The following is a 58,934-nucleotide window of genomic DNA, read 5'->3' on the forward strand; positions in this document are numbered from 1 at the left end:
AATATTTATTTTGGTGTTCAATTCCCTTTTCTCTCTGTGACCACTTATCCTGATACTGGAATTCTTTCAATTGGTGTATGAATGAGCCATGTTATGTGCCATGTCTAAATCGTCTCACGAGAATTTTTTCAGGGCCTACCTTTTCAGAGTGCCAACCAAGCTACCACCATCATGAGTACAATCAACCAGAGAACTGTGACTTGCCTCTTTAAAAGTGTATGCAAACCATGATGTAACCTTAGGGAGAAAAAAGAAACAAACTTCCAACACTCCAAGCTGTCAGATCTCAAGCTTGTACTGCAGTTAATCACAAAAGCAAAAAACCCAGTCTAGTGCAAGATGGTGTTAATTCAGAACTTCCCTCTTCCTGTATTTTCTTCCCTTCCTGTCATTTCCACTTTCCTTGCTTATCCATGGCTCTGTTGTCCCCTGTATTAGGATTTTAAAACAGTGATGGCTTTACCTCTGTGTAAATAGAACTTCGGTAAAACATGGCATTAAAACCTACCTTTCAAGTCTGAAAAATCAGCCCATATTTTTTTATGGTCAGTACACCCTCCTTTGGATTTGGTTCCCATCTCCCACAGATCATTTTGTTTGCCCTCACTCTCCCCAGTCTTTAACACACCGTGCAGAACTGGCCATGCTGATGCAGCATCCAGCATGACAAACACAAACTCTCCTCTAGCACAGCTCACATATGTGAGCAAGCCAGAAATTTTGTCATGCCTAGGACTGGTATTTGCAAAATATGTCTACATGGGCAAAATTAATATACGCATTGTGATGCCACCCGGCCAACTGAAACGCTGTCCCTGCTACACATTAAACCTGTTCCTAAGACTGTGCTTCTCAAGTGCTTAGCCAGCATTGCTTCATTAGAAGGGCTGTGTCAATGACTTTGCTTGTGTCCACTTCAGTAGGCTGTGCTGTAGTAAGGCATTATTATACAGGGAAATAATTTTTCAAGCACTTAGGTGACTAAGGGCCATTAGCTTTGAAAAGGCCAATTTTAAAAAATGGTGTGCAGTTGGTGTAGCCAGGATGCAGGTGAAGCATTTCTTCCTGTTGCTTCCCTGTTTCTCTTTCCTATGAAGCTACTGCATTTTCTGGGTTGAACTCTTTATACTAATCTAAAGGATAAGAACTTTTCATGACCTTATTTGAGTTGCTTTAAATGTAGTCTGGTATAATTCAGATCAGAATCCGAATTCATTGTGGCAGGGTTTGTGAGTACTGTGCAGAGAACCTTGACACAGCACAATACCAAAGGATACACGACCATATGTCTTTTCCTTTGCAGCACAGCTCCAGCAATGTAATTCCACAGTCCTCAGGAATAAATAAGACAGGACTGACTGCAAGACATTACTTCTCTGAAACCTATCTTAACTGTGGTATGATTTTGTTTCATTGATTTCATACCGTTGCAAAGAAAAAATAACTGGCCCACTTTCAATCACATAAAAGTGATGCAAATATGCTGGACCTTTGTATTTTATCATCATAAATTGAAGTGACCTACACTAGGTATTTTTGCTTAGATTTGTCCGCAGACGGCAAACAGGTTCATGTAACTGCTTCTCCTTAAATCAGCTGGACCCAATACCTTCACAACCACCTATCTTCCAACCGGCTCCCAGCGGAACAACACAACTCCCTTTCCAATCCCTACCCTGATCTCTCTGCAGCGTCGCTTTTCACATTTTCTTATGAATCCGAAATTCACCATCACAGAGAGATTTCCAGCAGCGCTCTTGGGACAGCTGCACTTTCATCACCGCCAAGTTTCCAGCGCGACGTTCACCGGACAGTCCCTACGGCCCTGCAGCCGGTTTGCCGCTCGCTCGGCGGGGACAAGCCGCCGGCGCCGTGCCGCGCCGCCTGCCAGGGCTGCGGGGCAGGCCGCAGAGCCCCGCTTCCCACGGAACACCCAAGACGCAGGGCAGTCTTATCGTGTCTCATGGTGTTGACCTGACCCACCCCACAGCAGTTCTGGCACTGGGCTAACGCCGGAGGGTCACAGCCACGACCCCTGGGGCAGGGCAGGGGCCTGGCGGCCGAGGGGAGATGGCGGCCGCCCCCTTGCCGGCCGGGCCCCGACCTGCCCCGCTCCTCTCCTGAAGGACGACGGAGGCGGCTGGGCTCGGGTCCCCCCCAGCACGCGCCGCAGCGCCCCTCGCCCGTCCGCAAGGGAAGGGAGGGCAGCGGGCGGGCGGACCCCCCCGGCGCGGGCAGCCGCAGCCCCGGACCCCCCGCGCCTCTCCGCGGGGCCTGGCCGCGCCAGGGGCCGGGAGCCGAGAGCCGGGGGCCGGGGCGGAGCGGGCGGCGAGGGGCGGTGCCTCCGCGCTTGCCGGGCCGCGCTGGGGGGAGGCGGCGGCGGCGGCAGATCCGGGCCTGGCGGAGGCGGAAGGGGCGGGCGGACGCGGCCTGACTCTGCGGGACGCGCGATGCTGGTGAGTGCGGGGAGGCCGCGGCGTTGTGTCGCAGCGAGGCCGGCCCGGGCCCAGCCCGGGAGGAAGCGGCCCCGCTGGACTGAGGCCGCGCGGGCCTCGGCGGAGCGGGACCCGGCACCGAGTCCTGGCACGGGGCGCGGGAGAAGGGGAGGCCGGGCCCGGCCCGGCCGCCCGCCCGCCTTTCTTCTCCCGGGCGCGCACCTGGCCGCGGAGCGCGGCGGGCGGCGGGATCTGTTGGCCGCCCGCTCCCCGGTGCGGCGCCAGGAGCCGCGGGCCGGGCCGGGGAGGCCGCTAACTGCGCACTCGGCACGCATCGCCCCCGTGGGGGCGGGAGCCCGCCCCGCCGGCCGCCCCGCTGCCCCGCCGGCCGCCCCGCTGCCCCGCCGGCTCTGCCCGCCGGCCGGCCTGCGCGCCCCTGCCGCCTTCCCCCCGCCGTGCCCGCCCGGCCCTCCCTTCCGCCTGCCCGCCTTCCCCCGGGACCCTGGGCCCCGTACGGCCGGGGCCGCCTCGGTGCCTGCGCTTGCCTTCGCTCCCGCGGGCTCGGAGCCCCCGGGCCCGTCCCGCCGCGGCCCCGCGCCCTGCCCCCGTCCCCGGCCTGCCCGCCCTCGCCGCCCCGGGCCTGCTCGTCCCAAGCCTCTGCTCGCTCTCTGTGAGCTTTCCTCCGTCACCTCTTCAGCTCTGTTTTCGGCTCCGCGCTTGCCTCCTGTCCTCCACGGCCTTCTCTGTGCCGCCTCCGTTCCCCTTTTTGTATCCCAGCCATCCCCAGAGCCCGAGTGGCACTCGGGTCTGTCCAGGAGCTGCTGGGTTGTGCACAGAGGGATCTCTCTGTGTCCCCAGTACCGTCGTGTCAGCTGGGGGATGCTCCTCGCAGCTCCTCCTCGTCACCTTCTCCAGGTTTCTGTCATTGCCAAGGACTGTGCACCAGGCTCTTGCCCTTGTTGCCACCCACTGCTGTGGCCTCACCAGAGAAGGTGCCCCCTGTAACCTTTTCTGTGTCTGTTTTCCGTATTTCTTGCCTCCATCCACTAGTCCTGCTGGTTTCTGTCATTGCAAATAATCACCTTGTTTCCCGATAGCTTTGCCACTGAAAGCTAATTCTGTCCTTACTGGGATCCTTTTCCCTCTTGTTCCCTCTTTGAGTCACGTTGTATCACCATCATTATCCCCCTACTACCTTTCCCCATTCAGGTTTTCGCTCCCAGTGACTGTTTTCTTCCCCATGTTTTTTGCCTTCTGATCTTATTCTGTCATTAAGACCTTCATTGTCATCTTGCCTCATACTTTCCACATACTCCTTTTCCTTTGTAGGCTCACGTGCTGTCTCCCCCACTTTGTATTTAAACCCTCCAGCTGTGCCTTTGAGGAGAAAGGAATTTAATGCTGTGTTATCTGTATACTTGTCAGCACTAAGAGGATATAGTTTATTTACTTGTTTTACCCTATTTTGTTTCCTTTTGTTTTGTTACTGAGTTCCTCAACCACCTTTCCCCCAGCATATGTGTTCATATGTAATCATACACCTCCCCCCTAATACATACACATACCCTGATGCTAGTCTGCGGAAAAAATGAGTCTGTCTTGGAAATCCTTTTGGCAGGACTAGGAGGAGGGATGGTCCATGAGTATCAGAAATACCTAGTGACTGTGTAACTTAAATTAGGCCAAGTATTGTTTGTAATAATATCTTGTGGATTGGTACTTAGCTGATACGGAGTGTGTTCGGGATGCATCCTCTTTGGGGAATTCATAAGATACTTCATAGGTACCATGGTGCATAGTTTTTACTCCAGAGGTGCTTGTGGTGAACTGCTGTAATGTTGTGTATGGATAGTTAGGTGTCTTGTGTTGCACTGACACTTTGTGTCTCTGCTGCCCACTCTGCTAGAAAGAAGTCTTTTTCCCTCTACTTTGTGGCTTTTCTTGTGTCTCAGTATTTGTTGCCCAACTTCTTATTTTATGTCTTTCTTAGTTGTTTTGGTTCTTAAGATTGGTTACATTTCACAGTCGCATCATCACCAGGTATTTGAGGTGCAGTTGAAACACTGGATGTAGCTGTCCCATGGAGGAGTAATTTATACACCTAACTAGAATCCAGGTTCGGTGCCTAGTGTTAACGGCTTATTTCTTGAGCTGGGTACACACAGATCCTAGTAACTCAACAGCAGCTCAGAGCAACTAAACTAGGCTTCTGATCTGAATTACCCCTCTGGAGGAAACTTTCCATTGCCTATACAGGGATTGTGTGGAGAACAGTTCCTTAGTTCAGGTGCCTAAATTAGGCATATGCACCCTGTTCCTTGGCTGAAATTTAACTAAACAATTCTTCTTCCACCTTAGTCCTTTTTACACTGGTTTGAACTTGTCTTATAACTTGGGCCTGTTAGACTGCTGGCATGAGAAAAGTGTATTGCTGTAATTCAAATAATTTAATTTAAGCTAAATTGTTTCTCACTTTTATTTGGATACTGATTTGGGGGTGGCTTTTTTTTTTTTAATTTAGCTTATTCTTAGTCTTGGTGCAAGCTCTTACATTCTAGCTGTATTGTTAAAGCAATACTGAGTCCTTTGAGAAAGTTACCTCAGATGTTCAGCTTAAAAAGTGTTTTCTGACAACTTGTGTGTTAAGATCTCAGAATACCGCTTTTCACCTGTTGCATTTCTCAGGTAGTGCCTAGTTTTGTGTAGTCACAATTATTTCAGTAGGGCCCAGCTTAATGATGAGTCACATCTTGGGCGTCAGTGGTTGTGTGAATTGGATATGCCTGGAGTCTTCTCTCTTGGCATTGCAGTTTGGGTTTTTTTGTGATTTTTTATTATTATTTTTTATTTTATAGTGGATGAAACAGCTTTAAAGATGTCCCACTGGCTTTAATACCACTATCAACATCAAAAATTTGTATCCTGAATGTGAAGTGAGTGGGTTTGTCCCTGTAAGAGGTTGTCAGTGTGTTACACGTGGATACCAATATCGCTGCACTTTTCAACCAGGATTTTCCAACTCACCAAGGACAGAATCAAATTAAAGTGTAAGGTGGCTGGATCAGTGCTGTGCTTTTGTACTTCCCATGCTGTCCAACAGGGTCTGTCTGTGTGCATGAGGAAGAAAATGGGGTAGGTGTCCCAGTTGGATGGACATGCCAGGAGGATGTGCACAGGCAGTGCCAGCAGCCTGCAGCTTGACAGTCTTCTTGCTGGACAGAGCTGGATGAAAGAAGAATGTGGAAAAATTTGGTCTTGGAAGTTCTGCATGTGCTTTAGGAATGCATGAACTTGCGTTAGATGGACTACTTTAGGTGCTAGCATTTTATTATTTTTTTTGCAAGGGTAAACTGATAAATATTGTATAAACTAATAAATACTGTATTTTTCAAGATAAATCTCCATGTAAAGAAGTTGTTGGAACCAACGTTTGGAGGCCTAGGTAAAAGTTGTAACCTATACAGCATGCAAACTTAAACTATTTTTTTTTTTTAAATAGTCACTGAGACACTTGTGTTTCCCTTACTGGTTAAAGGGAGAGTTTTCAGTAAGGAAAAGGCAAGAAAATGTAATGGTTGGAAAATTAGAGAGCTGTTGAGCTTGTCTATATAATAAACTTCCTATTTTATTTTAAGAGTTGTAGCTTTTTTGATGGAAGAACTACTACAGATTGAATATTGATGTTTCTACAACACTGCTGTTCAGACATGTTACAGACATGATTTGGTAATAAAATTGTCTTGAGCTGATGTGCCGTGCTGTAGTGCTGTAACTTGTAGCCCTTAACTACAGAGGTGGAACGTTGTCAAATTTAAACACTTGTTGTGTTATCCAGCAGGAGTAGTTACATGAGGCCAAATCATGGAATAATTGCACTAAACTGCTGGGAAAAGCACTGGCTTAGGAAATATTATGTACCCCAATGGGTAATTTTCTGACAGTTTTCTTTTTACCCAGCCTCTGATGCTACAACAGTGAACTGCTTCATGTTGCTACCTCACCTCTTCTTATAAATGATGCAGGTCAAAATCAAATACATATTTTTTAAATAAGCCAAACATTTATTACATTCCACTTTAATGTAACATTTTTCAAATCCCTTTTCATCTATGAACCTCAGGAAAAAATGAAGGAAGGCTACTGTGAAAATAGGAGAATACTAATTCCATTTTGCACTTCAGGAAACTGGTATACAGTCATATGTAGGTTTTTGCCAGAGTTGCAGTCTCTTGCACTTTATCCTCAAGGTTGCCCTACCTTCTTTGCCAGTTGTATCCTGGACTTGTAAAAAGAAGCATAACCGGCAGGTCGAGGGAAGTGATTCTCACACTCTGTTCTGCTGTCGTGAGACCCCACCTGGAGCACTGCATCCAGCTCTGGGGCCCCCAGCAGAAGACAGACATGGACCTGTCAGAGTGGGTCCAGAGGAGGCCATGGAAGTGGTCAGAGGGATGGGACACCTCTCCTGTGAAGACAGACAGAGAGAGCTGGGGTTGTGGGGTTCAGCCTGCAGAAGAGAAGGCTTCAGGAAGACCTTATTGTGGCCTTTCAGTATCTGAAGGGGGCTTACAGGAAAAATGGTGAGAGACTTTCTACCAGGGCATGTGGTGAGAGTACAAGGGGCAACAGTTTTAAAGTGGAGAAGAATAGATTTAAGTTAGATATAAGGAATAAATTCTTTCCTGTGAGGGTGGTGAGGCGCTGGCACAGGCTGCCCAGAGCAGCTGTGGATGCCCCATCCCTGGCAGTGCCCAAGGCCAGGCTGGACGGGGCTGGGAGCTGCCTGGGCTGGTGGGAGGTGTCCCTGCCCAGGGCAGGGGGGTGGAACTAGATGATCTTGAAAGGTCTCTTCCAACCCAAACCATTCTATGATTATTGAATAAACAAGATAACTATGATGTGATGTTCTTCCAAAATCTCAGGAAAAAAATAATGTTATCTACTTTTCTTCCCCCTTTGATTGTTCTGGTTTTGGAGTCATATGGAACACTGTCGTAGCTTGGTCTAGCAGGTACGAGGCACTGTTTGACATCAGTACGAAGAATAAAGGGTCAAATAACTTTTCTCAGAGGTCTTAGATGTACTAGATTTATCAGTTCAAATGCTATTGGGTTCTGCTTTTTTTTAAATTAGAAGTACATAAAGGTGATACAAAATGTTCCTTGTCTTTGGATTTCATTAGATTTGCTCTAGTTTATGTTGCTGTATGTATCAAACTTGGTGTTACTATGAAGAAGAAATGGAAATATTGTATTCACACGTAGAATGGTGAGGATCATGATCAAAAGTTTTTACAGTGTAGGAGCTTCTCACTCTGCTTTGGTAATGTACTGATCTTTTGAAGATATGCATATGCTTCTCTTTTCCTGCTTTCATGGAGATACTGGTGGTCTTGCTACTGGGACCCATGTATTAGATTCATTAATATACCAGGTAGACAAAAGTTGGGTGTTTTTTTTTTAATTTAAAGCGGGGAGCAACAAGAATTTGGCTTGTTAGGAATGCGATTTCAGCCGTAGCTAACTCTGAAACTTCTTGTTTGTAATTTTAATTTGCATCTGATGTGACTTGGCTTTTTGTCGCTCTGTGTATTGTTGTGTTGGTTGGACAATATCTTAACGTGGATTAGAGTTCAGAAGTAAGGCTGCTGGTGTGACCTTAGTTCACCCTGTTTTGCTCTGTAATTTTAAACTTAATTCCTTATGTAAATTTAACAGCTCCTCTAGTCTCACAGCAGTGGAGACTGTCATCTGGAAGCTTTATGTAAAGCTTGGAGGACTGAATTGAGGGGGGAAAAGAGGGTTATAGGAAATAGTTCTTATTTTCATAGCTGCTAGCCTTTCCGTCTTGCTTTTCATCATAATAATGTCATGGGCAAACATTTTGCTTGCTTATGGATAGCCAAAGGAGAAGCTTTTCACTGTACAATTGAAAATGCTTTTTAAAAATTTCTGCCTTTTCTTAAGAAAACATATGTTCTCTTACTGTGCTTTTTTCAGAGATAACTTTGGAAAAGTTTTGTTGTCTCTGAAAGTGTGCATTTGCTAGAGTGCCATAAGGGATAGGAGTAGTATCATATAAAAAGATATATGCTTAAGTAATGGCTTTTGTTAGGTTTTAATGCAGGTTTAGCTTTAAAACTTAATGGTGCAAGCTAAATCGACAAGAAGCGGGATTTAAGTGTGGCTGTGAAGGATGTGCATCGATTTTAACTTTTACAAAATTAAGTTAAACTGGTTCATTTCTGTAGCAGGCACACCTTTTGCAGTCATTAGAGGTCAAAACTGATTAAAAATTTGTTGAAAATTATACTGAATTTATTTTTTTGTGAGATACAATTTCTTCGCTGGGAGTTAATTCAGTTCCAGTTCAGTTTTTGTGGTTGAATCAGAAAAAATCATGTATGAATCCCTTTCTAGGCTTTAACAAGAAAGTTCTCATTCTTTTTCTTGCTGGTTGTGGAAGTAAGTGTGCCTTGTCAGTATTTAGGCATCTGCAATGAGATACGTAAAAGTTGTACTGTTCATGGCTAACAGTGTTTGCAGCATTATACCACAGTAGGAATCTAGATCGGGAGTAGATGTATCTGTGCACTTAATGTAGACCTGATTTAAAAAAAAAAAAGATAGAGGGGGCAGCTTTCACAGGGTAGCAACTTTGTCAGATGCACAAAATGTGAGTACCTGCAGTAGTCCTTGATTTGTAGATTGTTTCTACTATATGATAATTGCAATCCTTGTCACTTCTGAGGGAGACGTTAGCATGATGGTGAATATAGGAGGAAGCTCTTCAGTATTTAAGCCATACTCTTGTGGTATGTTTGAACATCTGAAAATGTCAGACTGTTTGCAAGACGAATCGGTGTGATCGTGATCTTTATTTATAAACTGAGGTGGCAAACCGCATTGCCTTAATCAGCTGAGCTCTTACAAAAGTAACAAGATGGAAGATGCTATAAAATTAGCAAGTTGTTGGGAAGAGACTCCAGCCAGAATTGCTTTATGCCCATTAACATTAGTACTTTTTAAAATTACTGATAAGAACCACCACCTTCCAAGAGCATGGGAGAACTTTGTATGTAGACATTGTTACAGGTGAAAATCCCTGTTTGTGTCTAACAGGTCAGTATGAAAGTACCTGTTGTGGTGCACTAAGTGCTGTTATAATGGAGGGGGATTTGTCCCGGGGTTCAGAGGTTTGCCCTGTGGGTTCTGGCAGAGATCATACTGTGTCTGAAGTACACTGTAAGACCATACCAGGATTTTCTTTGTGGAAATCAGTAGGATCAGTGTTTAGCTTATTGAGTTGGATTTAGTTAAAGTCTTGATGGCTGGTAAGAGCTTTCAGGAAAGCAGTTATGTGTAAGAATTGTCCTTGCAGGATCATTAAGGTCTCTAAACTGGCCCAAGGTATTTGTGAGTTTCCAGAGTTTCTCCTTCCTTTTCTCCTTCCTTTTCTCCTTCCTTTTCTCCTTCCTTTTCTCCTTCCTTTTCTCCTTCCTTTTCTCCTTCCTTTTCTCCTTCCTTTTCTCCTTCCTTTTCTCCTTCCTTTTCTCCTTCCTTTTCTCCTTCCTTTTCTCCTTCCTTTTCTCCTTCCTTTTCTCCTTCCTTTTCTCCTTCCTTTTCTCCTTCCTTTTCTCCTTCCTTTTCTCCTTCCTTTTCTCCTTCCTTTTCTCCTTCCTTTTCTCCTTCCTTTTTCTCCTTCCTTTTCTCCTTCCTTTTCTCCTTCCTTTTCTCCTTCCTTTTCTCCTTCCTTTTCTCCTTCCTTTTCTCCTTCCTTTTCTCCTTCCTTTTCTCCTTCCTTTTCTCCTTCCTTTTCTCCTTCCTTTTCTCCTTCCTTTTCTCCTTCCTTTTCTCCTTCCTTTTCTCCTTCCTTTTCTCCTTCCTTTTCTCCTTCCTTTTCTCCTTCCTTTTCTCCTTCCTTTTCTCCTTCCTTTTCTCCTTCCTTTTCTCCTTCCTTTTCTCCTTCCTTTTCTCCTTCCTTTTCTCCTCTCCTTCACCTAACATCATGTTTTCATGGCTTGTCTTCCCTCATTTTCATTTTCTGCGTCTTCCTGGATGATTCAAGAAATGGGTCTCCATGTGAGTTGTCCTTCAAGGTTTATGTGTATTTGGGTTTTGTTGGTTTTTAGTTTTGGTTTTTTTGTTGGTTTTTTTTTTGGTTGGGGTTGGGTTTGTTGTTGTTTAGCACAGATTGTATCTATATATGATTTAAGCCAGAGTGAGTGGGAACATTCAAGGCCCTTTGTCTTGTGTAAACCCTTCTTCCTCCTCTTCAGCGCGCTGATATTTTGACTTTGCACACTGTTGCTCCTTTCCTAGTCTGCAGCCTTCCTTTTTCCAAGGTGCAAGAGCTGAGCGTAATCAGTGTTTTAAGAAGCTATGGAGCTTATTGCTGCAGGCTCAGTTAAAAACACAGTAAGGTCTGCATCCTATTTGTGGCACAGGAAAACCCAAGACCTCAGGTTGGAAAGAGCATTTCAGTTTAGGAGTAGTCTACAAACTTTGTGCATAAGGATTACTTGAACAGCAAAAAAGCGAACTCCCTTAAAGATGGCTAAATAAAACCTGAAAAAATGTACCTGTATAGTAGTGTTAAGGACGTAATCGCTGCCATAATTCGCAAAGTTGATGGCAATGCAGTAAGGCTACCGTGAAACTTTCCTTGTTGGCACAGTTGTTAATATGGACCAAAGGTTACTTCAGTTGCAAGTGCGGAAGGGACAGTCTGCTCGGTGCATCAGCAAACCTGGTCTAGTCCAGATCTAGGCTCTGTCTGTTAGGTGGCACATATGTGGTGTGGTGTTTTGTTTTAGCTATTGCATTGCTGTAGTGAGGTCTCTGTCAAAGTTTGCAGGACTGTTTGCTCAAGGAAGACATGGTTAAAGCTGAAATAAGAGAAGAATGTTAAAGAACTAGTGAAAGAATAGGCAAGAATAAATGAAAAAGTGGCAAACCTGCCTGGTGTTCTGTTTAAATGTGGAAAGAAAGGTGAACTTAAGTGTCTTTCTAGTTGTGAAGAAGACATCCAGGCTTTTGATTTATATTTTCAGCTGGCAGCTGTATCATTGGCATATGAAGTAACGTAGGGGTGTATCCTTTCCTTATAGCGCTTTAGGTATCATTGATCAGAGCTGTGACACACAAAGCAGGGGGTGTGGGAAGAACACTGAAGCCCTGAATGAAGGCATTGTCAGTGAGGTAAAGTAGCAACTGCTCAAACTTTACACCAAATTTAAACAACCTGTTATTAAACTACTGGCAAATTAAGCATACTTGCTTCTACTCTAAATTACTTAAAAAAGAAAAAAATGCTGTGCAGAATGCTTTTACCACCCAAAGACAACTTTTGGAAGGGGGAGGTGTATGCATGTATAGATCTGTCTTTTTGTCATAATGAGGGTGAACTGAATTTAACTCTCTTGAAAATAAAGATGAGCTAAAGCTTTTCACACTGCATATAACTCAGTATTTCATAATAATACAGAGGAACTGAGCATTGTAATTTGCACAATTTGTGTCTTAAATATCTTTGATATTGAAAAAGGAGAAAAGATTCTAATATTTCTCTTCTGGTACTAATATGATCTCTAGCATAACCATTTCTTACAGTAGTTGTGATTTCATTTTTGGGGGGCACAGTGGAAATGTCTTCTGTAGACAGATTCTCCACATGTTGGTTAATTACACATTTGTAGCATGTAAAGTGCTAAAGTCATTATGCATGCTCCTAGTCATGCTTTAAGGATTGGGTCACTTTACGTGCATAAACTGTCTCCCTAGTTTACAGTCTGTATATTTAGTGACCTAAAATACTTCTGGACAGAAATGTTAGTGCTGTAAAATGTGGCATGCAGGACCATGTTACGCTATAGTTTTGAGCTCATAATGCTCACCTCAACTGAAGTCAAGTAAACACAAAATAATTACATTTGCAGGTACATGGATATAAAAAGTGACTGTGAAATCATAAATTGTGAGTACAGGTGATTATAGGGACAAAACAGAATTATTTGTCTTGTCTCTTTCCACTCCATCAGACATAAATGTGTGCTAGAATGGAGGCTGCATTCTCTAGGATTCAAGAGATTATTTTTAACCTGGGAAAAAAATTCCAAGAAATAGCTCATAGATTGTAAACGTAAAGAAGTAAAAGGTGAAAGCAAAGAGAAATTTTAAATGTCACCCCACCCTGGCCAGTGCTTTTATCTGATTAATCATGTAGATTGTATCTTACAAGCTAACTAGAAGTGGAGGGAGCTATATTATTCTCAGCTCTGTACTTTGCATATACACACCTTTTCAAAGTGTGTGTTTGCATGACTTCAAGAAGAATCTTATGACTGGTTTGTAGGATGAATCATTTGCAGTGTCCTATCTGTGAAAGTGTCCGTGTTTGGTAAGAGAGGATATATAAATAATAAATTGACCACTTTGGTTATGAGAGGGGTTTGGTTTATTTTTTGGTATGTTTTGTATCAAGCCTAACACTGAAAACAATCAGAGGTGCCTTTGGATGCTTACTGTAAGGCAAAAACTCGTCAAAAATTTTAATACCGTAATACTTTAGGGTCACTTCAACTATAGCAATTTTGAAATTTATGTGAGCTAGGGTATACACCAGCATCCAATATCTTAAGTTGGTTTTAGAATAGTTTAAGAATACACAAACAGCTTGTGTTAGAACAAAGGCAGTGTTCAGTGTGCTTCTCTTACAGTTTTTCAAAAATACTTTAGTGTGCTTGTGTTGTGGGGTGTTGGTTCAGTCGGTACTGTGTATCTTTGGTGAAAAACCTTAATAGTTGCCTTGGCACAGTGTGGCAGTAGCAGAGACTTTGAGGGAATAAAACTGGTTGGGAACCTTATTGAGTGTTGCTGTTTTGCTGAATACAAGAGCATCTGTTGAATTTCTGGATCGGACTTGCTGAAATACAGCAACAGGAGAGCAGGATAAAGTTAGAGGAATCAAGCTGGAAAAATGAGGAGGAAAGAGTTTGGCAAGAGGAGCTTCATGTTGCATTAAGTGTGTGGCTATATTAAACTTACTCCTTTTTCTTGTGTTTTGAAGCCAAAGATTAAACATTTATCAGAGGGGTATTGTAGCCATTCAGGTGAACATGGTCACTGCACCACTTTTTACAAAAGTCGTTAAACGACAGCCAGTGTCCAAATGAACTTGTACTGTATTTTTGTTGCTGGGAAAATTGCGTTCTGTTTTAGAAAATGGATCTGAGGCAAAGGTGAGATTCTGACTTTTAATACACACTTGTAAACTTTGGAAACCTCGTAACACTGAAGGTCTTTAAGCTTACTTTTAATGGCATTCATTCCACCATAGCTTATTAGTGAAACTTACTTCTCTTCCCTAATGTGTTTGGTTTTAGTATGATTAAATCTGGTCACCCAGCTCATGCTATTAGGCGTGACAAGAATGTTCTCCTCATGTTTGAAATTAGACAAGGGATTAAATACTTGGAAATGACTAAGTCTAGGTCCTGTGCCTCTACTATGTCATTAAAAAAATGCTATCCGGGCTCTCGTGTTAGCTGGAAAACATTGCTCTGGACCTCTAAGTTTTTACTAGGCTTAGAAGCTGACAGCTTCAAATTCTATCTGTAATTACTGAAGCTAGCTATCTAAAATAAATGGTTGTGGGAGGACAACAGGTGATGCATAAGTCTTGGAGCCATGAAGCTGAAAGTTATGTTGTATTAGGAAGTAAAAATGAGGTAGTCATTCCAGAAGATGGCTTGAGATGATGTACATCTAGTTCTTTTTATTAGGATTTTTGGATAAAAGTAGGGTTAGCTTTCAGATTTCCCTGTAGGCCTCATTTGGCATACACATAATTTTACTCAGGTGGGATATCTACAAAAAAATACTGTTTGTTACTCGACGATCGGTCAAACAAAATGTGATGTGTTTCCTTGCATATGAGGTGTGCCATGCTTTGTGTCCCCCAGTAATGAAAAGGAGGGTTTAATGTTTCCTGCTGTCGTTCAAGGCTGTTCTGAAGTTTTGGCAGAAATATTACCTCCTTTTGACGATTAGCATGGGCAGAAATTACAGTTTTGTTTGACAGTGTTTTAATTACAGTTGAATGCAGGGTTGAAAGACGGGGTGGCGCTGAGCACTGTCATACTTCAGCTTCAAATTGTGTATCTATCAGCTGGAAACTACAGGGATGGGGGTTTTTTCCATGTAATAATAGCTGGTCCTGAAGATATGATGAAGTCTGTGTTCTCTGGTCTGGAGCTACAGAGTGGATGTTGCAAGTCAGGCAAGTGATCCTGTCCACAAAGCAGGTCACCAGCAAGTTTGAGCTGTTTGGGCAAGAAAGTATGGTGACAAGTACGGTTCAAGCCTGATGTGCGTGTAGTCCTGCCAACAGTACAGCCCACAGGAAAGTGAGAGATCTCACTGATACAAAGTTATGACAATGTGAATGTTTTAATTCACCTGTAGCAATGCATGGTTCTTGGGTGGGGAGGCGCCTTGCTCTTGGCAGTTGCTGACAGCCTGGGCACTGGGAAGTCATAGACTTCTAACCTCTCTTTTCTCCCTCTTTGTAGGTTTAGCAAATGGGATGTTGGGTAAAGAGATAACTGTCCGTACTGTGGGCCAGATTTGACCTTCCAGAACTTTTTGCTTAGGAGAGTTTTTCTGTGTGTGAATCCCATAAATACCTTTGAAAACTACACTTAGATTTTTCACATGAAATAGACTTCATATTTTAGATCACATTTTTACTGTGTTTGTGTATAGTAACAACTGTACTGAGTAACAAAGCCTTGTTTTACCCCTCCTTTTTCTGTACATGTAAGACCATAGCTTAGTTTAGCCACCAAGTTTAAATGGTTGCTTCATAAATATGCTATAGTAGTTAAAGTATTCTTATGTAGTGAAACTTTACTCCTATTAAGATATTATATTAATAATTACCTTTCTGTTTTTCTGCACATGACTAAATCTGCAAAAAACCTAGTAGTTTGTAGCATTGTTCCTCTACTGCTTTATTTCCCAACTGTGTTAACTAGTTAGTGACTGGAAGCAGTAAATTATTTGAGTCTAGGAAGTTAGTGATGTGATGCTGTCATTGTGTATTTGTGTCTTTAATTGCAGAATTCAAATTGGAAGCCAGCCGAGGGATAGCAAGGTGATGTCAAATGCAGTGAATTTATTGCTTATAAAGAGTATGTCTATGTAGTGGACTACATGAGAAAATAATAATCAAAGTTAACTTCTTTCTTATGACATTGTTTTTAATGTTTTGGTTTGTTTTTTTAATGGCTACATCTTGATTTAAATACCAAGGGTTACTTTCAGGGGAGGGGAGGGAAAATTAGTACAGTGTGAATACCTTGAGTTTAAAAGATTCTGGGAAAAGATAGGATTTGTAGATGCACCAGGGTACATAAAAACTAGGAGATGCTTAGTTGGGGAAGAAAGTTTATTTCCATTGTTATAGAGGGGGAAGATCCACATCTGCTGAGTGACAGGCAGGCTTGCAATGGAAGGGTGGCTGCCTCTGACAGGCACTCTGAGAGATGTCTGAGTAAGAGCCCTGGCTGTAGCTTCTCTCTGCAGGCTGCCTGGGGAGGGACCTGGGCTCAGTTATGAGCTGTTTTACCTGTTACAATTTCTGCTAGCTAGCAAGGGGTTAGCTTTTTGTTGTGAACTTTTAGACAGCAGTGAAGGATTTTTGCCTTGGTATGCCGAAGTATTTTTACTATAATGCACTCTCATTCTAGGCTGCTTGCTTTTTGCAGATTAGTAAGACAATAACGGTCAGTTACTTTTTACACATACTGTAGTCATAAGTAGATTTGTAACCGTGTCTTCTCTTGCTTCTGTGGAGAGTTCAAATAGTACCCAATTTCAGGAACTGAAAAGTTTCTTCTCTCCTGGATGGTAGACATTGAATTTTCTTGCTTTGTATTGCGATGCTGACTTAGGGTCATAGTCCAAGACTGTGGGTGTGTAACATGCACAGAGCATTTCCTGCAGTAGAGGCAAGTGGCCACTTGTGGACCTTTGTTCTTTCTGGCTTTCATTGCTTGGTTGTGAAAGTCTGTCGTTATTAGTACTGCAGCAGGTTCGATTTCCAGAAATTAAAGAAGTTCAATACAAACAAGGTATGATCTGTATTACACTAAAGCATGATGCAGCATTATTCCGACGTGTCTTTAACAACCAGTTTGCTGTAATTTTAGAAACAGAATGGCAAGGTTGGATTTTAAGTGTATGTTTTATAAGATATATATTAATTGAATTCTTGGTTTTCCACCTAATCTTTTATGTAATCATTGCTCATGTAAAAAGAAAAATTATCTACAGAAGCAGTTTATGTTTGATTGAAACGAGACAGTACTTGTTGCTCAGATTGACATAATGAAAATAGTTCTCAGTGATTTTACTTAAGAGCGTGAGATTTAAGTCCTTATGGGTGATGTATAGTAAAGGACTATGAAGAGTGGTAACTTAGGTGTTACTGCAGTAAGGCAGTCATTGACTAAGAATCCTGAAGAGCTGTCTCAATCTTATCTGGTCTTTTTAGGGTCAGGGAGAAAACGCAGAAAAGAAGTCCTACAAATAATTGGGCAGATATCAGGGAGGGGGTATAACAGAATACTTAATCTGTGAAACTGGAGTAGAATATACAATAGACTAGAAGTGGCTGTGACAAAGCACCTATCACATACTGTAGATCCTGAAGGAATATCTTTATTTTCAGCTCCTGAAAGGTCAAAACCAAATAATAGGATTTATCAGGTCTCAGCCTATACTACCCTTGAAATTATGGAAGGGTTCATACATGTCTTGGCCAGCAGGCTCCATTACAGGTTTAGCATAAAGCTGTATTCTTGTCTACAGAAGCATAGCAAAACCATCATCATGTTTCACTGTGTTTTGAGTATTTCAGTGAATGGGCTGTAGGGTACAGAATCACAGGATGGTTTGGGTTGGAAAGGACCTTTCAAGATCAGCTAGTTCCACCCCCCTGCCACGGGCACAGACACCTTCCACCAACCCAGGCTGCTCCAAGCCCCATCAACCTGACCTTGAGCCCTCCCAGGGATGGGGCATCCACAGCTTTTCTGGGCAACCTGTGCCAGTGCCTCACCACCCTCATTGTATAAAACACTTTCTTATATCTAATCTAAATCTACCCTCTTTCAATTTAAAACCATTGACCCTTGTCCTGTCACTACAGTTGCTGGTAAAGTGTTTCTCCATCTTTCTTGTAAGCCCCCTTTATATATAGAAAGGCTGCAGTAAGAGTAAGTTGATCCTGACTCGCTACAACTGTTACTTGTGGGTTAGTTTTTTAAATCCTGTTACCTTTGTTGTTTTTGGGTGTTGTCTAATTTTGTTGTTATGGTGGATGAGACACATTAAAATTGAAAAATATTTTTAAGGACTTGTTTAAAAAAGGCTCTTGGCTGCTTGATATTCTCAGTAATCCTTTCCAGGTGACTGTTTTCCTACCCTGTCATTTCACGTGGCTGATGAATTGATAACTATCCTTTCATTACCTCCCAAACCTTGTGTTTGTCACACAAAGACACACTTAAGCACTCATGGGAGTTCTGCATTTTCTTAGTATCTTATTCTTTTATTCACAATTCATGCAGTCTTTATTTTGTGCACTCTATTAGCTGTTCGTTCTTCCCACCATTATTGGCTGCATATTTTCTTGCTGGTAGGATGACATTGAAGGAAGTAGTGTTCATTTACTTAGCAAAAAAAATGTATGTAAGCATGCATTTACCAGACAGAAGAATTCCCTGCTTCCAAAATATCTTGGATTTTCAGGTTACCTGTAATAGAATCTCAAGTCTGGAAGAATTATTGATAATTGAAGAAAAATGGTTGGGTTTAGTATCTTGTTAATCTTGGATATCTATCAGGATGCATGTTAAACAACGAGTTACCACAGAACCCCGAGTTGTTTGGAAATACTGGAGTTTTACTGTTGTGTAGGGAGGCTTTTTGCACAAGGTGTCTGCTGCTTGGAAAGATTTTTACTGTTAGGTTTTCTTATTGGCGTTAGGGTTTTGTTGTCAGCAGCACAGGCCTAAGTGCCTACAGGCTTTGGACTGATCTGGGCACTGACAGTCACATTTTGTAGTTGATTGCTGAATTGCAAAATTATTTTCCTTGGTTCTGGTATTTCAGATCTCATCATGGATTTCTTATCTGTGTAAATGAAGATGTTTCAGTGAAATAATTAATTTTGTATCTTTTTCTCCAATGTAAATGAGTTTGGACTGTCATGTAACGTGCATGTTTTCTTTTCCTTTTGCAGATTGTCCTCCTGGGAAACATCACTCTTTGTATGTAAAGAATATCTCACCGAGTTGCTGCAACTGAGTTTAGAATGTTACTTGACTTGTGATTCTGATGGAGGAATAAGCAGATCTCAGGCTGCTGCACTGGAAGACTTTACAGGAAATACAAAATGTCATCAAATAGGAGTCAGAACCCACATGGACTTAAACAGATTGGTCTTGACCAGATATGGGATGACCTAAGAGCTGGAATTCAACAGGTTTATACCAGACAAAGTATGGCAAAATCCAGATACATGGAACTCTACACGTATCCTAATGCCTAAGCCAGTTAATACTTCCACTGTTAGTAGATTAGAGATAGCTTTTTACTTTTCTAAATTCAAAATGGCTTCATAAGTGCAAATTTGACTTAGTGGCTTTTAAGAATATATTTTGATTTTGAAGATTAGCCTTTTCTATTTAATCTTCCTGGCGAATAAGCAGGAACATTCTGTTGTCTGGAAAATTGTCTTCATAATTATGGCTACTTCTGAATTTCAGGTTTGATTACTGTTATCTTTGACAGAGCAGATGTTTAAAGTGATTTCATTAATAGGTCTAATTTTGAGTCCACAGTACACCAAAAGAAAACAGAAGTTCTTTTTCCTTCATATGTTAGTCTGGCATTATGCTGCAGGTCTTACTTGGTCATAATGGCCAGTTATCTGGAAAAATTTTCTCTTGTCAATCTCAGAGTAGGACTTTACTCTTGAGTTGTTTTTATAATTTTCCAGCTGGAGTGAGAATGCACCCAGTGGATTTCTCTTGAATTCCTAGCTTGCATCAGAGAGCTATTGAAATTTCCCAGCATCCAGCATCTCCCCATTCTGGGAGTTGTTATAAGATGCTGAAAGGGAGTTGTGTTCATCCTTGTATGTGTGTACTGAAGTACTGTTTGCAAGATTGTAGGAAGCTTGTTTTTATCAGGTAGTGCGTAAGGATCTTCTATAACTAATTTGAAGGAGGAATGTGCCTCTTGCTGTATTATAGCTTCAGTGTTTGACTTCAAGAGTTTGTTTGGAAAGTGAGAAATCCTTCTGTTATGTTCCACCTGTAAAGTTGCACATAAATGGATTTGGTGAGGAGCCACCTCTGTTTTGCATCTGTTGTTCTGTGTTCACTCTCGTAACCTTGTATTGCTCAGTAGAGTAAGCACTGCTTAAGAAGATGGTGGTACAGCAAAGTTTGTAGACATATGGTAGAAGAGATGATGACTGAATACATTTCCTATCTGACTAAGTAGTTCTGCTGTTTTCTTTATCAAATTTTAGAGGTTTTTTTGTTCTGATACATAAGTTAACGTCTAAAGCTGTTGTTGGCACTGATTTGGAATTGCGTATTGAATTTTAGTCTGTGTTAATGTTTTTGAAAGGGCAGAGCTTTTATAACAGAAAGAGGAGCTTGAAGGCTATAAAGCAGTTAATTCTGTAGCTCTCTGTACTTTCTAAGGAGATGGAAAAGATTGTTTTCTGTACATGTAATCTCAGTCAATGTGTAACCTTATCTGTGCCTGCAGAATCCATGCTTCTGGTGGGGCTGGGAAAAACCCTGGGCAGTCTGCTGAGTGTTTCTGGGTTACTTCTTTAATAGTGATGGGAAAATGAAATAACATTTGGTTGAGGGTCCTAACTTTTCTTAAAATGACTGATTTCTTGCAGCACTAGGTTCAGCATTGTTCTTGACTAAATGAAACAGTCTGCAAATGTTGAATGTCTGCTAGAAATCTAACATGTAGTAGAACCTTTGGGAGACTTTTTCCTTGAGTGCCTTTAAAATATTCAGGTTTGTGAGATCTGTCAAGCAGGGCAGCTGAGGACTAAGTACCACTTGTAATGGTAATGTTAAAACACTTTTTTTCTTTTCCTGATGTTCTCAAATATTCTTGGAATGAAGCTGTAAAAGGGATATATTGTCTATTAACTGCTCATTTGCTTCTTGTTGCTGCTTCACAGAGTTGTTTGATCTGAAACTAAGGGTGGTTTTTGTTACTTTTACAAGTGAATTGATTTAGTGGATAGTTTTAGTGGGTGACTTTTATTTGTGGATTAATTTAATAGTCTGATAACTCAGAATATTTGGCACTGGTTAGGCTAAGAGTTTTTAATCTACTATGAAGAAAACAGCGCACTTTGCATCCTATACTAAGTGCACACGTTCAGCAGTTAGGCTTAAAAGATTACTCCCCTTTCAGTATCTGTAACACCTTTGCTCAGTCTTTGCATACAATAACTAGTAAATGGATGGACTTTTATTTCTGGAAGCTCTGCCTATCAAACAGCTTGGCTTGGAAAGCCAAACATGCAAATGAGTTTCAGCTGCAGCTGTAAGTGGCCTGAAGATCAGCCCTACTTACAAGGATGCTGGATGTGATAGCCGTTTGGGAATCTTGCACAGTGGACAGTTTAGGCATTTCCTCATCCTCTTTTGTCCCATGTCCTGTCACACACACCCCCACACCTGCCCCATCCTTTTTTGTTTTTGTCAGGGTGTTGCTCCTAAAATGGATTCCATTTCATCCCTGTAATTTGTAAGAGGAGGAGAACCATGCATAGAAGCAAACCTACTTTTAGTTCTGTATCTCAGTCAAAGTCGATTGGAGATGTGGAGGTTTTTGTTGTGCATTTTTCAAGGGAATCTGGAAAAGAATTGGAGGAGTTATGCAATTCAGACAGTTTGGATCTCCATCCTGCCTCCACTCATTTTCTTTGTTTAGTGTCTGTCTTTGTGAGACACTAGATGCAGTCTCTGAGTACAGGCCAGAGCTTGTACTTAAGTGATTTATTTATTTATTTATTTTCCTTCATTCCAGCAGGAGAAGAAGGAGGTTGATTATACCAGGGGCTTTGTAGATCTTAGAATACTGAAGATATGAACCAAGAAATCTTGTTTCTTAAAGGTGGTTATCAAGATTCTTATCCCTGCTTTTTCTATTTTAGATTCAATTGTGCTTCTGATTGCAGGGTATATTTTTCTGTCAGATCAGATGATCACCAGGTGTTTTTCAGTACTGCATATACTTTTGTGATTCCTTTTGCCTGCCAGATATGCCAAAGCACCTAACCAAAAAAAGCAGTCTTTATGGAAGTTGTTATTTTTATTTACCACTCCTTGCATGATTATGAAGATCACTGTACTAATGTAATTTAATTGCTTTCTGAGGTATGTTCTTTGTGCTTCCTGTTGAGAATTTACAACTTCCATGTAGAAACAGAATTGCTTTAGTTGTTTGTTGTGGATGGTGACACTGTTTTGTTGTTGTGTAGTTTGGTGGTTTTTTGTTTGGTTTTGTTTTTCCCATGTGTGAGATTATTGAAAATGAAATCTGGATGCTTTTCTGTCCCTTACCCAGATATTAAGTAATTTATAGTACTGGAGAGAGCTTAGTAGCTCCTGCAATAGTAACTAACATCTTGTGACAGGCTGTATTGCAAGTTAGCATAGAATTACATGCCAAGAATTGACCTCATGCAGAAAAGAGAAATGGTAAGATTAACTAGATTTTTAGGAACAGCAGACCTAACAGCATTACTAATATCGTGAGGCAAAGGCCTTTTTACTCTGTTTTTCCTTTGATAGCAATTAGTTTGGAGACTGTTAGCCACAGGACTAGGTTGTAAAAGTCAGCGTTACAGCAGTGATAAAGTCACCCAAGAGTCACTCCTGGAACTCGGGAGGACCACAGCAAGTTTGGGTACATTGCATCTGAGGGGGGGGTCACTCAGAAGTAATTCTTTCTGCTTTATGCAAAGGGAAAAAAGTTCAAGCCACTGTTCTGCAGCAACAAAAAAGGAACCCTGTTGGTTGCAATTAGTCAAGGACTAATGAAATTGTAGTATCAATGTATGCAAAATATCTCTATGTGGCATTTAGTCTGCTTGAAGGAAACTGCTAGTTAATCCGTCTGAGAGAACTGTGCTTCCATTAAACTGAAGTTGTGGGCTTCTGTTTTGAATTGTTGGTGGAAGATCTATAACTTCCTTTACTAGAATTATTTTTACTCAACATATTCATATTGCTGTAAGTCACTTGTCTTTACGGCCACCTCTACTTACACTCCATTTGGCAATGATAAAATATTTGTGCATCTTGTGCTGGTTTTCTGGTTTTGGCAGAAGGTGATGCCTGGTTTTCAGAGTAATTGTATGGTGAGTCTGCAGTTTATTTTCCTCAGGCCTCGTGGTGTGAGAGGATGAATTGGGATTTACATACATTTGGATTTAAACTCTGCAGTGGAAAGAATTAAAGGATTTTGTTACTCTTGTTTTATGTATCTTAAGCAGGTTCTCAGATCAGCTACTAGACTACAGTTAAACTTCCCTGCGCTATATTAAACTAGCATAATAGTGGCTTACACAAAAAGCTGAATTAATTTCTGAAATTGTTACTCTTCCTCCAAGCACACATCAACTTCTCAGTTTCCAGATATGATGGGTCAGTGGAAGGCTTAGTGGTGGACTTTTATTTCATACGTGTGTACTTTTTTATTTGAAATGTCAAAATGACTTTTTTACAGCATAATCTCAGGCTTTCACTGTCTTGATTTACAAAACATAATATGAGAAGCATTCTTAAGGAATTTTTTTAGACAGCGTAGTTCTCTTGTGCTCATACTGAACAGAGGAACCTTTTTGTACAGTTCTGATATTTAATGAAAATTAAATTGGGAAAAATAAGACTGTTTAAAGGTTCCAAGTACCGTTAATTTATAACAAATAAGGTTTTTATCTACATGAAGATCTTTTAATTGATAAAAAGATTATACAGTACTATGGAAGTTGTGGTGGTTTTACTAAAATGTGCATCTGCAACGTCCAGATTGGCTTTCGAAATCTTTCTAATGTTGTGTACATAAATGTCAACAGTTCCTAGAGTACATTTCAGTAGTTGTGTTTGGCATTAGCTATTCTATAGCTATTATGTGAAACTTTGAAGTCAAATGACCGAATTTGCTATGACTTAAAATTTGTTCATCTTACACCTGTAAATTGGATTCTGCAAATGTTTCTTATATTATTGTTCCCTTATTAGCCACAGTAATTATTTTCAATTGTTTAAAGTATTTTAAAGTAAGGTTAGGTTGTTCTGTCACATTTCATTGTTTTATGAAAAATCTTTCCTTTGTTTTTGAATTTTCTTATTGTGATTAAATTTTGTTAACTGATTTTAATGAAGTGATAATTACTGATTATCCATTGATAAATATAAGTAAGTATAAATCACAAAAGGTTACTGTAATCAGTTTTATAATCTGGGATTTTTTTCCCTCAGATATTAGCAAGTGGTAAAGGAAAGACTGTGTTAAACATTAAATAATTAAGAGTAGTATGCTTACATTTAAAAATACCAGATGACTGGGGATAATTTTTCTGTTCATAAAATAGAATGTATAAATACATTGAACATTTTTCTGCCCGTGGGTAGATTCAGCACCAGTAGTATATGTTACTCAAGGGAAACCATGAAGCCTTTCTCTTGGCATCCATTTGCCACGGTCTTCTGTAGTTGTAAAAGTTGCTTCTACTGCAGTCCTTGTCCTAGTGGCTTTCACTGGAATTCCTGTTTTTTAGTAGGATTTTAGCTTAGCAGATGTATATTAAAACTCTGAGAATCTTCTATTTTCCAATCCCATGAATCTGTTGTTACTAGGCAGCATGGTATGGTTTTTTTGGCTTTTTGGTCTTTTTACACACACGGCCCCCGAACAGATTATTATGCTTTTCCTGTACAGAAAAGATAATGGGGTGTTAGGGCATGCATTTTTTAAACCTCAGAAACTGTTCCACTTTCTCTTGAGGTTCTGTCACTCTAAGCCATCTTTCACTTTCAAGTCCAGTTGCTTAAGGTTGCTCTGAACACATGAAAGTAGCCTCCGCTGTCTGCTAGTATTAATCCTGCTTATATTCAATGTATTTCATAGTGTTTCCCATGTGCCATGTAGTGTTTGTGTGGAGTGCAAAGGTAGAAGTAAATGTATTTGTTTACGTCTTCGAAGGGTACGTAATACACTTTTCCTTGTGTGGAAAGGTAGATATAATTGTATGGTTTGGTGTATATTTATAAAAATCATTGCTTCCATTTGAAAGAAGTGCAGAATGTTTATATTAGTATGATTGGTTCCTTTTTTAATGTTCTTTGCCACCGTGATTGCTTGCTGTTCTACTTGCTTTTTATAGTAACCAAGAGTATTCTATACAAAACCAACCTCTGTCAATGCAAAGAAATTTAAACTTTAAAGCAACCTTAGTTATAGTAGTTCTTATACTTCCCAGCATAAAGACTGTATGCTGTGTATATGTGTTTGGCTCTGAAAATTTGTTTTTTTCCTTGTAACTCAGTGCTTCTCTGTGGTTCTTTGGAGTTTATGCTAGGAAGAGGAAAACAAGAAGTTACCTGTTGGTCTTCAGATAGCTTTTGCTGGAAGTTTCTCCCATCTCAGACTTGTAGAAACGTGTCTGAGCTCAGTTATGGCTGGATTTTCATAGCAGCTGTGTGGCTGCTGCTGCAATAGCTCCTTCAGTCTCTGCCTCAGTCCTTCCCCCACTAAAATGGTGATGGGTTAACCGTGCAATTTTATCTAATCTAAAGACTTACATGTGTAATTGATCTTAGGATAAAGTGTATTGAAAGACAAATGGAGAGTGTGTGGGGCTGGGGACAAGGTCTTAATTTTGGGGTTTTCATTTTCTCTGAATTGCTTTGTCGAGGTAACCCTTCCTTACTGGATGACAAACTGAATATACTTAAAATAGGCTCTTGCTGATACCTCCCTGAAAGGAGTGAAGGGTTCGGGGGTTTTTGTTTTACTGCTGCTCCTAGCAAAGCTGAAGTGGGTGTTTAAACCACTTGTTACTTCTTTTTGGCAACCTTATAATTTCAAAAACTTGTGCAAAATTCCTTCATCTGTTTAGCTTATGAAATGTTAAAGTCACATAGGCATGTCCACTTCTATAGCGGCGTGCCTGAGGTTTTGTGAGGTTTGCACAGCCTAATCTTCTGAATTTCAACAGGAGTTGAAGTGTTTTTAATAATTTTGAAGAAAATATGTAAAGCTGTTCTTTAGTAAATATGGTAAGGCTGTATTGTTTGTATTAGAAGTGGTTTTACAAGAGTACAAAACTTCCATGATCCTTCCTAGCAGTTTTCCTGTCAGTATTTTCAGTAAATTTCTATATGTTGTTCTTGCATGCTTTGGTGTAATCTAGGAAATACAGATTTTTGACAAAAGTGGAACTAATCTCACTTTGTTCCTGTAGGCCAGCTGTTGAAGTGACAGAGCACTTAAGAGAGAGTTAATTACTGAGTAAGATCTGCAATAGCAAATTTATGCCTAAGACGGATCTTTTATTATAAAGAGACTAGAAGTAATGAGAGAAAAGATCTGGTTAGGGAGTTGTTCAGCTGTTTTGATGTGCTTCCTGCTTCTCAAAAGCTTTGTTGTCATTTCTCTCTGCCCTATGGTTTTGTGCTACATTGTATTAAATTCTGCTTCTCTTTCAGTTCCTTTTAATTTTACATACCTGTTCCTCATACAGACTTGGTGTAGTATGTTAATTTTTTGTAGCAAAATGGAAAAACTGTGGGCACCTAGCTGTGCTGCTGAAAGGGGAATCAGTTAATACCTCAGCAGAACTGTTTTCTTTATTAAAAAATTTAAGATCAGGAGACTCATGTGAAACTGAGTAATTTGTACCCGTCAGTGTAAAATCTGAGTGTTTTCCTGTTGTGTGTTGAATTGCAGAACTGATACTTGTCTCGCTTAATTTCTGTTTGCAGTTGCTTTTGGAGGGGAAAAAAAATGCTGTATGGAGTATTTTGGTACTTTCTGGGGTGGAGAGTAGATTAGAGGTGACTGGTGTGCTCAAGCTTGTATTTTGAGGGCGTACTTGCTGAAAAAGTATATGCAGCACTCTGAAAGCCTGTTTCACTTCTGCCTTGTGGACAGAGAAATTCAGATATCCTTAGCAAAGGACCTGGGAACAGTGACAACACTTAGTTGTGGTGGCCGTCACTTCCCTAGTCACATCACCAGTTGCCTGCATGAACTCCCATTATACTGGAAAACCAGTTGTGTGTCAGGATCTCCTCCAAGGCCATGGATTCATTACGGTGTGGCAAAATGGGAATTACTGGTTTTTTCCCTTTGCACTGTAGAAACTGAGTCAAGGTTGTCACATAGTGTAAATTATGTTGAAGACAAAGGTGGTCAAAGTAATTAGTCTTCGGCTGCTTCTTGTATCCCTTTTTGAAGAGTTTCAGAGAATAAAGTTTCAAGAAAGATTTTTTTTTTTTAATTCATCTTAAACAGCACAATGCTGAATCAATATATAAGCTTTATACCTCAAATTTTAATTTGAATACGTAAATGTAATTTCTCCTTTACGGTAAGGAAGGTGTAGAAGTTAGAGGAGATTGATGTTGATATGTGCCTCCTGTAGATGGTTTGTCTGTTCGCTGGGCTAAATCTGAAGTTCAGCAGCCAGAAGCTTGGGGAGCAGCACAGCTTCACTGCAGTGCAAACTATTCTATTGAGGAATTAACTTCACTGCTTGTTATAGTATGCGAATTGCTATGCACAATTGTGCAAACACCCACAGAAACGTTCCCTAATAGCTGTTTGGATATGTATATGACTTCCAGCATACAAAGCAGTGGAGGGGATTTGTTTGCTTTCTGCAACCAAGAATTCTTTTCATAGCGTTCCCCTTGTGATTCTGAGATGGACTGTCATGTAGTTCGTTGCAAGCAGCATGAGACTGATTTTGTTTTGAATATGTCAGTCTTTCTGTCAGTGGTTGGCTTTAGCAGATGGGGACACAGATTGTAAACAAAGTGTGAGAGAGCATTCTTTCATGTATAATATGTCAAAGAGTTATTTGCACTTGCAAGCTGCCTTCTGCATAGGCAAACTTGTTTTGCATAGAACAACTAAACTAGAGCCTTTAAAAAATGCTGTCTTACACACTTTGGCTAGCAAGACTCCAGCCAAAGTAACAGTTATATGGGTATTACTGGTATATTTTTCTTCCAGCTCTGAGCTGACTGCTGTCAGGCAGGGGCAAAAGGCCTCTGTTTCTTTCAGTGTTTACTTTACAAGGAATTCTGGGTTTAATAGTAAAATGTATGGGGTTAGAAAAAGGCTTGTGTCTTCTAACCTTGGTCTTCTATTTCTCTGAAGGCTGTTGTGATTATTCTTGGAGAAGAACAGAAAGAATATTTTCATCAAGCAGTATTCACAAAAACTGCAAGAGTTACCCATCATCTGGGCAGTCCTTGTATTTTTAGGCTTGCTTAAAGCCACTTGGGATAGGAGTTAGGGGAAGGAGGCAAGACTGTCAACTGGGTATTTCTGAATCAGCCCTAAAGTCCTTGAATCGTGATGGAGAGACTTCCCATACACAATTCAGAGGACCTTATATTAACTATTGTAAAGTTAAACAGTGACATAAACCCTGCTTTTCTTGTATGTGAAAGGGAAGTAAGTTGCATATCTAGAGAAAAAGTGTTAATGTTGTGTGGCATTCCTCACTTGAACAGGGAATTCTGAAATCAAAGCATAGATGGTAGAAGTAGCAACAGTGCCAGGAAAGTTGAACAAACAATTGACTAGGAGCTGGAAGAAATCATTAATGTCCAGGAAATAAGTGGCTGATAGAGATAAGAGGCTGATAGAAGGTCAGTTGCTAAGCTCAAATGAAGGTTTTATGTTATTGGTTGATACCATGGGAAATCCAGTTATTTGGCACCTGGATGAGGTAACAAGTAAGAAATAAACATGTGCTCTATGTTTTCAAAAAGGGTTAATCTCAGGCAACGAGTATGACTCTCTTGGACTGAACACAGTGACTTTCTGAAGAAGTACAAGAGTATAGACCGTAAGCAGGCTTTCCTTTCAGTTTGATGCAAAGATCTGAGTTTTGTTCCTGGTGGCTTGCAAGATGCTCTGGCCCTTAAACTGGGTTTAAGGATATGATTTGTCTGTGAAGATCTTTTTAAAGTAATTGCAAGGGAGTTAACTGGATATTTTAAGAGATTTTTCTGCTTGAGCTGTAAAGTTTAAATACTAGAAGCAAGTCTGTTCATGACGACTGTAATGTATCATACATTTGGGGTTTATAATTCCCTTGGTATTTAATTGTGCTGATGTCTTCCATTATATTGTGCTGGCCTTTCTGAAGGGAAAGATAAAAGGCAAATCTCAGCAACATATTAATTTCCTAATACATGGCATACTGTGGAGGAAGCCTGTCTAGTAGTTAAAGCTTTGCCTATTAGTTAAAACCAAATTAGACCTTCTGGATTGCTTAATGTGATGTTCTCTAACAAGGGATGTGACTGAAAAGCTTGCCCTCTACTATCAGTAGAAAGGTGAGTGCTCAGAAGCTTCACTCTTGTTGGCTGATCATTTGTTGTGTAATTAGGGTAATTTTTGTTGTCAATCTGAGTCCTCATCAAGCTGAATTTGAGTGCTGCCAAGCTAGTTTTTCTTTGTTTGTGGAGTGCAGTTTCTTTCAGGATGCTTTCTTATTTGAAGTGTTTTGAGCAATGTGACTTCCACTTATTAGTTTGGAAGAATTCTGAATATATATGAATGTTTTAGATCAGAAGACAGAATGTTTTCATGAAATGTTAACAGTTGCAGCAAGTCTTCCAGGCTGTATTAGTATGAGAGGAAAAATCATTACTACGACATGCTTAAATGTTGGGTTTGTACTTATAGCTGAAAACTGGGTTTTGGTGAATCTCATCTTACAGTGTGCGTTTGAGTGTGTGTGTGTGTCTCTCGCCGTTACTGCTTTCTAGGTTTGTCCCATCTGCCAGTGTTAAATGGCCAGATCTTTACAAAGGATTGTCTTCAAAAGAATGCAAAAATGTTATCCTCTGTGTTTTCAACTACTGAACGTTGCTTGAGGCTAGTGTTGAAATTTCTTCCTGTTTGAATGAAAGCTTATGTATTTGTAGAAGGCCAATATAATACAACAAATAAATAACATTTAAACCTTGAAAAAAACCTTTATTAGCAAGTTCCATTGCTTTGTTTTCTTGGTCGTTGTGTTAAGTAAATGTTGGTCTCAGTATTTGCAGTGCACTCAGCAGTCAGATGCATTTCTGTTGCAGATAATTCTGCTGAAAATTACTTAATTTTCTGAGCTTTGGTTTGATTTTATGTGGGCTAATGCATCTTGTAATGTATTATGTTTAAGTAATTTACAGTCATATAAAAAGAGCTTATTGAAATTAACATTGGTTTTCATTGTATTTTTTAACGTCTCATGCTGGCACATACGTATTCCTTAACTTTCCCGTCAGTCATGTTTATAACTACTGTACTAGTGTACACCAGTCTAATCAAGCACGGGGAGCTGGAGTACCTCCTTCTAAATCGAAAAAGGGCCAGACACCCGGAGGTGCTCAGTTTGTTGGCTTGGAATTGTACAAACGGCTAAAAGAATTTCTGAAGAACTACTTGACAAATCTCCTTAAGGTAAGATGGCACATCAGATCAGTCTGCATTTGTAGCAGTAATGTGGGTTGAGAAGAGCTTGTATCAGCAAACCTAGAGGTGTATGCAGCCACTGGAAGTAAATTGAATGACGCTAAAATTTGCTTTGGTCTCTATTAGCCATTAAAATGTGTTGTAGGCTTTACCTTGGGCATCGGTCAGGTGCTAAGTGTACCTGTGAGCTGCTTTTCCTCTTCAAGGCAAAATGGCAGTCCTGTGTTTTATAGCAGTAATGTTATATGCCATCTTAAGCTGTTCTGTATCTTGAACAAGAACAGCTGAAATTTCTAACCCATTGGCCAGCGTATTAGTGATGCTGAAAATAAAATGGTCGCTGGTAATGTTGAAAATGCCTGGTGGCGGCAGCCGTTAATTTAATTTAATAAATAAACTACTACTACAGCTTGATGTTGGGCTGCTTTGTAGGAGAGTGGCTCCTAGTTATTTTTTGAAAGGAATCATGCTGGGAACTTTTGGGATTTTAGTTCTGAGCAATAATAAAAGAATTTTTGGTGTCTTTCCAAGTCTATTGTGTAATTAATTTCTGAAGCTGCTTAGAAGTAGCTGAGGTCTTACCTGGAATGCATGCCTGTTTTTATTCCCTCGTCCATTCAGGCTGTAGTGTTCCAGTTTGGAAAGATTTGTCACTTTGAATGCTTTACTATTGTACTGGTATGTTTCACCTAGCGTGCTTTTCAGTGTCGGTGTTTCTAACGTGGTGCCATCTTGCTCCCTCCCGCAGGAGGGACCAGAATGTCTTCTGGAGCTTTGTCTGTGCTATGCACTTTTTTTACCAGTGTCTTAATTTCTAAATCTCATACTGGCCTTGGACTTTATTAATGCAGAAGGAAATGTCTTAGCCCTATGTTTCCTATATATATATTCATAGTATAGATTTATTACACTATTTGTACAACCTTACGTATCTTGGTGGTACCTTAAAATTACCCAACAGTACTGACAAACTTATTATTTCAGGATGGTGAGGATTTGATGGATGAGAGTGTGCTGAAATTCTACACTCAACAGTGGGAAGATTATAGGTTTTCAAGCAAAGTATTGAATGGGATATGTGCCTACCTCAATCGACATTGGGTTCGTCGTGAGTGCGATGAAGGTCGTAAAGGAATATATGAAATTTATTCAGTAAGTAGCTTTTTGAAGTGAGTGATTTATCCGTTCCATCTGTCACATTTGCATTATCATCCTGCAGATTGCTCCTTGAAACTTGTAGGAAGTTCACAGAAGTTTTGAAGAAGTGGGCAAAGTGGAAAGCTACCCTCTTTCCCCACTCCCATCCCAGTATATTTGTAAAAATTCCATGGGTCTGAACCTGTGAGATGTTCAGTCTGCCTTGTACATACTGGGACTACCGGTATTAGATTGTCAGGGGTTGGCTGGTTCTGAATATTGCTGCTTATACCGTTATCTGTGTGCATCAGGGTGGCCTTGTTGTTTCACTTAGAATTCAGTCATTTCAAATACAGAATGGAGCAGTAAATTGCATTTTTTTTCTGTTGACTTCAATACAGCTCTACAAATTTTTTAGCATCCAAGCTGCTAAGATTCAGTCAACATTTGGTTTGTAATAGAAGTTATTTTGGTACCGTTCTGGAAGATTGATATGTGATCTTGATAATTTTTTTGTAATGTGAAATTATGTAAACAAGGGAAGAACATAGCAGAAGATCTGTATCTCAGATAACTAAAAGCACTTCTTTTTTAAAGGATGATCATTGTCCTGGCTGTGGTGTGTTATTTTACTGCTTCATTAAAATAACTTTGCATATGGTAGAAAAGCAGTTGGTATCCTTACTTCCCTCCTGCTTAACTTCACTAGCCTAATCCTAAGGGATTGTGTCAGCCTGAAAATCACTAAAAAGGTTGTGTGTTGTCAAAGTTGCAGAGTTTGTCAGTTTTCAGAGTTGGCTGTGGATCACTGTCAGGAAGGGGCAGAGATAGCAATAAAGCAAATGGTAATTTTACTGTGAAACAGTCTTGTTGCATGAGAAATGTGTGTGCCAAAATACAGTAATTTAAAAAAATCTGGCTATTTAGTATACTTTTATCAGCTTTCCTGAAGGGGTTATCCTGCATGTGTGTGTGTGTGTATATGTATATCTTTTCTTTATTCCGTCTTTTATTTCCCTTCCTTTGCTTCTAGCTTGCCTTGGTGACCTGGAGAGACTGCTTATTCAGGCCATTAAATAAGCAGGTATATATATATATATGTTAAACTATAGTGTTATTTTATAAGGTTGATTTTCTATATTGTTAGTAACTGTTCCAAGGAGAATTTGGAGGATGGGGGCAGGGACAGACCCAGAAAATAAAAGGGACCCTTCGGCTTCTCCTTTGTGATGTGAAAAGATAAGTACTTTGTCTCTGGGTGTGGTTGAACCTTGATACCAAGACTGCTCTGTTACCTCTTTGCTGAGAGGACCCGTGGCTCTTTTTTTTAAAAAAAAAAGCTAAGGGGGCTCATCTTAAAACAAGTAACAACTTCAGCTGTTCGCAGGCTAGGCAGGAGTACAGGCCAACAGCCAGGTCCGCAGGTTTCAGAGTCAGATTGGGTGAGCACAGGTAGTCACAGGCCTGGGGTTTGGTCTCTTGTAGCATTACTGTGAGTTGTTACATTTACACCAACGCCTGGGAGATTCACATCAACCAAATACTTTTAATTAGTGAATCAACATGATGAAAAACAAGACGTTCCATCACAAGACAAAATTATATTTATGTATGTGGATTTAACTCTTACTTACCAGTACTTCATGATGAAAAGACTGTATCATATTATGAAAATACTAGCTAGATTTCAGTTTAGAGGGACAATAGTTGCAACACATTATTTATCAGCATAAGCTGATAGCTTTGTTTGTGTAAAGTACAGGCAGTTAGTTCAGCTCTTACTGCAGTTTTCTTGTATTTCAGTTATAAAACAAACAGAAACTTGGTTTAGAAGGTGCTTTTTGAATTTAAAATCAAAAACAAAACAAAAAAATCCCAAACAACCAAGCACTTTCATACCTTTTTACAGCTCACCAGTAAGCAGACTGTAATTACGTTGTAGAACTTCAAGGTGTAGCATAGTCTGTGATGTCTGTAGGAATTTTATATGTTGAGGTGTCCTTAAGTTTTGTTCTCAAGGGGCTTGACTTGTCTGGAACATAAGAATATATTTCTGATTAAATACTGTGCTTGAGCTACCGTTTTCTCTGTGCTTGACTTTTAATCCCTGTTTCCTAAGGTAACAAATGCTGTGTTGAAGTTGATTGAAAAGGAAAGAAATGGTGAAACTATCAATACAAGGCTGATCAGTGGAGTTGTACAATCTTATGGTAAATGAGATTTGTTTAAGGTTTTATTACTCTCTTAAAAATAAATATATATCCCCTATCAGAGCCCAGAGGTAGCATCCCACCTCCTTGGATGTCCAGTAAAGATTTTTACAGTAAAATAAATAGTTATATATTGTTTAACTTCATATTTGTAGAGACACTGGACACAATTACAGTTGATTATATCATCTTTGTAAAGCTTGAAAGAGCAACTGATAGACAAGTGTTTATTGTTTACAAATCAGTTATTTAGGAGCAAATCTGGAAGGGGGAAGCATAGGAGTTGACAAAGTGTAGGGGGATTGTTTTTTCCTATTTGCATGAAATTGAGAGTTTTGTCATGCAGATTAATGACCAGTGTCATTAATAAAAAGGTAATTGCATGTATTTTGGAACTCTTAAGAGCAAAAGATAGAAGGGGAATTTAAACTAGCCTTTGGAATAGTGAAGTTTTCTGAATCCTGTCACCCATTTAGTGAAGTATCAGAAAGTGCAGTTTACGTGAGTAATGTCTTATGCTGCTTATTTTTTAAATGCAAAGTAAATGTATACTTTTAAAAACTTTTAAAAAGTGGTGCCGATACTGTCCCAATTGATTAACTTCATGTAAGTTAAGACTATGAAGGGTACCTGTTCATTTGCAAGTGACCACTTCATAAAAGACAATTTTGTCATTACTTGCTCTTTTTTTTGTAGTGGAGCTGGGGCTGAATGAAGATGATGCATTTGCAAAAGGACCTACACTAACTGTCTATAAAGAATCCTTTGAATCTCAGTTTCTTGCTGACACAGAGAGATTTTATACACGAGAAAGTACTGAATTTTTGCAACAGAACCCAGTCACGGAGTACATGAAGAAGGTAAGTTATTTAACAAGCTTTGTGAGTATTTTCTGGATACAGATTTTTGTAGCGGTAAAGTAATACAAATTCTTGGGTTTTGTTATCAATTACTTAAATTGCTGAGAATTTTACAGAAACAGTTAGCTCTTTTTCCCTGTGGTAATGTACTTTTATGTTTATCTGATCTGAAGTTTGTCTCTTTCATGTATATCAGTAAGTACAGTGAAAGTTTGGAACTTTCTTAATGGGCAAAATGGAGGAGAAATAAATTCAGATAATTTTTTTTTTTTTACTTCAAGACACCAAAATAGTCATTCTGCTTTAGACCTACAGGTTTGTTGTTCCTATACAAGGAATTGTGTGTTGACACATTTACTGAAATACCTTTCTGGCCAAGGAAGTAGATCATTAATTAGCTTTAATTCTCTCAGAATATTTTAATGTAAAGAACCCTACACAATACTTCAGATCGGCAGAGGCAAGATTTAAATTCTTAAATAGTCTCTGGTTTGGGGGATTCCAGAAAGGGCAATTAAGAGCAAGCTGGATAAACATTGACTATTTCTAGCCTAGTTATTGGGTCAGTCTTACTGAATGTGAAATAGATAGGTCATCTTCCATCTTGGACAAGTGCTGCTTTGTATATTTTTCTCAGCACATTTCCTGACTGTTCCTGAATTGCTGGTTGTTTTTTCATTTTCAGTTTCTTTTTTCTTTTTTTTTTTTTTTAAATTGCTTTTTGAGTATGTGATATGCAGATATACATCCCTCCCTGCAGTATCTTTGTGTTTCTTTTGTGTAACTAATCAGTGGAGTTGTACAACCTTATGGTAAATGAGATTTGTTTAAGGTTTTGTTACTCTCTCAAAAATAAATGTATATCCCCTATCAGAGCCCATAAATAGCATCCCACCTCCCTGGATGTCCGGTAAAGATTTTTGCAGTAAAATAAACACAGTTTTGCCACAGAACACCTCCTGTCTGAGTCTTGGCATTAAAGTCAATGATTTACCCTCCACCTCCACCCCCCACCCCAGAAAGTGTGTGTGTGTGTGTAAGTCCTAGAAATAACACAGTAAAACAAATCCTGCTTTTAGTGCATTGGGATAGCCCAGCAGTTCCCACACCGTTCTATGTTTACTTTTCTGTTGTTGAATTCATGATTTTTGCTACTTCCCTTCCAATTTCTTTTCTTTACTTTCACCCTAATATATATATATAAAAACAGAATAAGGGAATTTTAGTCATTCATAACTTGAATGACTGCCTGATCTAGCCTTTCTCGGTACAGGTCAGTAAAGAGCTCTCTGAAGGTCATTGCTATTTCAAGAACTAGAGATTAGTGGCAAGTAGAAAGAACTTATTAGTATCCCAAACAATCTCCAAGGTTTCAAAAATCCACAAAAGAGCAACTCACTTTGCTTGAAACTGGTGTTGAAGCTGAAAACACATATAAAGCTAGCATAAGGCAGGGAAAATTTTCAGCAAGAAAGTGTGCAGCCTTAAGTCTCTGCTCAAATTAATACACTAGAGATGTATACAAGCTATTCGGGCTGGCTTGGCATCTCCTTACAGATAATGTGCATACACTGAAATCAAACTGAACAAGAAAGACATTTGTTTTTACTACACATTTCCTGGGATTTAACTGATGAAACTGTAAAGGATGTGTGTTAGACTCTACAGTAAATATGATCAAAGCTTGCAAAATGATACAAATTAAGGGATATGACTTAACAGAAAGGGGAAACATGAACTGAAGCTACAAGACAGTTTGCTGGGATAAATTGATCTCTAGACTGCATGCTCTGCTGGAGAGGTCAAGAGAGGTCATGCAAGTTTTCAGAACTGTTAATTTAAAATTGAGAAAGGTTTGTCCTTCAGTTTTATCTTACTTTGTTATACACAAGGAATTCTTAACATTTTTTACTTAAACACGACAAGGCAGTTTTGTGAACTTAATTATTTTTTTCAGTTTGGGTATTGTAATCTTGCATGCTACTGAAATGCCTGGAAATGGGCAGGCATCTCCCCATAATTATTGCTCACATATTGCTAGAATTAGGGTTCTTTTCTGGTATGAAACACCTTAAATGAGACCAATTTGAAAAGCTGCCAGCTGTCCAGCAGTCACATGGCATACTAGCAGTAAGAAGGTCTTAAAAGTCATCTGTTAGAAGTATGAACTATGAACTAAGTAATCTGCTGTTAGTACGCTTACTTGACTTTCTCACTGAAGCGCTGAATTCTAATTGGGGATAAACAGCATTGCAAATTAAAACAAAAAAAAATGTTGGAGTACCTTAGTGTGCACCAGCATGACATCAGCATTACTGTGGCGTAGTAAAATTGTATTTGTTTCATGTGGAATACTCTATGAAATCTGATCTAGAATTACGATATGTGTATGTAGTTCTACAGGCAGATGTACTGAGTTTAGAAGGATTGTGAATTTTTCTTCTCAGGCCAGAACGCATGAGTAAAGCTGGCATGGCCTGATGTGCTGTAGGGAAAAAGGTCAGTATTTCTTAAGACTGTCCCTTGAAATAAAGTCTCAAATTGAACTTTTGATCTTTATAGTTAAAACAGCCAAAGATACTGTTGTGTGAACCAGTTATTCTTCCCTTGTTTCTGAAATGTGCCTGTAAAAGGAGAATGGCATTATAAGAACACAAAAAATGGGAGAATCTAAACAAATTTGAAGTCAGAGTTGATGGTTTTTTTCATAAAGGAGCTCAAAGTGAGAGCTAACTGCTAACATTAAAAGTGAAGGTCTAAGGATATTTTAAGACGCAGCATTAGAAGTGGCAGAATTTCCTGGGCTACAGAAATACAGAACTGGTTAAATGAGAGATAAGGAATCTTACTGGTCTGATCCCAGTTTCCAGCATTCATCAGGAAGATTTGCTGCCGTTTGCTGTCATTAAGGCAGTCAGTTGTTATTCCTTACTGGTAAGAAATCGGACAGTACTCTGAAGCATGAACATATATACATTCCCAAACTGTTGATTTTGTTTCCCATATTGTGACCCTGTAGTGGTTTAACTGTAGGAGACCGTAATCCACGACCATTTCAAAAGAGCTGAGTGCAGAATTATTACAGAAATCAGTGATGCTAACAGCGGCAGAGATTATTTAAAGCCATCTGTGTATGATACAGTGCACTTGCAGTGAAATTGGGTTGGGTTGGGAGGTGGTGGTGGTGTTGTCCATAATATGATCTTTCATGCTTAGCCAGTATTCTGAAATACTAGGAAAATGCATTAACTTAATTTCCTTCTCTTGGTGACATTAATTTAAATACTTTGGACTGAAAAGAGGACATACGCACTTTATCCGTAATAATGTACTGCAATTACAGATGGCTTGTAAAGTGAATCTTTTAACACTTTTGCAAACAAAATAGAGGTAATTGTTATATAAACAGCTTCAGTTTTACATTTTGGCTTAAGTACTGTTCCTGGAGTGACATTTAGAATTTTGGTTTGCTGGGAAGATACGCATATGTAGCATTTCATATGCCAAATTAAATGCTAGTATAATTTAAATGATTGTATATTACTGGGAAGTTTTTCTGTGTAAGAATGTAGATGAGAACATTAAAATAAATTTGTCATGGGGATACTGTTAAATTGTAGTTTTCTGCCCTTTAGTTTTGTGGAAGCATGAAATACATTCATGTTTGTCTTAAAACTACCTCTGTAGCTGGAAAGCTTGCTGATGCTAGAACTGCCAGCACCTCACGTCAGCAGCTTTCTCTTTTTCTGACAGCAGAGTTCCATCAGTAAACTTCTTATTCAGAAGTAACGGGAGAACAATCTTGCTGTGATTCTCCCCCCCCATTGAAACAGTATATAATATTAGCATCAACATTAACATCCATTCCATGTGTGTATTATATTTCCCAGGAAAATAACTGCTTAAGTAGGTGAACCATAGCACCACGTTAGTAAGAGTCTTGAACTTTGTTGTCATTGTTGTTTTCTAGATGGATTTACTAAGTAGCCATCTGACTTCTGTTGTTGGATTTCTGTTCTGCCTTCCATATAGGTTTCATATTTATCTCTCTGTTCTGTAGGCTGAAGCTCGCCTTCTGGAGGAACAGCGCAGAGTTCAGGTATATCTCCATGAGAGCACACAAGATGAGTTAGCACGAAAATGTGAGCAAGTACTTATTGAAAAACACCTGGAGATATTTCATACAGAATTTCAGAATTTGTTGGATGCTGACAAAAATGAAGGTAAGGAGATTCAAACATTGGGTTTAGGCTTGTAGCTCCTCCCTGATGATTTGTGAATAATGTGAATTCTGGTGATAGCTCAATGCAGTTTCTTCAGGAATTAGATTAAAAGAGAATATAGACATTAAATTGACTGACAAGCAGCTTTTGATTAAATTGGGATGGCTGAGGATATTGCCTCAAGAAGCCTATTCCAATACCAAATATTAAGGCAAAACAGCATAATTTTGATTCCTCTTTAACCTGGCTGGAAGAGTTTTGAGAGTGCTTGAGCCATCCTTCCCGCAGGAGCTGAAGCTTGCATGAGAGTTGCGAGACAAAAACCAGCCCAGTACACTTACCAGCTGTTTCAGTTTAATACATGGATCTTTCCGAGTCCACAGTGAGAATTTTAAAACCCGAGTTATCTAGAAGTATGTATAGGAAATGTTAAAAGAGGGATAGAAGCAAATAAGGAGCTTCTAAAATACAGTGTATAAAATACATAAAACTGCATACAGAGCACAAGGAAAGAGTGGACATTATGAATTGATGAGATAATTTTAGCTGTGAAAAATGAATCCTAAGTGCCACTAGTTTGTACTAGGATCAAGTTTGTACCTTCTTAGTGAACACATGGATAATGACTTCTTCAGCGGTTCCTCTAAAATAAGTAAAGATTATTAAAGACTTTAGGTATCTTTAAGGAGTTGTCAATTGCATTGTTTTTTATGAGTTTCTTCAGGAGTTAATGCTTAGCACAAAATAACAGTCAGAACTAGGGCCAAATAATTCTTGTGCATCGTGCCGAAGATAAGGATGAATGGTATTTTTTATTTTTCCAGTTAGGGAATTAATTAAATCTATATAGGAACTCAAGGTAAGGCTCTGTAGCTGAAGTACTGCATTTAAGAAAGTGTCAGAATTTAAGAGATACTATGATTAAGTGACTATTGATGATACTGTTCATTTGAGAATGGTGAATTGCAACTATGACTATTTATATATCAGCCTTAAAAGAGCAACTATGAGTAATTACAATAATCATGATCTTCATAACTAAGAGATGCTTCAAATGGAAAAGGACAATTCAACATGATTAGTAGGTCAGAAGTTACCCATTTCAAATTTAAGATTTTTATCCTATACTGGTTTTTAAGTCAGATGTTGTTTATGTTTGTAAATAAATGTATTTACTCTGTAATTGGAAGGAAGTTTGATACAGGTGAGTGTTGACTAGTGAAATGGCTATATAAAAGCCTTCTGACAATAGAAATGGTAGTAATGGAAACAAAATTCTTCTGGACTCAGGAGGCCTTGCTAGGCTTTTCTTTTTTTCCCCTTACTTTATCAAGCTCATGGGTTATGTGAGTCTTTAATACAGTCACTTACCATAGCGATGCAACTCCAGAAGTTTGCTGGGGTAAAAAAGGGAAAGTACCACTTCTGCCTTGGGTACAATCTTGTTGTATGTCTTTGGTTTTACTTTCATTTGGTTATTTCTGAGATTAATTAGGCATTTTAAAATGCCTGATTTTTTTTTTTTCTTTTCCAAAATATTTGCTTTTCTCTTATTGGGCTTCACTTGTGCAAATTACAGTAGCTCCCTGGCCCTTTTTAAGTTTTGTGAAGACTCAAGGTTAGAAACATATTTTTTTTCTTTTAAAGACTTTCCAATAATTTATTCTTTAATCACTTGAATCAGTTCACTCTCAAATTTGTAATGTACTAAAATAGCCTGTATTAGGCTATCCTAAACTTAGAATAAAATCTTGCTGTCTATTAAAATCTTTATTGCTTTGCTCTGGAAAGTACACCGGGTCTGAGGTCCTCCCATGTGAGGTATGTTACCCATATCACATTACAGCCACTCCTGGTGGTGTTCTGTAACTCTTTAATTGCATTGTGCAACTAGTTATAAAGGTTGTGGGGCACATATGTCATGTGTTACCTATTCACGTCAGTATGATACCTGTAGAAAATAATTATGTTTATTAGAAGCAGGCTGTAATGATTTAGGTGGAGTTACCATGTAAATCTTCCTTGAGGCTTTGTAGCATCTCTTCCATATTTCATCAAATACTGGCATCCTGATAGACCAACCTGTGCCACCTTTATTTTTGGGTAGGTCTAGTAGCAGCTTATTATCTCTATGCATGGCACTATTCTCCTAACTTATTTGAAATTTTCTTTAGGTACAAACTCCAGCATTTGTATATTGCTATTACAGTTTAACATCAGGTGGCAAATTGTGGCTTGCAGAGAGAAAAAATGTTTGCTTTCCAAATCCAGAAGTTTAAGCTTCCCAATGTTCTAAGTGAATGGAAGGCATTATATGGAAATGGGTCTGAGTAGACATGTCATTGCTTTGATATTAAAGGCATCAGGCTCTGTGTGATGTATTTCAGAGTTAGGTAGTGATACAGCTGCTTGATTGTGCTGTTCTAATTAATCTGATAATCCTCAGGTGGTAATAAATTGCCCATAAGCCCTTCAGAGAAGTCGTTACACTTTAGAAGAGCTAGATGCAGGTGACAGCCTTAAGATGGATTCAATAAGGTGAAATATCCTCTTTAGTTTACAGTAACTAATGTGATTGTTTACTGTTTCACTTGAGTGCCTGTTCAGTGAGGGCAAGATTACAAGAGGTGATTAGTGGGTTTGTGTACCTGATTTATGGCCATATTCAAGTTTTTACTTCAGAAGGTACCTGCCCTGTTGAAAATGAATAATAAAACCAAAACCCTCTTCAATATTAGACTAATTGATTTTTGAAAGTCTTGGCTGAAAACTGGTAAGGTGTTAATATGAAGCTTTAACATACATGAAATTATGTCTGATTTGTTTTTACCTTTCTTAGTTTTGTTCCATGGTAATGATTTTCAGAACCTTTTGTTCCCTTGAGATACAATTATTTCTACTGGGAATTGGTTACTTAAATGTTGTGGTTTTTTTCTTTAAGAGATGGCTTTATTGACTGCTTTATTGGAGGAAATTTCATTTATAATGTTTTTTTATCTGCTAAGGTTGTATCAATAACATAAAATTTTGTCTTAAATTTCCAACCATTGCTGCTGATGCTGCCACAAGTAGAAGTGTTAATATACAAAAGGCTGCAGGGGGGTGTTAGATCTCTGAGAACTGTCCTGTTCAGAATAAGATTTAACAGACAGTGGTCAACCGGAGAGTGTTGTGCTCTTAGCATGGCCAGCAGTTACACTAACCACAGTCCTAATTCATGGTAACACTTCAAAACTTAATCTGGACAAGAGGGTTTTAACTCCATTTTTTAAATCATTGCACCTCTTTACATTTATAAAAACTAGAACTCAGAAGTAAATATATTTATGTAATTTAATTAATTAATTCTTTTTTTTTCTTTTTTTTTTTTTCCCCCAGACTTGGGACGCATGTATAACCTCGTATCTCGAATCCAGGATGGCCTTGGAGAGCTGAAAAAACTTTTGGAAACCCACATTCATAATCAGGGTCTAGCTGCAATTGAGAAATGTGGAGAAGCTGCTCTAAATGCAAGTATCCCATCAAAATAAGTCTGTGTGTGGTTGCTGCCAGTTTTACATTACAGGAGCGTGAATGCTTCCTGATAGAATTTCCAGTTTGCGTGTGTTTTCCCTCTGATATAATTAGTGAGGACTAGGCAATTCTCAGATGTTGATAGTAGGCTTAAAACAGCAGTCACATCACTGTGTTACTGCTCCTTGAGCTTTGGTTGGGGGTTTTCTGGTGGTGGGGTTTCGTTGTTGTTGTTGCTGGGTTTTTGTTTGGGGTTTTTTCCTTCTGAGTTTTTGCTCTTTGTCAGGATGTCATGCTGCTTGGAAAGCTGGCAACATCCTACACTTCCAAGTACACCTGAAAGTCCACTGTTCCAAGAAGCATTATCTCCAGTGGACTGTATTATGTTTCGTCATCGTACAGACTTCTGACTTGGATGGGACTGTATGAAGAACGTTTCTGTTGGTGTTAGTTTTTTGGTGAATGGCTTTATTCTGTTTGGAGAAGCATGAGAAATTTAAGAGGAAGATGTAACTGAAATGTTTAGAGAGGTCACAATATAAGGAGCAGGTCGGGTCTTCTGCAACACTGTGTTTAGCCATATAATTGGCTTTCTTGATTTTTTCCCATAATTGTAATTTCAGACTTAATTTTGTATTGATGAGGGTTGAGTCTCAGCACCATGAAGTTGTTTAAACCCTTTGCTAACCTTTTTGTCTGTAGGCAATATGACTTTTCTTGGAAAAAAATAGAATGAAACATTGCACAAAGCAAAATTAGAATAGAATATAGATTCTGGTAAATTTTATTTAAAATGGGATTTAACTTTGATTTTTGATAGAGTTCATTTTAACCTGTTACTGGCCTCAGATATTCTTGAAATAGCTGTATACTAGCAATCAGTAAAGCAGTAACTTGTAATGACTGCATGGAGACAGTAAAAACTTCAGGTTCTAGCACAGATAAATTTGTTTTACGTGTGTGTAGTGTCTTGTTCACTTCTGTAGTTTTAAGTGTGTAGTGTAGCACTTTGACAGTGTTGATCTTTTACGAATCATGAAGTTCAGGAGTCTGTAGCTGCATTTTAAATGCCACCCTGGGGGTTGGAATCCCATGTGCTCCGTGGTTGACGCTCAAGTGTGGAGATCACTGGGGGATGCTTCTTTGTACTTAAGTGTTGAAAAATTTCCCAGAAAAATGGGAAATTCTTCTTTCTCCAGGAATTAGTTCATCATTGAGAGAGGGGAAGCCTGAGGTTTGTATGTATTAGTTCTTTTGACTCTGTTTTACAAAACTCTTCCTGATCATGACACTCTTTCTTGTTCTTCATCTTTCTCTTTTGTTCCTTTTCTTTTTTTTCCACATTTGTTCTTTGTTTTCATAACAGTATCTCTGGCTGTTTGCCTTGGGAGCCATCTTGCCTCTTCTTTCAATATCTTTCACACCACTGTATATTGTTATTGCCTTGTTAGCTCTCTATCACACTTGAGTAGGCTTGATTCTGCCTAATTTCATAGATCTGTACTGTGTCTAAACAGATAATCAGCTGAGCAAATGCTTTTCAGTTACTCTGTAGTCAGTGGAGAGAAATAGTCACACCAGCTTGACTCATCTGACCTATTTTAAGACTTTAGTGCAGAGTGAGTTGTGCTGTAGACTCCATTAACTATATTAATGTGACTGCTCTTCAGTCAGAAGATTACTGCATTTTGTGCCTTTGCTTATTTTATTTTGGAGTCTTTGTAATCAGTAGATATGCCTTCCTGAATGTCCTTTACTTGAATTTCTTGTCTGGGAGGTTCTCAGTAATCCCAGTTCTTTATCTCCAGCATGGCATTAGGTCAGTGGTCCTTGTAGTCTATTGTCTGTCTTCAGTGGCAACAGGAAATGGTTTTTGGGATCTTGATACAACCCTGCCAATCTTCTACCATTTGTTGCCAGCATCCAGAATTCCTATGATAGGGATGCTACAGGAGTGCCCCCATGCCCAGTCTGTTCGGTTTTTATTTATGAACCTGTTGTCTGCTGTTATCTGTGGGTTTGTCTATTCCATTCTTGAACCTGCTGATCTTATCTGGTTCCAGCAACCTCTGGTGGCAGCAAGTTCCAGAAGTCCGCTAGGTTGTGTGTAAAGATGTTCTTTATCTGTCTTTAACTTGTTTCCTATCCCTTTCATCAAGTGCCCCCTAGTTATAAAACGTGGCTTTTCATGATTGTTCAACTTCTCAGTCGTCCTCCTGATTTTGTAAACCTTGGTCTCTTACGCCCTTTCAAATCTCTGATCTCCAACTTGAAGACTTCCAGCCTTTTTAGTCTGTTGTCTAGTAGCTACGCTGCCTGCCTGCTGGTTTAGTTGCCGTTCACTGTTCCTGCTCTGACTCCGTCTGTACTGAGATGCAGGATCAGGAGTTGCACACAGGACTCGGTCTGTGGGTGCTGTAAACCTGATGCTTATTGGCATTTGGCTGCCACCGAGGGGTAAGCGGCTATAGTTTTTAAGAACTGTCAACAATGACTGAGGTCTCTGTGCTGAATTGTACCTTTGGGGAATACCTGTTAATGTTCTTACTACAGAGATTTATTTCAAGGGTTTCTTCTATAGAACTGCCATTTTATGGTTGTCCATCTTTCTCAGGTTTAATTCGAATTAAGCTGCTATCTTTGAAAATGTCCTTCTTGAAAATTTTTGCAGTGGTCGAGTAGGTGGTTTTGTTGTCTTTTGTACTGTATAATGTAGCACACTGCACTCTGGTTGCCGTAAATGAGAGCTTGTGCTAATGTAAGTCAGTCGGGGACATAGGACCTAAACTAGTCTGGATACTATTTAAGCTATAAAATATTTCTAATACTCTGTAGACCTTCACATAAAAATTTGCTTAGGCCAGTGAGTAGCTCCATTTTGGAAAAAGTGGAAAGCAGAAAGTCAACAGGTTGAAAAACCCAATCTCTTTATTGCAGGATCCCAAAATGTATGTACAGACAGTGTTGGATGTCCATAAGAAGTACAACGCTTTAGTCATGTCTGCATTCAACAATGATGCTGGCTTTGTGGCTGCGCTAGACAAAGTATGTATACATAGTGGCATATGGTGATGGGGGTTTTTTCCTATTCAGTGTTTTCTCTCTCAAAATTTCACTGTCTTTTGTGATTTACAGGCTTGTGGTCGATTTATAAATAATAATGCAGTGACAAAAATGGCTCAATCATCCAGTAAATCACCAGAGCTACTGGCACGATACTGTGACTCTTTACTAAAGAAAAGGTACGTCTTCAAAGACAAATCATTATTTCAGGTTGGCTTTTGTTTTAAAAGGTTTTAACATACAAAATTTTATATTGTGTCTTCAGAAACAGAACTTAACGCTTCAAGAAAAATTAATTATATCAAATTCTGAATACAAAAATGTCAATAGGACCTTTCCTAAAGATTACATGGAATTTACTTTTCTTTTTTAAAGAAGAGGGTGGAAATGAAAGGGAAAGAAAGGTCTTAGATCTTTTATTTCCTTATAGGAAACTAATTTTTGTTGGTTTTTTTTTTAATGAAACAGGAGTTTTTTAAGTTGGTTTTCTTCCCCAAAAAAATTTAAGTTATATTGTATGTTGTAAAGAAGACGCACGTTCCCTTTTTCCATTAAAACCATTGTTTTCCTCCTGTTGTTTTCTCTTATATCTTCTTCCATCTGGGCAGAAATTGAGGGGGATAAAACCTGCTTTCTAGCCTGTCATGTTTCATAATTTAATTAAGGTATTTGGCTTTAAATGATTCAGCAGCTCATACATGGAGTTGATATTGGTTCAGTTCATACTGGTTTGGTGTCAATTTTGTCACTGGCAACTTTTCTGGCTGTTTTGGGGGAGGAAAAAACCCACTACCAAACAGTACAAAAACCAGAACAACTTGTTTAGTTTTCCCCATCCCCTCCTTCCTTCAGCAAAGGATTTATTTCCCCTTTTATAAATACTAGCTTTCTGCAGGGTAGGTTTGGGATATGCCTGATGGAGAAGCATGATATGGAGGAAAACAACACTGTGCCACCTGAGCTCTCCCCCAGCCAGGACTCTGCACTCTCGGCTGTTTTTTTTTCACTGTACTGTGTAAGATAAGAAATGAAAATAGAACTTGGCAGCAGAAAAATGCAGGAAGTTTAAGCCCATAAATCCTGAGAAGTATCAGGCTGTCAGGAAGTCCTGAGCAACCCGTGGTCCAGGACTTCAACCTGCTGTTTAAAAACTGTGTACTTCAGAATTGCTTATGTGTGGAGTACTGAAGAGAAGTGTTCCTTACGCTCTTTCCTCTCTAAAGAGTTTTTGATCCCAGAACTACTCAATCTGTTCCTTTATGAAATTTCCATATATATCCATATGTTGGTTTAAATCAGCATTTTTGGGACTCAATAAAAATTTACTTCTTCAACTGCAGCTCAAAGAATCCCGAAGAAGCAGAATTGGAAGATACACTCAATCAAGTGGTAAGATGTCTGTAAATACAGTTCTCTTCAGTGTAAGCACTGACAAATTAGTAATACGCAGTTGTCACAAATCAGATGAGAGAAAACCTTTTATTTGTATACTTTGATTTAATTACTTAATATTTCAGCGCTTCACTAATAATCTTCAGCCCTGTGTGGCATGTTGGTTGTATTTTTATTCATTAAAAAAAAGAAGCCCTTTGCAGCAGATTTAAATTGGCTAAATGGAATTTATGCTTTTGCTTCATGTTTATATACACATCTAATATGTAATATCTACAATATATTTTATATAATATCTACAGTATATTTTTATATAATTACATATACTCACTACATATTAATATAGAAGGCCGTACGTGTGAAATATATAGTTACTGTGTTTAAAAGAAACAAACAACTGCCCAAAAAACCTGAACAAAACCCCCTGACCTTAAAAATTTAACTGGAAATGAAGTAGCTACTGCTACAGCTTTTTTCAAGACAAATGCTTTAATATGGTTTTTTTTTCCTTACGCATTATCTTGGCTTTTCCAGATGGTTGTCTTCAAGTACATTGAAGACAAAGATGTGTTTCAAAAATTCTATGCCAAAATGCTGGCAAAAAGACTTGTACATCAGAACAGCGCTAGTGATGATGCTGAGGCCAGCATGATCTCTAAACTGAAAGTGAGTATTCCATGACTGTCCCATGATCCACTGTGTTGCAGGTCTTCAGGCTGCCATTATTTTACGTACAATAGAAAAATACACAACCTAGGTCTTTCCCCACGGCTCCCCCCCCCCCCCCCCCCCCAGCTTTTGTTTTTTTAAACCTCCTAGGACCTCACAGTGTATGTCTCCCTGATGTAGTTAAGCTTAATTATTCTTAGCCAAATGAATGACGTGGATATAATTATCCAAGGGAATGACTGCTGAAAAGTTGCTTAATTTCATTAACCTTTGCTCATTCAGGGTCAAACAAAATAAGATCTAATAATCGTGTAGCAGTCTGTTTCATTTTGTATTTTGCTTCATTTAAAAAAAAAAAATTCTTTAGCTTTTGATGACAGAGCATGTCTGGTTGGAATCAGTACTTTGGGTAACAGAAATACTGAACTTTGTACATCTTCTTGTAAGAAAATAGGCTCAGATACTTTGTTCTTCTCATTCTCCAATGTCAAAAATGTGTCTGCTGACATATCTGTGCTTTTAAAATACAGCAAGCTTGTGGTTTTGAGTATACCTCCAAGCTGCAGCGGATGTTCCAAGATATTGGTGTAAGCAAGGACTTGAATGAGCAATTTAAAAAGCACCTGACCAATTCAGAACCGTTAGATTGTAAGTAATACATTTACTTAAGTTACTGTTGAGTAGTTTAGCTTCCTCTTACTTCTACAGAGCTAACTGTATGAGGGTCATATTTGATTTAGACGTCATACCCCCAGAAATCAGAGTTAATATTATTTTGACCAAGGTAGCTACGATTTTTAAATTAGTCTTTTTAGGTCTGTACTTTGTCTTCTAATAGCACTTTATATTTTCTGTTATGGGTAGCCTCCTCCTGATTTTGCAGCTCATGTTTAGGTATGTAACTAAATTAAGTTGAATCCTGTCTTTTCTTTCTTTTTTTTTTTTTTTCCCCTTTTTTTTAATTTGAAAGATGCTTTTCTTTAAACAGTTCTGATTTTGAGCACAACATGGCTTAAGTTCATACTTGTGTAAAAGTATTAAGGAAAAAGTGATGTATTTTAGGTTGTTAGAGAGCCCTATCACTAAAGAATTTATATTTTTTTCATTAAGGCACGTTGAAACAAATTCTTTAAAGATTTGATAATTATTTGTTGGATTACATTTAGAGTTGTATCTTGTCAGGCTTAAATTTTACTTAGTTTTTGTATTATTCTTAGTGACTTGCCCAAAATGCCTTACAAGTATAAACGTGAAATGTTTATTCTTGCAGTTGTGTACTGTGGAGTGATGAGTTTGTTACACATAAAAATGAACGCTTACAATTTTTACACTTGTGTGTTAGAAGGGAAGTATGTTGTGGGGATAGAAACAGGGTAATAACTTCTACAAATGAGAGAAAATTGAGTGAGTGTCTCAGTAAATGTAAAGCTCTCCGATTGCAGTGAGATCTTACATGAATTCCTTTGGTTTATGGTCTGCATAATATATATATATATATATATATTGCTGAATGATTTTTTTCATCATGTTAGTTTGAGCAAAAGGCAGAACCATTTCTTGTTTGTGGAAGAACTGGGACAGTGTGTTTGAAGAGGGGGTAGGATGATACAGCTCAGCCTCTTCCCCTCTCTTCCAGTGGATTTCAGCATCCAGGTGCTGAGCTCTGGATCGTGGCCGTTCCAGCAGTCCTGCACGTTTGCTCTGCCGTCTGAGGTGAGGCGCTTGCACTTGGCTCATCCGAACGTGGAACACTCATGGGAGAAATTTGGTTTACAAAGCTGGTGTCTCTTCCTGTTTTGTTGTGTGTCGGGGAGGACTGGAAGTGTCTGATCTTTGCCTGTGCAGCTGGAGGGTGTTTTGGAACAAGTTAATTGAGAAAGGTCGTGGGAGGGAACTGTGTGAGATACCCAAGTGTTGGCTCCTGTGAAAAGGCCCAGGTTAATGAATCTTTCTTCAAAACGTTCAACAGCAACTGAGGCAAAGCTTTGTCGGTGTACTTTTCTATGTATACTTTTATTTTAAAAACTTTCTTGCCATTGTTTTGGCTCTGGCCAGTAAAATCTTGGGTTTTCTGTTGAGTGGTTACCCTGAATAGACGAGACACAGATACTTAACGTGAGAAGTAAGTTTTAACTGCTGTTACCTGGAGGGTGAAGGTGGTCAAAAAATTACCTTTCTAGGCTTGCTTAATGTGTCATAGAAGGAAGAGTGGAACTTAAACGCTTGTTTAGGTTTGTATTGTTAATGACACTTCAAAGGGGGAACCCATAGCAAAGGGAACTTTTATCCAGTCTGAAGAATTTGAATACATTTGATTTCTGTTTGTCTTATTCAATAACATGGCAGTCAAAGGTGATAGGATTTGATTTTTCTTTGTTGTTTCCAGAGCGTGTTCTAGTAATGGTAAATGAAGGTAAATAATCTTCTTCATTTATTGTCGTTGTTTTTTTACAGTTAGAACGGAGCTATCAGAGATTTACTGCATTTTATGCCAGTCGTCATAGTGGAAGAAAATTAACATGGTTGTATCAGCTGTCCAAAGGGGAACTGGTTACCAACTGTTTCAAGAACAGATACACGTTACAGGTAAGGATAATGTCGCCCCAGTAGAAACCCTCGCTGCAGGTTGCCTTCGGAGGGCTGGGTGCCACTGATCATTTCAAAGCCATGCGTTCAGGCTCTGCTCCGCTGCTCCTGCGTTAGCTGGATGAGCAGCTCAGCCTCTTTACTCCTCATTTGGAGATAATTACTTTTCCCGTTGTGCAGATGAATGAGTTTTAAAATGGTGAAATGTGTAGATGTTGAAGTAGTGGAGCTCATGTGAATGCCTGTGCCTGCACACAAACTACTTTTCATAGGTCATACCGTGAATTGAGCGGTAGTTTATTTGTATGTCAAAATACTCATTAACAGTATGTAATGATGTCTCACAGTTAAGTATTTTAAATCATTCAGTTCCTTAATTGGTGGTGGGGTGTGTATGTTCATATGTATGTACACACATACATGCTTAGCTACTATTTCTGACGCTCACGTGCATTCATTAGCTTTATCCCTTGTGAATAACGCTACTGTCTTTAAATAAAGCAAAGCACAGATGCAAGACCTGATGGCTACAGATCTTTGTATTACTGAAGCGAACATAAATGTTACCCTTCCCCAGATGGTGTTGGTGTTAAGATTAATAGGGCCTTTATTATATATTTGGTTTATTTACTGTACTGATTCTTAAGGTCTGTGTTTGCAAGAAAATTGACTTAGAAAAGGGAATATGTTACTTGTGGTTTAAACAGGTGTTGAACTGCGTTATGTAAGACAACTGCAACCTCTTTGTGTAAGATCTCATGCTTCTTACACGTTCCTGTCTGCTTTCTCTCAAAAAGTAGACAGAGGAGGGGAGTTCATGACCGTGAGAAGAAACAAGATAATCTCAGACTTTGAAGTTGTCATCAACATATGTTAACCCTGTGGTGACAGAGCCGAATAAGCCACTGATAGCTGCCTTGTTTATAAATTTGGTTTCATTATTCTGCTGGAGGTGGGAGGGCTGTGAGAGTGAATTCAGTAGTCTCTGTAGGTTTTAATGAAGATTAAATGGGTAAGAGTCAGGGAGTGACAGAGGAAAATAATTTAAAATTATATTAGCTAGGAGAAGGAAGAGGCTTTGACACCATAATAGGGGATTTGATGAAGTGTCCACAGCCAGTTAAATGGTTGTAATCTTAGGGTTTATCTTTAGATAATGCTGGAAGGTGGAGTTCTGGCTGTATAAGTAACATTTTTCTGGATTGTGTAATGAGCACTAGTTGGCTATTCTCTGTTGTCCGTATATTCCAATGTACGTGTTTAACTAGTGAATCTGAGGCTGTTCAAATTCAGAAAGTGTGTTTGTTCGTTTCCATTTTCTGATTTCCCTGCCCCCCCCCTTCTCCCCTTCATTTTCTTTTTTTTTTTTTTTTGGATCCGTTAGGCATCCACATTCCAGATGGCGATTTTACTGCAGTACAACACAGAAGATGCCTATACCGTGCAGCAGCTGACAGACAGTACCCAAATAAAAATGGTAGTGACTTTGCACATTTTACCACACTTTTGTGAACAAGTCTGTCGGTCTCCAGGGCTCTTCCTGCTGTCGTAAGAAATGGGGATTAGACATGGTTGAAGTCAGAGTCAGTTTCTGTCCTGAAGGAGACAGATGTGCTCTGTTCTTGGTCAAATTACTTTCCTGGTTTACTGCCCTGTAACCCTAACTGCCTAGTTGTCTGATGAATCTTGGTGTGTAGGTACTCCTGTCCATGACTGGAGTGAATTGTCTAGCTTCCTGCTCAGCTCTGGTAGTAAGTTTTCAGTGTTTCGCTATGTACATTTTAATATTAAAAGACAACATTCTAGGAAAAAGTGTTTTCCCTAAACAATTGATCTATGCACCCATTCTTCTTTACATCTCAAAGCACAAACATAGTGAAATCTGTAGTTCCATTGGCTTGCTCCTTCTGTGGAAGGGGTTCCCTTCTTCTCTTTGCAAGTACACTTTACAGCCCACAGTTTTTGGCATCTGTGCCCTTTACTAGGAGGTTTGAATAGAGTCTGCAGCGACTTCTGGAAAGTTAGGCAATTCCTAGTCAATGAAATATTTACTTTTCAAAATGCGTATCTAGCAAGTTACTGATTATGATGGTTTGCAGCAAACTCAGAAGTCTTGCTGGGTTGCCATTTATCATAAGTACTTATTTCAGATATTCATTTATTTATGCAAAATAAATATTTGGCCCAAATTATGAGTGGACCAGAATAAAACCCTTCAGACAGCGGAAAACTAAGGGCATGAAACCCAGGTGATTTCCACTGTGGTGAAACAGCAGCTTTGCAAGCCTGCACGGACACTGAGAGTAATGTAGCCACTGGGTGACCGACCAGCGAGAGTAACCAAGACAGATCCATGGTGTGAGCAAGGACAGAAAAACATGTTGATCAGGAAGCAAAGGGTGCTTGCTTTCTGAGGTTTAAGCTTGCCACGGTATCTGTATTGGCATGGTTTGGGAAAAAATATTTCTTACACTTACAAATCTACTAAAACAGTAAATGGAAAGATCTGTTGTTTGGAATTAGTCTTTCTAAAGAATTAGATGTTTTTTGACTGACCACAAGGAGAGTATGTCCTAATGCCCCAAAAGGACCTTATTACATTTTATTTTGGCAAACTTAAATTTTTACTGTTCTTTTTACCCACTTACTTGGCAGTGTTCTGCACTCACTACTTCTTAGTCTAAATATGTGTGTTCTTGTTGAAGTGTTTTAAGTTGGAGAAAGGTGCTATCTCTCTGCACTGATAATATTTTCTGTAATTTTGTAGGATATCTTGGCACAAGTTCTACAGATACTGTTGAAATCGAAATTGCTTGTAAGTACTCTTGGTTTTTTATGACCTGCTTAACATTCAGCAAAATGTATTAATGAATATTTATTTATTTTATTTATTTCTTGCAGGTTTTGGAAGATGAAAATGCAAATGTTGATGAGGTGGAGTTAAAACCAGATACCTTAATAAAACTGTATCTCGGTTATAAAAAGTAAGGAAAAACTTCAGGAGCATACATCACTTGTGTATAATGGGTAGCATCCTCCTCCACTTTCAAAATCTGGGTAAAACCTAATATACCTGGGATGAAAGCTCCAGGGTTCCAGTGCCAATTCAAATATAGATCCAACGTGTAACAGCTTTAAAGGAGAGGGCTGGCAAGTAGAGGGGATGGGTAAATTCCAGCTGACTTTGACTTGGTCGTAAAGTCTTGTCAAGGCCTGGACATCCTTTCACATGTCCTTTCTTTGTTTCTTGAGTCTTGTGGAATTCTTTCATGATGTATTTCTGGTAAGAAATTGAGCTCTTTTGTACTGAGGTGCATGACTTGTACGTGCTCAGTAAAATACGTTATATTCTGTAAGGTTACAGTAGTGTGCAGTCACTAGTGTAGGTCAGAGTCTGAAATAGCTGACTAGAGAGAACATGAGAAGATCAGCAGGTTCATTTTAGAACTTCAGAGTGTACAGTGATTTGAACGCTTAATCAACGTGATTTTCAGTAGTTTTTATTACCTACTTTAACCAGTGTTGCTTTCAACGTTTCTGTATTTTAAGCTGTTCGCAGTACTGCAGGGACTTTTTCTCACGCTTACCAGAGCATAGATGTAAACCCACATAAATTCAGTTGGGAGTTCAGTACTTCCTGAAGATAAGATCTCAAGTGAAGGAAACATTTAAAAATCTTTCCCTGTACCTCACTCTTTATCTGCTTTCTTCCCTCTTTGACCAATAATTAAAGGTTTAATTCATCATCAGTTACATTAATGCAGTGATGGAAACAGCCATTGTGCGGCTCAGTGGTTCCCAATTGACGATGCACGAGACTACGCTAAATAACCAATAGATGCTCTCTCCAGTGCAGCTGCCAGGCTGAGCACTCCCCGTGCTCCCCGGTGCCGAGGCTTGCTCCCTGCTTGTGACACAGCACCTTATCTTGAGAGCAGTCGCAACCGTGGGTGCTGGGGAGCGCACCAAGGGCAGGATTCATTTCTACAGACTTGATTCCTGCACATTAGGGTCAGAATCAGATCTGTAAATCAGAAAGGTCATTCCATTTCCACCTGCTTTGTCCCCTTCACTGACTGGATGCTTTTTACTAAACATACGAATGTTTCAAGCACAGTGTTAATTGTACAGCACTGACTTGACCTAACAGATCCCTAGGTTGGATTTACGAACAACCACCAAAAAGGTATTTTGGTTTTTTGGTTGGTTGCGTTTTGTATTTATTTTTAAGCTTGAACAAGATTGCCTTAAGATTTTCAGAAGTGCCAAAGTCCCCTTTTGTTGTAAGGTCATTGTGGTGGTGTGGCTTTTATTTTGGATCTGGGTTTTGTTCAAGGGGGTTTTTTGCTTGTTTGATTTGGTTTTTAGACAGGGGAATTGGTGGTTTTTAACTTCTGGTTTTCTTTACAGCAAAAAATTAAGGGTTAACATCAATGTGCCAATGAAGACTGAACAGAAGCAGGAGCAAGAGACTACACACAAAAATATAGAAGAAGATAGGAAACTATTGATTCAGGTGACTTGTATTGCGGAATGCTGCCGTGCTATGAACTTAGATTTACAGCTTTGTAATCCTTTATTGAAGCTCACTGTGGGGGTTTCTTAATTTTTATTAAACGACAACATGCCATTGCGGTGCACTGTGGTGGAGCTAAAAATGTGTTTACAATACTCTTAAAGGCGACTGGAGCCTGTAATAGAAAATGTAGGAGGGCATGTCAGGACTCTGTTCTTCACGTTTGTTCTAACATTACGTTGATTTGTGTTTGGGTTCCATGGACGCACACACTCGCCAGACCTCTGTCCTGGGTGAACACTAGTGACACCTAGGAAATAGCAACTTCGGAGTGGTTTTCTGTCAGTTTGTTTGGAATCCACTTGAGAAGCAAAGGGGCAGGGGAAGGAAATACAGATGTATTAATGAGAGAGCAGCACAGTGGGGTTAAATACATAAAGGCATTCTTCTGTTACAGAAGTAGTTTTGTGTTGTTCTTGGTACCAGTTGGTACGATCACTTTGACTTACTGTAAGCAAAGCGGTTCTTAAGATCCGTGTGTCAAACCCACTTCTGATGGCTGTAGGCTGTGCAGAATCTTGGGTTCTCAGAAGCCTGAGTGAGTGGCTGACATTTGTAGGCATGCTTCTCCTCATCTGGTACTCGAGTTTGCTGTGATGGTGCTTCCGCGCTAGCAGCCGCGATCTGCTAGGGAAGTAAATTGGTTTATCCAGAAGGACAAGTAGTTTGCTCCTAAGGACACCTTTCCGACTTTGCTGTGCAGGCTGCTATCGTGAGAATCATGAAAATGAGGAAGGTTCTAAAACACCAGCAACTGCTTGGAGAAGTGCTAACACAGCTGTCTTCAAGGTTTAAGCCACGAGTTCCAGTAATTAAGGTATGTGAGAACCAAGTCTCTGAACCTGTATTCCAGGAGGTGGGGAAGATATGTACAGGCACAATACACGCTTAATTAGAAAGGAAAGCTAAGGAGATGGGGTGGGTAAGGATAGGTTTTTGGAGTTGTAAATAAGAAGGACGCATTCTAACAAGAAATACTTTATTTCTTTTATGGTAATGTGCATGTTTCAGGATGTTGGCAGTGGTAAAATAGTAGCTTGATTGCATCTTTTCACATCAGTACTGGCTTATGGCACTCTTTGCTCCAGGCTTACCTCTTGTTCCTGCTCTGCCAGCTGTGGGAGCGCCACAGCTTAATGTGACAATTGCCGGATCTCTTCTAAAATAAAGACAGTGGGGAGGGGGGCATTGCATTTAATTATGGTTTCCTTATCAGTTGTGTGGTGTCCCACGGATACTTCTTAATCCACAACCAAGGGGGACAGGCATGGCAAAAACCAGGCAGCGGAGAGCAGCTGCAGTACTGACCAGTGCTGGCTGGGGGGGTGGGGGGGGGGGTGGGGGAGGGGCAGGTAGGCCATGAAACGGGGAGCAAGTTACTGCGGCTGCTAGTGTTAGTAACATGACAGTAAGCACTCTGCATCTTAGCTCAACTCTTTACTTGCTGCCTGACTCTGCAGTCACTCAGCTCTCCCAGTCGCTACCCTGGAATGGCACCAAGTAATTCCCCGTAGTGACTCAGCAACGTCATCTGCTTGGGATGTGGTCAGAAACGGGAGAGCAAAGTGCCGTGGTTTGTGCCCATCGCCTACTCCTGTGCTCTGCTTGGCAGGAAACGCGGTGGCCAAAATTGTGCAAATCTTGTAGCAAGCAGAGAGGGCTTTTCTGCCAGCGTCCCACCGCTTCTGTTTGTTTCCCCCACAGAAATGCATCGACATTCTGATTGAGAAAGAGTACTTGGAACGCGTGGATGGTGAGAAGGACACCTACAGTTACTTGGCTTAACATTTTTATTAGCAATTACTTGACTGTGTGACACTCAGCAAATAGGTATGTGATGGAAAGAATGAAAGCAACGGAACTTCATAGCAGCCACCCTGCTGCCATTTGGACCTCCCTTTTTAATAACTGAGACCAGGACTCCCATCAGCCAGTCTCAGATTTACATCAGAACTGCTCAGGATTGATACATTTCAAGTATGTAAATATGGACACCAATGCCATTTAACCTAATTTAAGAACAGAAAGGAATCAAACCCTTCTCCTTTAAGGGTTGCATGCTACTGCATTTAAATCAATACATTGGCTATATGATAAACAGCTGCTGTCACAGGCAGCACTTATAAATGTTGGCAGCACTTTGAGAGCGAGTCTGAATGGACCCATGTGTAATCTGCTATGAAAAACCATTTGTATAGTGTGTTTCATTTTTTAATGTGTGATAAATAAAAAAAAAATTAAAAGATTTCTGTACAAGTTGCATTTGGTTTTATTGTTTTAAGTTTCATGACTTATCTTTCTAAATGTAAATAAAAGGTATAATGGTTATGAAAGCTATAGAAATTCGTTTTGCTTTTCCTCCTTTTCCCTGTTTTCTGGTGATTTAAGCACATTTTGTTCTCTGAAGAAATGAATTGTCCTCTATCATCAAATGTGCACGTTACTTCTTTTTTTAAGAGGAAATGTCTGTGCTTTGAAAAGTTGTGATGATTTCACAAGATACGCAGAACAGAAACTACTTAGAATGGATGTGGCAATGCTTGGTCATCTAAGTCTTAGCACTTTCTGATACTGTTTGGTGTGCTGCAAAATGCATCACGCTTGCCTGAATGCTGCCCTGAATAAATAAGGTTTAGGCTGCCCGTTTCTTTGACTGGAACAGAAAATTGAGTGTGTTCCTAAAGATTAATTCCCTTTAAATGCAACCTGTGCTGGGAATTAAAATATTTTGGAGTGTTCCTACATGTATATTGATCAACCAGGCTTCATTCCATTCTTCTCACAATGTTTTGTGTTCGTTATATACATGTGATGACTATGAGCTTTCCACGTGCTACAAGCAAAACGCTACTGTCCCTACAGGTCTGAGATTTGGTAATTTATTTTTTCTATTCTTGATGGTGAAAAGAACTTAATTTCTGCAGCCAAACCCTTTTTTCCCTTAGAATTTGTGATTTGTTCAGTGTTTGTTCCAGCACGAAGAAAAGGGAGCCAAGTTTTGTGTTGATACTGTGTTTTTCTGAGGAAAGCTAATTTTGCATGGTTAGAATTGAGCTCTGACCTACAAAAATGTCTGGGTTTAAAAATAATTAAATGATGGAGTAGTATTAGATGTGACCCAAACTGGTGTGGAAAATGGGGGAAAAAAAGTCTCATCCCCACCTGAGATTTTGCATGTTTGCTGTTCGTGTTTGGAAGGAACTTCAATTGCCCTTCAGACTGCCAGCACGGGAAATAGAGGCATCTCGCTGTTCAATTTTCAGATTGCTTTTGGAAATTCAGAATAGAGTTTGTGATGCTTTTTCTGCTGGCTTTTTTGTTGCTTTTTTTTTTTTTTTTTCTTAAAGATGCTGTTTTGCTTTTGTGAACCCTTCTTGCAGGAGGTTTGGTGCTAGATTTGTGTGGCAGGATGCAGGAGTGGTACAGTAACAGAGGAGCAGGCAGCCAGCAAGAACCGGCTCTAAGCGGCCCCTCGGAGCCTTCCTTGACTTCACCTGCCGCAGGTTAAAGCCCCATTGCGTTCTGTGCTGGTGCTTCCAGAGCTTTGTTTTTCAAACCCATCTGCTGTCAATACAGCTTTGGACAAGAGCCATGCTTTACCCAAGCAGGGAGAAAATCAGTTTAATATGTTTTGACTTAAGGACTACTTTTTTTCTCATGAGTAAGATGAGGGGTATAAATTCTTAGTTCTTACTCAGGCCACTGGAGAGCAAGATGGCAGCTGACTGCAGTACCTGAGTGTGGAAGCAGGCACCGCTGCTTGGGCTCTTGCTCAACAGGTCCGGGGAGCTGGAGCCACCTCAGTGTAGAAGGTTACACACTCATTACTGAGAGATTTCTTGAAATGGGTTTTGCAGTGGTGTCCCCGCCCTCCCTCCCCAGCCCTGTTCCAGAGCACCGCGCTCCATTGAGCAGCGGGCTCATGCTCCCCTGGCACGCTGGAAATAAGCACGTGGCAGCCCTGTACAATACCCAGACAACCAGCTGCCATCTAAACTATTTTGGATAAAAACATGTATATAGAGAATTTGTAAAACCTAACAACTGGCCCAATAAGCAAAAAAATGGTTGCTTACAGAGAAATGAGATGCAGGAGATAAGTGTATGTGAAATTACTGTTGCATTCATTATTCAGAGAAGCTGCACTTGAGGATTCCAGTTTACTGGAATACCGCTGCTGGTTCCCCATCAGGTGATGGAAGTGGGTCTTCAGCTGTGTTATGTCCACACTGCTGAACAAGAGTGAAGAGATTAACAGGCAGGCAGAAGCCAACCTCGTACAACAGATCTGTAGGGTTTGTCCCAGGAATCACAAATCAGCCATTCTGGGACCCTTTTTGCCTCCTTTTAATGCATCTACCGGTACTAGACAGACCCAGAGACTTAGTTTCTAAGTACAGAAAAGCTTTAAAAAAAAATTAACTGCAGTCACTATTGTGACAA

The 58,934-nt window shown here is 39.6% G+C and overlaps 1 protein-coding gene across 1 annotated transcript; it reads left to right on the plus strand.

Moving 5' to 3' along the window:
* Nucleotides 1-2,324: 2,324 nt before the first annotated feature.
* CUL1 (cullin 1) lies at nt 2,325-56,824 on the plus strand. The gene is made up of 22 exons (XM_037386542.1): nt 2,325-2,456; nt 18,744-19,036; nt 30,076-30,250; nt 31,247-31,414; nt 32,433-32,483; nt 33,519-33,609; nt 34,306-34,469; nt 38,530-38,692; nt 42,071-42,201; nt 45,143-45,250; nt 45,341-45,447; nt 46,609-46,657; nt 47,195-47,326; nt 47,860-47,977; nt 48,966-49,042; nt 49,784-49,915; nt 51,300-51,392; nt 52,683-52,730; nt 52,817-52,899; nt 54,326-54,431; nt 55,195-55,308; nt 56,196-56,824. The coding sequence occupies exons 2-22, from the start codon at nt 18,897-18,899 to the stop codon at nt 56,274-56,276; spliced, it is 2,331 nt and encodes a 776-aa protein (XP_037242439.1). The 5' UTR covers nt 2,325-2,456; nt 18,744-18,896; the 3' UTR covers nt 56,277-56,824.
* The last annotated feature ends 2,110 nt before the right edge of the window (nt 56,825-58,934 follow it).

This window comes from Falco rusticolus, chromosome 4, assembly GCF_015220075.1.
Source record: "Falco rusticolus isolate bFalRus1 chromosome 4, bFalRus1.pri, whole genome shotgun sequence".
In the NCBI taxonomy this organism is placed as follows: domain Eukaryota; kingdom Metazoa; phylum Chordata; class Aves; order Falconiformes; family Falconidae; genus Falco; species Falco rusticolus.

Bases quoted from the DNA above. Each gene is read 5' to 3' on its own strand.
- CUL1 (XM_037386542.1), top strand. From the start codon at position 18,897: ATGTCATCAAATAGGAGTCAGAACCCACATGGACTTAAACAGATTGGT. The intron at 46,658-47,194 runs GTAAGATGTCTG...TGGCTTTTCCAG, and splicing joins AAGATACACTCAATCAAGTG to ATGGTTGTCTTCAAGTACAT. The intron at 47,327-47,859 runs GTGAGTATTCCA...TTTAAAATACAG, and splicing joins GCATGATCTCTAAACTGAAA to CAAGCTTGTGGTTTTGAGTA.